General features: G+C 38.9%; 2 protein-coding genes across 5 annotated transcripts; one reads left to right on the forward strand and one right to left on the reverse strand.

Annotated features, from left to right (window-relative positions):
- Window positions 1-8,459: 8,459 nt before the first annotated feature.
- Window positions 8,460-28,702, forward strand: smarce1 (SWI/SNF related BAF chromatin remodeling complex subunit E1). Of its 3 annotated transcripts, XM_018750934.2 has the most exons (12): window positions 8,463-8,555; window positions 8,809-8,897; window positions 16,599-16,649; window positions 19,245-19,288; window positions 19,782-19,886; window positions 20,740-20,820; window positions 21,253-21,384; window positions 22,026-22,197; window positions 24,553-24,725; window positions 25,681-25,782; window positions 26,284-26,536; window positions 28,004-28,221. In XM_018750934.2, exons 3-12 carry the CDS (start codon window positions 16,643-16,645, stop codon window positions 28,219-28,221), a joined length of 1,287 nt encoding a protein of 428 aa, XP_018606450.1. In that variant the 5' UTR covers window positions 8,463-8,555; window positions 8,809-8,897; window positions 16,599-16,642. The 3 variants fall into 3 exon arrangements, with proteins under 3 accessions (XP_018606449.1, XP_018606451.1, XP_018606450.1); XM_018750933.2 differs by lacking the exon at window positions 8,809-8,897 and having other exon boundaries at window positions 8,460-8,555; window positions 28,004-28,702; XM_018750935.2 differs by lacking the exon at window positions 8,809-8,897 and having other exon boundaries at window positions 8,460-8,555; window positions 19,782-19,880; window positions 28,004-28,702.
- abcc10 (ATP-binding cassette, sub-family C (CFTR/MRP), member 10) lies at window positions 28,461-51,095 on the reverse strand. 2 transcript variants are annotated; one of them, XM_029259248.1, is made up of 23 exons: window positions 50,907-51,095; window positions 48,182-48,353; window positions 47,038-47,243; window positions 45,585-46,929; window positions 44,950-45,177; window positions 44,292-44,448; window positions 43,586-43,734; window positions 42,298-42,377; window positions 40,586-40,757; window positions 40,118-40,216; window positions 38,319-38,508; window positions 37,267-37,344; window positions 36,807-37,001; window positions 36,420-36,549; window positions 35,732-35,918; window positions 34,251-34,594; window positions 33,206-33,375; window positions 32,892-33,052; window positions 32,436-32,689; window positions 31,355-31,500; window positions 30,854-30,951; window positions 29,664-29,776; window positions 28,461-29,178 (listed from the first exon to the last, which is right to left on the reverse strand). In XM_029259248.1, exons 3-23 carry the CDS (start codon window positions 47,196-47,198, stop codon window positions 29,043-29,045), a joined length of 4,593 nt encoding a protein of 1,530 aa, XP_029115081.1. In that variant the 5' UTR covers window positions 47,199-47,243; window positions 48,182-48,353; window positions 50,907-51,095; the 3' UTR covers window positions 28,461-29,042. The 2 variants fall into 2 exon arrangements, with proteins under 2 accessions (XP_029115081.1, XP_018606448.2); XM_018750932.2 differs by lacking the exons at window positions 28,461-29,178; window positions 29,664-29,776; window positions 30,854-30,951; window positions 31,355-31,500; window positions 32,436-32,689 and having other exon boundaries at window positions 32,907-32,985.
- Window positions 51,096-54,637: the final 3,542 nt, after the last annotated feature.

Consider the following 54,637-nt stretch of genomic DNA (forward strand, 5'->3'; position numbering starts at 1 on the left):
CAGTTCTTGGAATGCAGAAGTGCATGCAGAAATAGATTAAATGCTTTAGTCACAGGCAATATACTGAAGAACAGTTTGCTTCTTATTGGCATTTTACTGGTATACTTTTTCCCAAGTAGCTGCATACCAAATAGCAAATACACATATTCCTCCTATAACAGGGTTAGTTTCTTCCTTTAAATCAGGACATTAGTTGAATTCCCATTGTGGAGGGCTTGAGTTACCATTATTTATAGAAAAAGTAATAATCATATCCTGAACAGAAAGTAGGTTGCTAAAATGAAGTAAAATACATGCATAAACAAATTATAAAAGATTTGTTTATGCATGACAATGAAAATAACACCATTCTTTAACATGTATGAAAAATATTTTTAAACTTCTGTTTCAATATACCCCGCGACCCCGTATGGGACAAGCGGTTCTGAAAATGCGTGTGTGTGTGTGTGTTTCAATATATTGTCATTCATTTATTAATTAACCTTAACCAATGTTCCAATGCAGGGTCACAGAGGTCAGGAGTCTATCCTTTGGTACACAGCTGGGTCCACTCTGGAAAGAAACTGATAATTTGTCTTAGATATTTCCAATATAGTGCAATAAAGTTCACAACTAACAGCTAGGTGGAACAGTGGGTAGCACTGGTGTTTCACTGTGCATGTGCTGTTTGAGCCTAGGTTTGATTCTGTCTCAGCCTATGCCAAGTTGGCACACATGGCAGTGGATTTGTTGACCACTGCTTTCATCAGGGGAAGCTCTGCCTCCTACTAGACTTTCATTTACATTTTTTTCCATTTAGCACATTCTTTTCTCCAAAGCAACTTCCAATAAGCTCCATGTAGTGTTATCAACCCATACCTTATTCACCAAGGTGACTTACACTGCTTGATACACTGCTTACACTGGGCCACTCATTTATACATCAGTGGAACACACTCCCTCTGTGTCACTCACACTATGGGGGAACATGAACAGCATGTCTTTGGACTGTGGGAGGAAACCCATGCAGACTCAAGGAGAACATGCAAACTCTACACACACTGAGCAGGGATTAAACCCAGATCCTCTCAAAAATTGTGAGACAGCAGTGTTACTCACTCTGCTGTCCCAAATAACTTTTACATTAATTTATTTAGCTGATGCTTTTCACCATAGCAACTTACATTGTTACAGTTACTTACCCATTTATACAGCTGGGTAACTTTACTGGAGCAATTTAGGGTAAGTACCTTGCCCAAGGGCACTACAGCCAGAGGTATGGATCAAACCTGCAACCTTCTAGAGCCAAAGGCAGTAGCACTAACCACTATGCTACCAGCTGTCCCCAATGAATTAGGGAATTTAAATTGCCCACAGTGTGTCCATGTCTTGGTCTCTGTGTATGGTTACCAATGATGGGACTGACGTCCCGCCCAGGTGTGCTCTGTGTCTCCGGGATGGTCTCCAGCTAATGCTTTTTGATAGTCAAGCCAGCTCTCTCACAGGTATCAGTGATCTATAGAATGGAGAAGATGGCTTCCACAGTGGGAACAATAGGTCGTAGTATATGGACCATCATCAAGAACACCTTTTACTTCCAGTAGAGGAACTAGGAGGACAATGGTAGCTGTTGTGAATAAATTTATTTTGTCTAGGATGTCATCTTAGGATTCTTGAACCTCGCAGTAGAGAAGGCAGTCTGCATCTTAAATGGGTTAAAAAAAATTTTTGAGATCATGCCAGAGTTCCCTAGAAAGGTTTAGAGAGCATACCAGCTATCAGGTTCTACTCCCTTCCAGAAGTTAATGCAAGGAAAAAAACACCAGTTTTCAATAATATCAATGAAAGAAATAAATTAATCTGCTGTCAGTGGAGCCTTATTTTGCAGAAGTACTAAACAAGGTATAATCAAATCGTCAACATTACCAGCAGGCATTTTCTTTTTTTAAACCTTATTAAGTGCCCATATACTTGGTTCCAGCAACACTTCTAGAGGTAAAAGGTACCACCTTTTTTACTCAGTTGGATCTGTGCAGTGTATATAATCGCATCAGAATGTGAGTGGGATATTGAGTAGAAAACAGCCTTCAGCATTGCTATAGGCCATTGTTTCATCATCATTTTGTATCCCTGGCATCATTTTCTTACTAGAATATTTTCCCGGCATTTCACAGAGCACCATTGTGAGACTGCATGGCAGCAGGAGCCAGATGGAAAGTGGTCCAACAAACCAAAGGTCATACCACTGGCACCTAGGGCCCCGGTTCAGACCTATAACAGATACTTAACACTAGGCAGATCTGTTGTCGAGACAGAGAATAACATGCTTGTAATTAGCAACTGGACTTTTCAGAATGATCCAGAACTATGTTAACCGAGGATTTCCTGTTAAACGGGATTTCCAATTTGCAGGTTAGACTAGATTCTTTTGCTGACAACAAAGTATTCAACTTGTAGTTGCTTGTCAGTACTATTGATATTTGTCTTCAGCAGTCAGAGGTATTTGAGAGTTTTATGTCAATGTGTGTGAAAGCTGAAATAAAGTGTTGGAATTTAGTCATATCAAGCCAATTATCAAGAATGTTTGTAGGAGTGTGGTGGTGCAGCGGGTTTGGCTGGGTCCTGCTCTCTGGTGGGTCTGGGGTTCGAGTCCTGCTTGGAGTGCCTGGTGACGGACTGGTGTCCTGTCCTGGGTGCGTTCCCTCCCCCTCCAGCCCCTGTTGCTGGGTTAGGCTCCAGTTTGCTGCGACCCTGCTGGGGACAAGCAGTTTTTGTGTGTGTGTGTGTGTTTATGGCGGCATAGTATATCGAAAGTTACTCTCCCTCAATGTTTGATTAGAGACATTAGATGAATCCAGACATATTGGGTTTGGGAAAGGCCAGAATTTTTTAAGCATGATGGTCTCCTCCCTAACTGGAGGGGATCTCATGTCTTATCCAGAAATATGACAGCAAAATTGTCTAACTAACTGTAGCACCATCCAGGCAATAGCTACATGTTAAACCAACAATAATCTTTCTCTGGCTACTTCCCAAAATCACTGCAAAGCGGCATCTTACAAATTACCTAATGTGTCGTTTGCACTCCATGAGAATGACAGGACAAAAAAGCATGTGCAAAGTCCACACTAAAGGCCCTCTGCTTATTTGTATGAAGTATTGAAAGAGGTGACAAGTGTGGCACAGTTGCCAGGTCAGGAGTGGTTTTTGGGGCTCTTGTTTCTCTCTTTTTCCTTCTCAGGTCAGAACACACCTACTGCATGGAAGAGTTAAAAAGGCAGTCAGTCAGGGGTACGTGGGGTACAGATGACTTTCATCCTGCCTCCCTCCTTCCCTCCATGCAGCCATGACTATGAGTGCCATGCACATAGTCATAATTTAAATGAAAATGCAAATTAAAGTTAAGAGCAGGAATTTAAGCAGATCTTACAGAGGATTGCTCATGCTGGAGACTTGAAACTTATTAAAACTGTAAAAGCCAAACCAGCACCTTTGCCGAGAAGTTGGGTAAAATGCCTGTTACATATTCTCATATCTTGGACATTCTGTTGAGTTACCAATACAATCAGTTTATTCTTGCTCAATCTTGTCGTAGCAACTCTGATACGATCCTTTTATTCAGGGACGCACAAGATATAATTATTTCCACAAATCTTGTACTTTTGGCTAAGGAGCTGTATGTAGTTCTCTTCAACAGGAAACTACAAATTACCTCTGGAAAGCTATATAATTTTACATCTTTTGAAGTTTTACTAATAGATGTTAAATCCAAATCTAAAATAATTATATTACAAATTTACAGACATCTGGGGCCTTATTCCTTGTTACTGGACAAATTAGCAACTTCCTTGCCAATTTATTTGTTTCCTATGGTAAAGTCATGGTAATTGGTGACTTCAGTATTCACTGATATAAGGAGTCAGGCACTCTTAGTTAACATTTCTAGCTTCTGCTAAATTCTGTACGATTTACTTGAGTTTTGTAATGTCTCACTCTCACAGCCTTATACTAGATTGTGTTTCTTGACTTCTCTTGGCATAGATGCAAACTACCTGTCATTACACTTAATTACATGTATTCATTTACGTGACACTTTTCTCCACTTTCTCCTTGTCTTGATCCCTGTGACACTTTGGTAAGGAACATTTTTAAAAAAAATCTCCCCCTTTGCTCTGCTGAATAGTTCTGTTGAAAATTTATCAGTCCAATTTCAATACTCCCTTGGCCTAAGCAGGGTCATGGTGAACCAGAACCTCTCCTAAAAGCATGAAGTGTAAGGCTGAAGGGTGCACACCGTGGAAGGGACACCAGTCCATTGCAGATGACTGACACATGCATATACTCACTCACTTGTTCACACACTACAGGTACTTTAGTGCCACCACTTCACCTGAGCTGCATGTCTTTAGACTGTGGGAGGAAACCAGAGCACCCATAGAAAAATCCACACAGACACAGGGAGAACATGCAAACTCCACAGAGACCAAGAAAGGATTAAACCCATGTTCTCTCACACCACCCAGGGGCTGTGAGGAGGCAATACTACTCGCTGAACCACCATGCCACCCATTTTGCAACAAATATTCAATGGTAAAAAGTCTGGACCACACCATTTAAGTACACAGGTCTAAATAAGGTTAGGTAATTTTCTTATAAAATAATTAATAGATTTTTAACCAGATTTAAACTATCTTAAAACTGCAAAGAAAGAGAGACAAACTGCTTTTTGTGATTCTTGCTCTAAAACTGCTCTGCCTTTGTTTTGGAACGGTTCATATACCCAGCTGGTCTGGAAAGACATGAATAGATTCATGGATGATTCTCTGTGTATTGACTTTGTTGTTTAAAGATGTTTTGGTTGGTTGCTATGATACTGGTAGGAAAACAGGTTAAGAATGCTATGTGATTAATCTTAACTTGTAAAATGTCATCGTTGTAAAAGTCAATTTAATGGGGAAAAAACTTCTCTTTATTGTTCTAATGGTGATGACGAGCAATTTGTCAATATTATCTTGACTTCAGTAACTGTAAAGCTTTAAAGGCTTTTGAATTGTCCTAATTTTTCAAATTTTTTGTGAATTCTATTTTTGTTTCCCGGTCATTCGTTTGTTCAATGTTTGTATTGTTAAGAACTTAGTCAAAAAACTACAGTATGTGCCCAAAAAATAAAAATAGCTAAGAATAATTAAGTAATGAAGTAATCATAGCTATAAGGAACTCACCATCAGTTCAATAATTCATTGTGTCCCATTATGTTAAAATCTCATAAATTATAACATAAATGGAGATCAGCTACAGATTTATTATACAGTATAACATGTGGTGAATTTGATAAAAAATATAAGAAAGCACTCCATGTAACCACTTCTTGCAGCTTGCCATCTAAATATTACTCTAAATTAATTGGTAAAATAGAAACAATCCTTGCATTCTCTTCAGAATGGTTGTAATTTTTGTAGTAGGAATTCAGAACGACATTTTGAAATCCCTTCACACGAGTGATTCTGTGATCTTTTTTAATAATAAATCAGATGACATTACGGCAGAGACCAAACCATCTGCTTCACCATGCCTAAGTTAAGTAATTTCAATTTAAATACCACCGAGGATATGGCACTGAAACCTACTATGAAAACTACAAACTGTCCTTTTGATCCAATCCCCACCAAATCAAAAACCCAACTTGTTTTTTCAGAACCTACAGTTAGTGTACTAAATACATTTTTACTCAATGGCAGGATTCCAGATGCCTTTAAATTTGCTATCATTAAACCTTTGTTGAAAAAATCTGAATGTAACTGTGAATTATCGACCGTTTCTATTAAAACTCTTACCAAATCTTCCCTACAAAGGACTGTAGATTTACACCTTCAGTATTATCTGGAACAACATACTTGTAGAAAAATTTCACAGCGGTTTTTTGGTCATGGCACAGAAACAGCATGAACTGCCACAACCCTCTCTTTACTCCTGGACATCCACTCTTTCATGGTGGTTGTTTGGCCCAGACCACAAAGTATGAAAGAAATATAATACTTTTAGGATTTTCAAGTTTCCATTGGCATTTCATTAAGAAATTTATTTTGGTTGCTTCCCTCCATATCAAGAGGTGTAGCCAAATGGCCTGAGTGAATTGCTACATCTCTCTCATCTTTCCATGAGCCTAAAAAACAGTTCATATCCGGATTCTGCACCACCACTTGTGCTAGATGTAGATGCCTCGGAGGTAGGGGTAGGAGCGGATTTCTCTCAACATCTCCACCCAAGCTACATCCATGCGCATTCTTCTCTCAGAAGCTGAACAAGCAGAACAAAATTGGCAAAGGTAGCAAGGAGGTTCTTTCTGCAAAGAGCTTCTTGCCATTAGAGACATTTTTTGAGCTTTTGCTCAATCTGTGCTCAGTCCAGCTCTCCCAGACAGCTGCCAGCAGCACTTTACACGATCATAAGTCATCAGTTATGCACCTAATGAGATTTCCAGCTTGGCCATAATATCTATGTGCCCCTATTATTTTAACTGTACTTTTCACCTAATAATATAGAGTTTTCTGCAATTCTATGTTATATGATTTGTCACTTGCTTTGTTTGAGTCTGTCTTCAGGGTAGAGAACTGTATAAGAATAAATTGTACTGTGTTTTGTAATCTTTTCAGTGTACAAGTTGAAAAGTTAAGTAGAGCATTCAAGCCCTTGTCTTACTCTTGCCAGTTGGTTTCACTGTGATCTGTTCTTCATCAAGATACTGAGGTATTCTTATTACATTCCACATTTTAACATGGTCAACACAATCAAAGCCTTTGCTGTAGCCAATGAAGCACATATAGAGGTCCTTTTGGTATTCTTTCTGTTCTCAGTTATCCATCTCAGCAATGATGTCTCATGATAAGATAAACCAAAGCAGCAAATGTACAGTTAACAAGGTAGAAGAAACAACGTGTCAGATATACACACACACATTTTCAGAACCGCTTGTCCCATATGGGGTCACGGGGAACCGGAGCCTACCCGGCAACACAGGGCGTAAGGCTGGAGGGGAGGGGACACACCCAGGACGGGACGCCAGTCCATCGCAAGGCACCCCAAGCGGGACTTGAACCCTAGACACACTGGAGAGAAGGACCCGGTCCAACCCACTGCGCCACCACACCCCCGTGTGTCAGATATAATACATTGTTATTTGCATAGAAGTAAGTGTGTGCCAGATAAGAACAGCAGCGACACATAAGGCAACCCAGTGCTTACCTAATCGTGCTGTGACTACAGAAATGATTCTCCAGCACAAAGTTATTTTCTCTGAGCAAGTATCCAATCTGACTGATATTTATGTCCGCATGAGACAAGGGCTGGGAAATTGTCTAAAGGTGCCTCCAGCACCACCATGAGACAAAGCTCAACATGCAAAGTTATAGTCAATTAACACAAGGTAGAGGAAACAGTCTGACAAATATTTTGTTACAGCAAGTTGCCAAGCCATACATCATTTACATTAAGCCAGTAACATACAAACCCTCATGCTGACAAAAAAGGTCAGTTGTTATTGTTCCATTAATGTCATAGAGTAATGTCAGACGTGTGATATTAAGTTAAAGATTCGCTCCAAGATACTCCACCACGCCCCCCCCCCCCAGGTGAAATATATAAAATTTATTTTCAGAATGTTTTCAAATACAGCACCATTGCGGTGCAGCTGGTAGCACAGGTGTCTCACAGCACCTTTAGTGTAAAATTAGAGTGTAGGGTCAGTTCCTCTTTAGTCTGTGCAAAGTCTGCATGTTCCCCATGTGTTCAGATGGGTTACTGGATGCTCCTGTTTCCTCCCCAGAGCAGAGATCTGTTTTGGGTGAAAACACACACACACACACACACACACACACACACACACACTGTTGGAAGCCGTCTGTCCCAAGTGGGGTTGCAGCGAACCGGAGCTGAACCCGGCAACACAGGGAGCAAGGCTGGAGGGGGAGGGGACACACCCAGGATGGGATGCCAGTCCATTGCAAGGAACCCCAAGCAGGACTCGAACCCCAGACCCGCCAGATAGTGGGACCCAGCCAAACCTGCTGTGCCCTCATGTCCCCTATACCATATATTTCTGATAGCAAATATGAAATAATCAAACCCAGGAGGCCCTACCAAAATAGTCCAAAATGAGCCCCACAACTCTACAGCCAGCCCTGGTCTTCAGAAAGCATGATAGGGTAGCTTGTAAGGAGGAGGGAGCTACAAAATGGGATTTTTAAAAACATTCTAATTTGTGGTGATGAACATCAATGTCATGGGGATAATGAAAAGCCTATCCACAATAATGCAGTGTTTTATTATATTTTTTTAATTTAAAAAAAAAAAAAAATCTGGAAACAGAAACTCCCGAGACCAGCATCGCAAATGTAGCCCCGGGAGTGAAACTGATCAGTCAACACCAAATGGTTTTTAAGCCCTTGTTTTTGTGACGTCACACGCATCCAGTGCCGCTGTACGTCACTCGTGAGTGTGCGCAAGGCGGCTCGACGTAACACGCGGCAGTTTATTCATTCGTGGTTGTTCTCCATTTCTTCAAGCGCATCAGTAACGGGGTGAGTCGCCGTTTTATTGTTGTTATGTTTACTAATGGAAGTATACGCCGGCGTATGCACATGTTTTTGTTTTATTAAAAAAAAAAAAAAACAAAAAAAAATAATGAAAACATGCCAGGAAAGTGTTGCCTAAGGGCGGCTTAGTAAGGCTAGTAGCTTCTCCGCCATTTCAAATTCGTATCAGTGGCAAATATTATTAACAAAATTTGGTTTTCTTTTTAGCGATATTATAATTCATTTTGCACATTTTCAGTTGCTTTTGCAGAGGCCAGATACTTGTGTTTGAGCGGCGTTACTTTTGTCCATGATTCAACGAATGTTCAACGGAGAGCAACGAAAGTAGTAGGCCTCAGTTCACTATCTATTGTTGTTAACCGAATGCATTGTAAATATATGTGAGTGAATTGTGAAATGTATATTAATATTTTCCCACGCCGAAAACAAGGTGTTGTTGTGTTGGTAACAGCGACTGGCTGCTTGTCAGAAGAAGAAAGTCAGCTGTGAGTACAGTAGAGTAGTATCGCTGCTGGCGATGCGTCGCGTAGAATCAAGAAGAGTGTTCAGCAGGGTTTCTTTGTTCAACCATCAGCTCTAGACGGTGTGTTTCACCGCTCTACTACCCCCCGTACACTAACCATCGGTAGTCTAAAATTATACAGCGGCTTCTGCGAAACAAATTCCCTGAAACTGGTTTGCCTTTTTGTTTTTGTACGACATTATGAACGAAGGGCAGAGAGACCGAGAGACGAGACGAGAGCACGTACGATTCTTCTGCGGCGATCGAGGCTAGCTAGGCTATTCACCATCACCGTAGTCAGCACTGATTTCCGCCATCACGCCTGTCAGTGCATCGCCAGATAACACCGCTCGCTTACCGAAATGACTAATTTATACATTTAAACATTCACATTGATTGTGTAAATGTTTCTCTTTGTACCCATTTTCCGCTAGTACTGCGGCAGTGGCCCAGACTAGCAGAGGCTGCTGTTCCTGCGGTTCGTTCGGTCGGTTTCTCATACATTCAAGATTCAGATTAAGTCTTTAAAAAAATAATACTTAGTAGTATTTTCATGCTACTAAGTTTGGCATAAATTTTTTATGTGATAATTTAAATTGAATTCAATGAATGCCACGTTCTCTGCTTGGCTTGTGTCTGTCATAATAATAATTATCATAATTATATTTATGTATTAATTTAGTCACATTGCGCTCCCAAGCATTTTTGCTCCTGCTCCTGTAAATCTATTCTATCGAATAGAATTCCCCTGTTAATAAGCCCATGTTCCGATAATGCAAAACCCGAGCTGGCTAGTTTTTTGTATTATTTTGATATGCCTTTCGGAGGCTTTCGAAGTATAAATGAAATCGGAGTATGTCACTAATGCGCATGCTCAACTTCAAGCACTCTGACGTTGCGTCACCTAGAGGCTGATGGGAGCGGGGAACTTAGCGTGTCGTGGTCCCAAACCTGCCGTTCACCCATCCCTCGCGTGACGGGCTTCATTAGTTGCATGTCGTCATATACTTGGGCGAATTCAGGTAGTGGGAGAGGGATCGAATTGGCATTATATATTAATGTATATTAAAAGGATGAGAAATGTCACCAGAAATTGAAATGTCAAAGTCGTTGTTTTTGTACGTGATAACATGGCAGGAACCGAACCTGGAACAAAATGATTATTTATTTAATGGTATATTTCACTTCATTCCATAATATCAGTTTCACAGTTATTCATTGTTTGCCAGTGCATGGACACAGAGGTCCAGTGCCTACAGGGTAAGGTAGAGTACGCAGATGGTGGTGATATTTGAATAAATTTGACAGGCAGAAACTAAATAAAAATTGAGACCACTCACTGCATGTGTTTTTATTCTGCAAAGTATACAGATGCATTGTCATTTGATGATTACTAGAAATATTTGATATAATTCTGTGATTAAAGGTATTTTATCAAAGCTGTTTGCAAGATTTTAATAATTGAGTTAATAAAGGTAAGTGCCTTCATACAGAATGAAGTACCTGTTAGGTATTTCATGTTAAGGCATCGTATATGCTGTGTTCTCATGTTGATGGACTGCCATAGTTTGCATATGTTTGTGTGTATATACAGTACTTAACAGTTTGAGGCATAATCACAATCCAGCTTTTAAACGTGTTTGTCTCCTTTAGTCATTTGGCATTTCATATTTGGTAGCAGACTCTTTTTTGGCAATTAAAGTCTTGGGTCTTTTGTAGTATATTGTAACCAGTTTTTCCACATATGCAGGTTTAATATTTGCTCAGTGTTCCTTGTTAAATTTATTCAGTTGTTGCAGAATAATTGTCAAGTGGTGGTGGTGTACAGCAGTCTTTTGTTGCTTTTACAATTTTTCAGTGGGATTTAAGTCAGGACTTTGGGCTATTCAGGGTTTCACTTTTTTAAACCATGCAAGAGTAGCTTTTGCTTTGTTTTTGGCGGTCACTGTCAGATTGTTTGCAGACTACTCTTTCCTCACCTTATGAAGGTAATTTGTACCTGGAAAAACCCTTTTAAGGTGAATCATCAACACTTCATGATATAATTACCAGTCATTTTAATGATATTCAATTATTTTTTGGACTGCTCTGCTCCAAAGTTTACACCCATGTATGGTAAAATATTGCCATATCCAAAGTTATTACACAGCAACACAGAGGAGTTTCTGCTTATTAATGACTATAATACTGCATGGCTGTCTACCTGCGCTTGAGTTGTGTCCTAAAACTCACAAACAAAACATACCTACAATACTGTTTATGTGTTAGTTCAACCTTTAATCCAGAAAATCTTTAGCGACAAACAAAATCAGTGAAAGCAATGCAAATGAATTTTCACTCACCGAATGAGTTGACATGATCTCACAGCACCTTGTCTGTGAGATGTAACCTGAGTTCAATCCCCGCTCAGTCTTTTTAGAATTTGCATGTTTTCCTGTCTTTACCTTGGTTTCCTCCCACAGGTCAAAGATGTCTTTCAGGAGAATTGATCACAGATAGTTTGCTTGGGTGAATGTCTTACATTGTTCTGCTGTACAAGTGGGTGAATGATTGCAAGGAGCTTAATGTAATGTATCTAGCATTGGAAGTCACCTTGCATAAACATGTCTGCTTAATACTAGTTTAGTCAAGTTGGAGAAAAATGACTGTTGAAGGAATAAATGTAAATTTCTCACTCTGCCCCGCTGTCAGGAGGAATGCAAAATGCAAATTTGGTTATTATAGATGCAAAAAAATGCTTTGTAAGCCAAAGCAGAGATATTAAATGAAACTCCTCTTGATGTGAAATTCTTATTTGAATGGGAGTATTTCAGGGTATGACTTCAAGGTTTTACTCCAAGCATTTTGTAATTTCTATTTTGATAAGCCTATCAGTCCCTACTGATGAACAGCACTCCCCAACAGACAGGTGTATTCATCCTTGAAAAGACAGGTAAATTAAACTTAATTTAAGTGTACTCAGTGTGCATGTTCATTCAACAGATTGGTCAAATTTTAATGGTGGAATGCTGAGGCCTTTTTTTTTTTTTATTTTTAAATGATACTAAATGCTAAGGGAGTGAAAACTTCTCAAAGCTGTATTTTTCAGTTTTGTCTTTTTATTTGCTTTCATAATAGATGTGGCTAAGACCCATCAAAATTGTAACTATGTTTTGTTAACTGTGCAAAAAAGTAACTTTCAGGTGTTGGACAGCAATGTGAGGTTTTTGAGAGGTATTTAGTGTATACAGGTATCGCTGTTATATGGACCTAATTAATTCCTGAAACCAGTCCTTAGACCACATGCACTGGCTGAAACCGCTTGTCCCAAATGGGGTTGTGGCAAACTGGAGCCTAACCCAGCAACATAGGGCGCAAGGCTGGAGGGGGAGGGGACACACCCAGGACAGGACGGCAGTCCATCGCAGGGCACCCCAAGTAAGACTCAAACCCCAGACCCGCCAGAGAGCAGGACCTGGGGAAATCTGCTGCACCACTGTGCCTTCCTTGGTCTTAGACCAAGAGTCTATAAACCAGGAGGTTTTTTCCCATCACAGTATTTTAAAGGGAGGGATGGTACATTTCTGCACTTTACGGACATGCCTAAATGTTTCCACAAATGCCCTCCAAACACTAAAAAACAGTCTCAAGCAATGGTAATCAAAACATTAGGATGATATTAACCATCTCTCCTCTTCCAGACTCACTTCCCCCATGATCGCTTACATTCATGTAAGGTGTAAATGTTCATGTACTATTACTTTGAGATCGTGCCCGGATAAACTTTTATACAGCTATTCCTGTAATGTAATGTAAATGTTTATATGTATCTCAAAAAAAACAAAATTACTAGGAAGGTGATCAGGAATCATCAATATTAGGATAAAGTTTTATGCAGCTACTCGTGTGATGTACATTGGTTCATGGTTGACACAAACTGCACTTAAGAATCACATGTCCGCATCTAAGTGTCTCTTTCCGCTGATGTAATGCACACTTTGTATTGTGTATGAGATGTATGCTGCTTTGGAGAAAAGCGTCTGCTAAATGAATAAATTTAAATAATCATGTAGGAAATGAACAGACTATGGCAGATTTTTTTTTTTTTTTTTTTTAAACTACTGCACAGTCAGTATATCCATCCATTGTCAACAACTGCTTGTCCCAAGCGGGGTTGTAGTGAGCCTTACACAGCCACACAGGGTGCAAGGCCAGAGGGGGAGGGGACACACCCAGGACAGGATGCCAGTCTGTTGCAAGGCACCACCACGCCCCCCCCCCCACAGTCAGTATACAAACATATAAAAGACACATACAGTACATTTAGATTTAATTTAGCGGGCATTTTTCTCCAAAGTGACGTGCATCTCGGAGACCAATACAGATAACAGATGTGAATTCTGAGTACGGTTAGTTTGTCTGTACGTTACACAAGTAGCTGCATATAGGCTTTTCCATTATTAAATGAATTATTAGAGATTATTAAACGTGTATGTGTTTGTTACGCCTGTTGAACACTTAGGAGATCAGGGAAGAAGTGAGTTAGGAAGTGGTGAGTTTTGAGACCCCTCCTAATTGCAGAGATGTACGTGGAAAAAAAAATAAAGGATACCATTTCTCTAAACTGTAGTAAAAGTGTAAAATTATCATACATTGGTGAAAAGTCTTTGCCTTGTTGGGGCATGACTTTGATATTGTCAGGGAAAAGTATGTGATACCGGGAGCAGTCGGTCTGCATACTAAACATGGGTACATCTTTTCTCGGGCCGTTTTACTCAAAGTCTGTGAACCAGTAGTCTGCATACCTGTATTTTTTTCGTAGAATTACCATACAATTAAAATTGTGTTCTGAAGTGTCACCCCGTTCACTGACAGATAGCGATTGCAAATAGTAACTGGTGGCTTAACTCCCTGCTTTAGCTCTGGTCATTGTTCTTGTTGTAAAGGGGAAAAAAAAAAATGGCACAACTGGTCACAAATACCCAGCCAGGGGACTTGGAACTCACAGGAGTGTGCACGAGACTTTGTTAGCTTGGTTTCTGTGAGCTTTACAGCAGGTGAGAGAAACACACCAAAAGATAGGCAGTCTGCTGATCATCTCCTGTCTAGAAAACCCAGCTGCTGCCTCCTAGGTGTCAGAGCTGTTTGGGCTAATGACATATATGTTTATTCTTTTATCAGATGCTTTTCTCCAAAGCAGCTTGAGTAAACAAAAGTACATCTCACAAACAGTTATAGATAAACTATACGTGATTCTTGTAGCATCATCAGTGTGCTCAATATCATTTTTGCTCGCTCATGTCACACAAGCTGCTGCATATAGAATTGATGTGGACTCCTTTACATGTTTCCTGTTGCATTCAACTACTGGACCCACTTAAGTTTGTATGTCAGGTACTAGCTGTATGTAATTAATGTGGTGGTAGTTTTTAACAGTAATTTAATTTTTCCATATGTAGAACTTCACTACTCGGACTTGAATTTACAAGAAGGATGATTTTAATGTATCATTTTTGGTAACCGTGCACAGTTTTACAAAGTTGTTCCCAATAAACGTGATGTGCTCAGTGGACCCCTGCTTGCTTTCTTGCTTGTCCTCTGGAGCACTGCTCAGTTCATTGTAAAGAAATACCGGAGTCAGTGAGACTGACATCTCCTGTATAACTGTACCCATTAATGACCCCATTAAGTATTTGATAATCATTAAATGGTTTAAATCATGGATTAATGTAACAGTGGTAGGGGGAGCTGTGCCTCTCCCATAATGCAATGCTGCCCCAGTCTGTGTGTGTTTTGGGGTGGATTGCTGGCCCCAGTGGTGGTCTCTGTATTCTAGAACTTTGGTACTGTGTATGCTTCAAGTGTTGCTATTTAACCATGCTGCAGTGACATAAAGCTTTTGTTTGTACTGTTCCATGTCCTGAGCACTCCAACAGCATGGTAAAGGCTGGTTGTTGTATTATATAGATGTTTTGCAGTCTTATTGACATTTGGGGAAATGAGTTTGGGGTTTTGGATAGGTTGGGAATACATTATTATTTTTCCCCATTTAAAATAATGCAAAATGGGATTTCTGCTTACAAAAATTTGATGTACATAGTGTTTTCTGGAATGGATTACTTTTGTAAATGAAAGGATACCTATACTGAAACTAAACGGCTTCAGTAACAATTTCCCAGCTGGACAATACATTTACTCAGGTAACTGACATTTTTCTCCAAATTGATTTAATGTTGTGAATAGTTGTAAATAGGTTTGTATACAAAACCAGACCCGTAACCTTGGTATACAATTTGGTTAAAGTACCCAAAACTGACAAGTTAGGGTTGCCTTTTCATATACAGCTCTAATATTTTTTAGACATTGGATAAGCATAAAGCTTTCTTAGTGTAAAGAAAAGTAATTTAAAATAAATATCAACATTTAAAATTACAATAAAAGAAAAACAGAATCCACTTTTTTAATAGCCACTTGTAGTGGTGATCCTGAGCCAATTCTGGAAGCATTGGATTGTAAAGCACAGTATATCATGGACAGTCCACTATAGGGTATTCATACACCCTAGGGGCAATTTAGAGTCATAAATTCCTCTGAAATTCATGCCTTTGCATTATTAGGGTTAAATGCCAGTGAAGACAGAGAGAAAATGCAGACTCCACATAGATTGAGCTAGGTTTGATATGCTATGTACATAAATCACTGGTTCTGATTGGTTGAGACTGTCAGTGTCATAGGAAGTACTTATCCCTTTTTACCATGTGTTAAACACAGTTAAGTCCTGTATATAGGTAGATGGGCTTAATGTGTTCTGTCCTTTTCCTAAATGAGTGTTCATTCCATGTTTGCCTTGTTTTTGTTGTACAGATTGTTCGGAATCAAATCACGTATGCAGGGCTGCTTGCATGGCTATTTGGTGGTACCAGTTGTTGCATTTCTTTCAAGGTTGCCCACAACACAGGTGTAGAAGTCATGAATGCAAATGTCATTGTACTGAATAAATAATCTTGCTGTATGGGAAAGCATGTATATTTTCATAAGCTGTTTTGATTCCTTTAATGGTTAAGTGGATTTATCTTTAGTCATTATTTAGCTGACATCTTTGTCCAATGAAACTACAATTTTAAGTTTGTGTACTGATTAGGTTAATTTGCCCATTTATTTAGCTGGATAAATTTGACTAATTCGGGGAAAGTACTTACAGCACGAGTGGGTATTTGAACCTTTACTCTCCGCTTTTAAGGTGTAGGGTCTAACTACCACACTGCCTACTCCTCTGTAATTTGAAACCAACATGTACAGCAAAGTAATACATTAATTTGCTTGTATTTGCTTGTGTTTTACGATTTTTTTCTTACACCAGCTGAAATTTCACTAGCCTGTTTAAAGAAAAGATTTATTGAATGAAATTTATCTCACACACACAAACTTAAGAACTGTTGTATGCAGTAGTTTGCGTTAGTGTTAACTTGAAATTAAGCTATGTGTAACATTGCTGTTAGAAATGTAGCCCTTCAGCATGTTTTTTTGTGTTGATTTGTGTATTGCAGATCTCATGATCACCGTAGCCTGATATCTTCATCCTTCAACCAAGATGTCAAGTAAGTTTTAATGTAATGTAATTGCAGAAAGTTGTAATTGAACATGAAAAATCCAGAATTTTACTCACCCAAAAGGAATAACCTTTATGCCTTCTTGTCATGTTCCAGTTTCAAGGTTCCACCCAATTTTTGTGACTCATATATATGGATGTTGGTTCTTCAGCTTAGAGTTACAGTCAAGACTAGAAGTCTAACTCCAAAGTTGCTTTTACCCGTAAAAGTATCAACAAAGATTTATACCGACATCTCTCAGGTTGCTGGTTTGGTTTCGTAGAAACCTCATCTAATAAGACTTTTACCTTGGAAGCACAATAAAAGAAAAAATGTAAAGTGATTAAAAATGTTGTTTTCACAAACTACTGTTCAGACTCCTGATAGTTGAGCAGTCTATCCAGCATTCATCCTTATGTTTATTACTCATGCTCACAGACTCCGGACAGGATTATAGCAGTTACACACTCTTGTTCTGTTCTAGTCCATTTTACTGACTCCTATTAGCTGTGACTGTAAAAACAAGTCAGTCATTCCTGCAGTAAAATTTTAGGAATTTGAAATTTTAGAAAAGATGCCGTATCTTTTTGTTCAATTTACATGCATACAGGCTTCCCTTGTGTAATGAAAGATTTCCAAACTATGACAACATGTAGTTTGTACCTGTTTTTTTTTTTCTTTTTTCCCCCCCTTCGTAACAGGCTATGAACCATTACTTCAGAGACATGGTTTATTAGAACAAAAATTTCAGTTCAAAACAGCTGCCTTGGTGGTGTCAGGCACCAGACAACAGTAGCTCGTAGGAGAGGTTAAAAGTGTTACGTATGATTAATGTATTTACAAGTGTTTCCTGCTTAGGTACTGTTTTATAAACTTTGGTTTGCTTATTGCGTATAGAGTTGCACCTTCAAATGTCTTCAAATAAAGTAGGAAACCCTGTTGAAACTCACTGACGAGGAGCCGTGAAGTGTCAGTGCGCCGCTGTGCCATCAAAGCACAGAAAAGTACCAAAAAAAAAAAAAAAAATTGTTAGAGAACTAATGAGAGGGGATATACCAAACAGTGATTTTGAACATGTCATGGGCTGACTGCCTTGTTATGTGCTGGCTTTGCATCTGCAATCAAATGAAGGAGGTAGAGAGAGACACAGTTTTTAAATCACTTTGTGTTGGAAAAGACAGGAATGTTACATGTTTGTTGTGGAAGTGTGTTCCAGCTGTTCTAGTGTGGTATGTGAACTTAACTTGTATTGCTGTGTTGTAAACTACATGAGCCATACTACCCCTTTCTTTGTGTGTGTGTGTGTGTGTGTGTGTGTGTGTGTGTGTGTGTGTGTGTGTGTGTACCCCTTTCTTTGCATTACACATTTTTGCCATTTAAATTGATGTAAAAAAAACTCATCATTACCAAGAATTCACATCATTAGCAGAGTTTTAATGAACTTCAATATCAAACTGGCACAGATTCCTCATATTTAGTTACAGCTGCATTTGTGCTTGTTTTAATATAATAGCAATTATCTTTCATTTGCAAATCTGCAAGCTTTTAATTGACGTCACTGTCTCTCTACAGAAGCAGTGATTGTGATACATTTATGCTGATTAAAATATCATTTCTCTCGGTTTTACATTACTTGGCTGTTTGGAGGTACTCAAAATTCAAATATGTTCTGCATAAATGCAAAGAATGCCTCATAAGCCAGCACAGTTGTTAAATAAAACTTCCTCAAAGTCAAAATCCTATAAACTGATTTAATGTATTTTGGGATATAGTTATACCTCATGGGGAAGAAAATGACTCCACAACAAGTCGAAAATGCTACTGTTTACAATAAGTCAGTTGCACACAAAAATATCTTATAAGCTGTGGTTAAGATTTTTCATGGTGCTGGACCGCAACTTATGAGGGCTCAGTATACTTCCTACTTCCTCTCTTACTGCCCCCCCCCCCCCCCCCCCGTGTAACCTCCCACTGGTTGAAATGCCTAGTTCTTTTAATGGATGTACAGTGATGTCTCCTAAAGTTATAGCTTCCACTCAGCTGACAAGATGTCCAAATGGCTCTAGAAATGTTGTCATAGCACTCTTGTCTTGAACACTTCAGCAATTGCAAAAAAGAAATGCTTTACATGTTGTATTAAAATTGTAATTGCAGAAGTGTAAATACCATTGCAGAGAAAAAAAAAAAAAAAGGTGCCAGCTTCACTGAGCCTTTAAGATAGATATTTAATGCCTGAATGCTTGGTTTGATTCATTTGTTTTTGTGGGTATATTTTTGAAAATGTGCCAAACACATTTGGGCCCAAAACTTTGATCCAAATTTTACTCAAATGTACCGTGTTACAAAATTGTTTATTTCTCATCCAGCTTGCTGACGTCGACATCTTTCCCATTAATGAAATTAATTAGTAGTTTGACTTTTAATTCAGGTCTACCATTAATTGTTTTTCGTTCATGAATGTATGGCACCACTTCACCAGAAAACATTTACAGAAACATTTTTAGAGGCAGATTAGGCTCCTCTACGGTTGTGTAGTTATTTTCATGAAAACGGCATCATAATGTTTTGGGTTGTTATTAATATCTTAACTTCTTCACCATGCAGAAAGGCCATCCTATGCCCCTCCCCCAGCCCCAGCCCCCACCACAGTAAGTATTAGATACTGTTCCAAAGATAATTAGTTGTAACATTCTCTGTTTCATGTGAAATCTCCATTGGAAGTTCTTTTTTACATTTTAAATATTTGCTTAGCTTGAAGTCTTATTTGTATAATTTACCATTGCCTTCATTGTGCAGCTGCTAATACTTAATTTTCTGAAAGTGATCACTTTTTGGCCTCTACATTTTTTTTTTTTCCCCCCTTTGTAATCAGAAACAGTTTAATTTCTGATGTTTCCTTATATTAATCTATAGCGTGTGAACGATATCCCCAGCCTTAGAATTATTTTGTTACTTTCATGTAAGGGTTTCAAATTTAGATGCCGTACCTCGGTTCAAAATTTGCCCGTTGCTTTTGCATGACTATTTGCAAGCATTTTTAAAATTTTTTTTTTGGTTTGGCTTTTTTCATTAGTTTTGTGATTTGTTTGCCTTCTGTTTATCATTTCTCATTCGTATTTTTGTCTCATTTGTTTCCATCAGCAAATGCCCAACACCCCAGGGTTTGTGGGATACAACCCATACAGTCATCTGGCCTACAACAACTACAGGCTGGGAGGGAACCCAGGCAGCAACAGCCGGGTAACGGTAGGACCAATGGAGGGAAAAAAGAAAAATGAAATTGAACATGAGGCAAATCTAGAACAAGCAAAGCAACAGCAGTTATTCATTCAAAAATGGTGAAAACTGTCCTTGCTATATAAAAGCAAACCTTTATTAGTTCTGGTAATGCATTAATTGTCAGTCTTTAAATTTGGAATTGACTTTATGTTCAGTCATACATTCTTCATAACATATCCAAAACTAATTGCCAACCATTTATTCGTTTGATGTTTATATGTTCTAGGCCCAACTGCACACATTTTTCAGGAGTCCCTTGTGCCTCTTGCTTCCACCTTGTCACTATTCTTGTTTCGTGAAATCCTTAAATGAAATTCCGACCCCCTCCATTGCCCTTATCCTGGTGTGGACCTGCCAAATGTACATGTGTGTACCCATGTGACTTTGTCCCCAGGCCCTGTACCATAGACTGCTGTTCCAAGCAACTGTGCTGTATGTGTTTTCGTAGCATCTTGCACTTGTTGCTTGGCCTGGCTTCAGCTGCATCAGCACAGTTCCATCTTTGCATGCAGTTAGTTTGGAACTGCTGCACCTAAAATCTTCTAGCATTTACTCGCATAGCGTGAGAATGTTTGTATGACCTGTCTTTAAAGTTCAGGGTTTTTGTGCAATACAGAGGTTTTGATACATGTTAGCTCATGTTGAACTTGAGTTCTTGAATGTAAATATTTCAGTATAAATTTTGATAGCACTAAGCCATATAAGTGTGTTCAGTCATCTCTGCTGTCTTAATTTCCATTTTCCCCATTGTGTACTAGATTTAAAATAATCTTACTGTTAAGGTTTGCATTTAATCTGTGTTCCATTTTTTCCCCCCTAGAATTCCTCAGGAATTGCAATTCCTAAACCACCAAAGCCCCCAGACAAACCACTGATGCCTTATATGCGATACAGTAGAAAGGTAAGTGTTAAATATCTTGGGCTATTTTATGTTCGTCTTGTTTCCAGCAAGACAACCTGAAGTGGCATATAAATATAAAGAGTGGCCGAGAAAAAACAAACACACAACTTTGCTCAGGCATTTGCTTGCTTTTTTTTTGGAAGTGAGCACAGTATTTTGTGAGCATTTGGTTAGAAAAGTAGTTAACACAAACAGTTGTGTAAATCATGCAATACATTTCTCAGAACACAAAACTGGCCCTTGGAGGTAGGTGTCAAGCGCTAAATATCTTTATCCTAAAGTAAACCGCTTCTCGATTCCTCCGCTGGTGGTGGGCTCTTCCCTGGAAAGAGCTAGGTTAAACCATATGGCCTCCTCTGGTTTGTGACCCTCCTGCTCGGCATTATCGACCTCCCACCCCACCCCACGTCCATGTCTGGTTCTCATCACCAGGTTTGGGACCAAGTAAAAGCCTCCAATCCAGATCTGAAGCTATGGGAAATTGGGAAGATTATCGGTGGCATGTGGAGAGACCTCACTGATGAGGAGAAACAGGAATACTTGAATGAATACGAAGCAGAGAAGGTTGGTTTTACAGGCTGTTGGCGGGTGGTTTGACTTGGGGGTGGGTGCCCCATGGAAACAACCAGGGCTGTGTCTCATGCAGTCACCTGTTCCTCCAGTCAACATTGCTTTCTCCGTAGAGTAGTGGATAGCTTTCCAAAATTACAGACCGAATGATTTCCTTGAAGTCACAACTTTGACAAGTTGTGCATCAATACACACCGTTCTCCCCACAATTTTGAGGTAATCTCCTTTGTGATTGTTAACCACGTTTTAAAGAATATTTGAGTTCAAGATGGACTTAAGGAGGGAGTTCCATTGTGATTTTACCCTGCACCATGGCTTTTATTTGGTTTATGATGCTGGGGGTACATCAACATTAATGAAGTTTCCATAGCAGGATTTTAATCTCTAGTGACAATGTGGGTTGGGGATTATGGTAAAAGGGATCCCGAGAACTTTTTTTGTCTCTTGTCCATTTCGAGCTTAAAACCTGCTATAGAAAAACACTGGAGACGTTAAGGCACATCACATTCCGTCTGGTGTCATAAAAAATTTTGTCCAGCTTGCATGAACTGTCTGTCATTGTTTGCGTGTTCCATTCTTCCCCTTTGTCGTCTCTGTCTGTTTCTGACTGGGATACATCTTTTTGCCCTTTGCAGATAGAGTATAATGAGAACATGAAGGCTTACCACAACTCTCCTGCTTACTTGGCTTACGTCAATGCCAAGAGCCGTGCTGAAGCTGCTCTGGAGGAGGAGAGTCGGCAGCGTCAGTCTCGCTTGGACAAAGGAGAGCCCTATATGAGTATCCAACCTGCTGAGGACCCTGATGGTATGTGAACAAAAAGTAATGTAATCCTAATGGAGGTAGATGCCTTTGGAATCCAATTAAGCAATTGTTATTGTTCCTTTTCCATTTTTCTTTCAAAAATTACATTTTCACCATTGCGAATTAACATTGTTAAAAATTATGTGGGTGGGTGACTTGCTGTAAGCTGCACATTGGGGTGTGGTGTTGAATCTGGTTCTTTGTTTGGAATTTGCATGTCCTCCCTGTGGTCACTGGCTGTTTTGGGTCATAAAACATCAAACACAATCTCTCAGTCGTTCTTCATCGAGGTAGCACAACCTTGAACCCACGGCATATCACTCATGATCTACAGGCACTGGTGGCACAGCCTGACAGCACTTGTGACTGGACATAGCTTAGATCCCTCTGTGGTCTGGGTGGAGTTTACATGTTAGTGTGGCTTTCTCACAATCCAAATACAAGTTTTCATCAGGTGAATTTAGAACTTTAAAACTGCCCATTGTGCGTACGTGTACGCGTTACCTTGCTCTGTGTGGATGGGTAGTTGCAATGCTAGACACACTTCAATAAGCAGGTTGCCTTGGACAAAGATTTACATTTTACAGTTATTCATTCAGCAGAATCTTCTCCAAAGCATCTTATTGTGACTGCTATGTGGTATTTAGCTGACACCTTTTCATCCAAGGTGACTTACACATATAGTAAATTACTCATCTATTGTACATCAGAGCAATGTAACACTCTCTGAGATACACTATGGGTATTTTGGAGTCATCGGTTCACTGGAAATGTGTCTTTGAACAGTAAGAGTAAACGGAAGAACCCAAAGAGAACCCATGCGAACACGTGGAGAGCACGCAAACTCCACAGATTTGAGGGAGATTGAATCCATGTCCTCTTGCCCCATCACTACAACTCTATAATTCCCCCACAGTGTCACCCCAAGATGTTAGCTAAATAAGAATAATAAAAATGTTAAGTAGGTGCCCTGTGGTACCCTCCGAGCACACTGTGCTCAATGCAGTGGCTGTTCTGCAGAATGGCATGTACCTTTCTCTAGCCTTTTGAGCAGCACTGCTCCCCAGCCCGATTCTTCATCTTTTTCTCAATAGCCTCTTCTGCATCTCCTTACCATGGGGCTGTAAGCTTCAAGATGAACAGTAACTATAGAATAAAAAAAACTCAAGACAGTGTTTAAAGGATTGTGTGTAGCAGACAGAATTTGAATGTTGTTGATGGCAAATGATAGGCATAGTGTATATGGCTGGAGTGATTTCTTCACCCATGGTGTAACATGACAGGATAAAGAAGAGTGTCAGTGAGAAAACAGGTTCTGCAACACCATTGTATGGTAGATCATGGTTATGAAAACTTTCCTCATGATGCTCAGTATTCCTCAAGTGAAACTGAGGACATGCACGGGAGGGGAAATTAATTTTCTTGTAGACGTAAGCTGAGATGACGCCTGTTCCCAGGACCATCAGCCTATATGCACAGCTCTTTGTGTGTCCATCTGCTGGCAGTTGGTAGTAATGTGACTAGAATAACCACATAACTAGTAGTCCAGGTAACCAGGAACAGTCCTTATTACAAGGTGAGCAGCAAACAACAGTTCTGATAAGTGAACATCCGTAGTGTAGGCATCTGTGTAATGTATGCGTAATAACAATAAAATGCAGAGTTTCACGAATGTGGCATTGTGATATGAAGCTGCGAAAAGAATTGCATTTCAGTGTGATTTTGGTAAGGTGGTGTGATGCAGTGTAGGCTGTACTCTGCTGAGTTTCCCATAAACTGTTAACTTTGTCTTGAATAGTGAAATTAGTGGGTCTGTATGGGGTGGGAGGTGTGGTTCACTCCTGAATTTGAGTTTTGTTGGAGGGTGTTGAGCTTAAAATGATTCTGCTCAAATCATTTTCACATTCTGTTTTCTCAGAAATAGCATGGACTACTTTTGGAGTTGTGTAGCTGAATAAGAACTAAACAGAATAAAGATAACTGACTTTTACGAAGCCTGCTTTGAAGGAAGGCTGTAAAGAGACTTTCAGTTTGAAAAAAGACACTTCTAGTCTGGAATTTATATTGTAAGAAACACCATTAAATGAAAGTTAAGTGAAATTTTGCCAATCACGGCAAGATCTGAAAGATCCAGAAAAAATATTTATGCAGGATTTATGATGGCTTTGAATGTAGGACCTGAGTTAAAACATCTGGAATCACTGCAGTTATGCACAGAATATCTGTGATGGTCTAAAGTAAGGAAGTGCCTGCGATGTAAACCGTTATTGCAGTTTGTATACCTGTTTGTTCATAGTATTCCTGACTGACTTTCTAGCTGCCGGCATGCATGTTTACAGTGTCCCTTTCTGCCTCCAGATTATGACGACGGTTTCTCCATGAAGCACACTGCGGCAGCCCGTTTCCAGCGTAACCACCGACTAATCAGTGAGATTCTCAGTGACAGCGTAGTACCAGATGTTCGGTCTGTTGTCACTACTGCCCGCATGCAAGTCTTGAAGCGTCAAGTCCAGTCACTTATGGTGCACCAGGTTTGTCATCATACTGTGGTGTTTCAAACAAGCTATAAGGAAGTGCCAAAAATAAAATGACATTTTTCAAAATCTTTGCCTTTAGTACATTTGGACCAAATGCAGTCCCACCCGCCAATTAAAAGTGATCAGTAATAAATAATACTTCTACTTTGTGAATGTAATTATCAGTTCTGAAATCAGGAACCTAAAAGACACTAAAATTGCTGTTAGAGTACAGGTACATTATACATGACTCAAACTTGTTTTTGTTTCTTGAGGTCTGTGAGCTATCCAGAGTACAGTCAAGAACTTCTAAGAATGACTTTAACTAGGGCAATTATGTCATGATGTCATGCACATGTGCTGAATATTTGCAACTACAGCAGCATTCGCCGTGGCCATACAGTTTGGTAACTGACACATTAGTACTTTTGAATCAGAATCTTGTGAGGTTGAAATAACGATTTGTGGACTACACAGGAGTGGAAAAAAATCCACTTTGAGTAAAAAGCCAACATGAAACTGGACCTTGCAAAACATAGAAAAATGCTGCCGCATCTGGCGTATTTTCCATATGTTTCTCCGTGTGATATCTCCCCCCCCCGGCCTCAAAGGATCTTTATTGGCATTGTTTTGGCGGGACCGAAGAAATCATGGAGTCTTGGACATTTTCACAAAATATTTTTCCAGGTCTGTTTCCAGAAGTTGGATCAGAGGCAGCAGAATTTTGTTATACCTGAGGGGAACTACTGTGATGGGAAATACTAGTAAAAAAGCAGTGATTAATCCAATTCCGTTGCCAGTGACTTGTAACGCCAGTCTTACAAGTTGACCACACCTTACTCTGCTCAAGCTTTTTCCCCTTGAATGTCCTTATTTTATTTGTGCATCCAAATTTATTCTGTAGAATTTTGGTCCTTGAGAAAGTTTGGTACCCCTACTTCAAAGTAATTGACCATGTATTGTCTTTCAGCGAAAGCTTGAAGCAGAGTTACTGCAGATTGAGGACCGTCATCAAGAAAAGAAGAGAAAGTTCCTTGAGTCAACAGAATCATTCACTAATGAGCTTAAACGGGTATGGATCACATTACATCTGTCTTGTTAAAACCCCGTCATGTTGACCCTAAATGTAATGAACAGCATTTGTTTCATTATTTGTTTCTGTGAATTTAAAAAAGAGGGGGGGGGAAAAAAAAAAAAAACCCAAAATGTAAAATTCAACCTGAAACCCTACCCCCTTTTTGTGTTTGCATCCATCTCCTGGACATTCTAAGCACATCCCTTAATGGGTTGCATTTCTCACTACTGTTTTTGGTGAACTCCACACGTTCAAAATTATGTTTACACATAAAGCAATATAGCTGCCATGGCCACCGACTTTAATCCTTTATGTTAATGATCATACTGTAGCAAATGAGCGTAAATCAATTGTGTATAATGATATAGGTATGACATTGGGGCGTAAAGTGTAACCAACAGGCTGTGACAGTGCAAAGAAAATCAGTACAACTGCTGGTTTTTGTCTATGATGAAATGGTCTCCCTTGGTTAGATATTTTATGTATTTGTGTAACCAGTTGTGCAGTATGAAAGTGGAGGTTGACATGGAGAAGATTGCTGCAGATATTGCTGCAGCAGAGGAGGCGGCACGAAAGAGGGCAGAAGAGCGGGAGAAGGAGGTGGCAGAGCAGGCCGAGGCGGCAGGTGCCGCTGGCTCATCTATCGAGGAGGATAATGCTGTACCCCGAAATGAGCAATCGCAAGAGATATCAGACGACGGGAGTAACAAAAGGAACATAGAAGAGGAAGACACTTCTGCCATAAATACAGGTCAGACACAAATCCGTGCCCTTTAGGAGAATAAATTTATAACCCTAGATATTAGAATAAGCATGTTGTGATTTTATCTCTCCAGCACTCATCAAAAAGGTCTAAGTTCTTTCTGAGCTACCTATAATGCTAGTTTGTCCCACATATTGTTTACCTATTAACATTGTTTTGCTTTATGTATCTGTGCTGTGGGTTTAATGTCAGTCTTGACATGTCTGTGAACTGCTCTGGTTTCCTTCCAAGTCCAAAGACATGCTGTTCACCCATAGTGTGTAAGTGACAGAGGGAGTGTGTGCATTCCACTGATGTATGGATGAGTGACCCAGTGTATCTAGCAGTGTAAGTCACCTTGGTGAATAAGGTGTGTGGGCTGATGACAGTACGTTCTTGGGAGTCGTAAAATCCACTGTTTGCTCTACATGGTCGTAAAAAGAAAGAATGTGAAGGCATTCGTAATTCCTGTTCCTTGGCTCTTCACTGCTCATTCACGTAACACTCAGGCAGTCCTCCCACTGCAAATTTGATTGAGGTTATAAAATACACAGCCTTCTCACAGGGCTGCAAAAAGGTAGACAGGGACTGAAGAAAGCTTCATATTCCTATGTTTCCATCACCCTTCGAGGTTAGGAAGATATTGAGTGATGGTATAAAGTATACAAAGTGTTAAAAATTATCATTTTCAGCTATTTAGCCGCATTCTCTCCTTTATGTTTTATTGCAACAGCAACACTGGGTCACTGTGACATGCCAGGGCAACAACAAAGGAAAACTGAAAACTGCAAGTTTAAATGAGGACTATCAGATTAGTATTTCTCACAAGTGACCTGTTGCCATTGTCCGAATCTGTTATAAGAAATATGAACCTGTGAGTTGGCATTCCGATCTGATAAAAGGGAATCATCACTAAGATCCTCTATGTATGAAAAACAGAAATATATAGGCCACAATTAAGGATAAAAATGCATACATTAAATTCAAAAAAGAAAACAAAGTACTTTCAAAGATTTCTGTGGGATTATGAAGAGATTGGTTTTTCCTGAATGCAATATTTCAACATATTATCCAAAAACCTATAACTTCATTCTCTGAGCATTCTACATGAGCACTCAGTTCTTTCCATGGTAATAAGTTTGATCAGTAAGCAAAAAATAATGGTTCTGACAAGTTATACCTAGATGGACAGTTTAACTAGGTGTCATTCTAGTCATTGGTCAGAGAACCGTTAACTGTGTATGCAAATTGAAAATTAATTTACTGGTGACTTTTTTTTGCGCTCTGTCAACAGAAATATTGGGATTGTGTAAACATTTTTCATTAGAAATAACACACATGCTTATGACTAGTATAAAAGTAATCTGTGGGGTAATACTGAAGTTGTATTGTTTTGATTCTCAGATAGTTGTATGGTGTGTTTGTGTTATGAACATTTCCTGAGGTTCAGTTCCTGTTTTTACAACTACCTTACAGTGGAATCCCAGGGGACAGAGATGTCAGAGGGCCAGCAAGCCTCAGATGAGGGAGTCTCCACCACTGAAAACAAGGAAAATCCTCTGGAAAGGGCTGAAAGTGTCACAGAAGAAGGGACCAGTGACAGTAACACAGGTTCGGAGAGTACCAGTGTTCCTACAGAGGATACGTCGTTACTTGAGCCAAATGCTGTCGGGCTTAACAGCAAGCCAGAGTGATGCAGATCTCATACGCATCCAGCAGAACTTCCAGCTGGCCAGCCCATAAATATGTCAACATAAGTCTCATACCAATTTTGAGCTTTGGAAATGTTTCCATTAATTTGGTAGTTACCACGCTTGTTTAGATTTGTAATTTCCTATTATGTTCTTAAGACTTCACCAGAGCGAGTGCACATGCTAGTGAAGATTTGGCATAGTTTTGCAGGGCTAACAAATCCATTGTAAATTTATTATTATTTTTTTTTTTTTTTAAAGAAGTTGCTAATGTTTTTGGACTACTTCTGAACATCAAAATGCAGATCTCAGCCTTTTCTTTAGTACAGTGTCATTTGTCCAAAACTTAATTTCAAATCCCATAAACATGGCATTTGTGGACCATTGCATTGTGATCTTATAAAACTTTGTGGAATGCTGAGTAAAAGGCTAAAAACTGTAGTTCTGTATTCATGTATTTTGCAGTAAACCCATAACTAACATTAAAACAATGTTTGCTTTTTTTTCTTTAATAGCAACATTTTTCTTCCTGCTGTATGTTTAGGTATTCATCTAATGTACTTTTTTCCTTTTATGAGAATATATGAGCAGGTACATATGCAAGGGAACCCTGTAGTTGAGTATTTAAAAAGGCCCACAACATATCCAACAATTTGTCACCCATGCTCTCCTTTACAATAGCCTTCTTACTTCCTTAATTTAACCGATTTTAACTTACCAGATACAGAATCACTCTTGTCAATTTCAAGTAGTCATTCATCCCGATATAAACATGCATTTCTACAGTACAAAAAGTTATAAACATGGTCCACAAGGTTTGGCCCTTATTCTGAGTGCACATGGATTAATTTGTAGAATATTGAATCTTCTCTTTGCATTAGAACTTCAGGAGTGTCAAATTCCACAGCCTTCCCTGCGTGCATTACCAACACCTTGTCAGAGTCCATAATGGTATTTATTCTGTTAAAAGGAGAGTAAACAAGCATATCTATATTAATGCATGATACGGTAACTAGTAGTTCCAACTCTATATAGTCTCACATAGATGAAAAATTTCATCTGCTTCAGTCACATTTGTATTCGAGGGGGGGAAAAAAATGGTTGTTGCTGTTTAAAAGTGGGGGTGGAGTGTTTGTGAAGTAATTTTTCATTAAGTGAGATGATCGCTGGAACACGATTCAGCACAACGCTGTCAGACCTTATCTGGTAATTCCAGTATGTTCACTACTTATAGTACAACTCTTGTACTTCACGTGACATTATGATCCTCATTTTGAATCATGCACCACAGTATTTATGATACAAATGTTTTACTACAATTAAATAATTTTCACTAGTATATTTAAACACAGCGTAAAGCATTATAATAAAGGTATCTGAAATACAATGTTCCACATTCTCTCACTAGCCTGTTTTTGAAAAATCTGCAACTGTATGTTACTTACCTATGAGCTATTGTAAGCACAGTTCTGTCTTTAAACTTCTCCCTAATTGTCTGCTGCAGCAGCTTGTCTGTTTGCTGGTCAACACTGGCTGTAGCTTCATCAATACATAATATCTGCAACAAAGTTATAAAAAATATGCATAATGAAAATCAGAGGAATTGAGGTTTGGTACAACTCACACCCAAGGAAATACTGTGAGAATGTATTAGGGGACAGAACTCCCCCATAAAACAAGCTTACATTGAATGAATGGATGAATTCAGGCTGTGAAACACAGTGCACTAGAGTAAATAGCCTACAAAAGTTATTTTAATTTGTTATATCCTTTTCTTAAAAAAAGATACAGTAATTGGTAAAATTACGCTATAAAAATCCATACTCCATAAAAGATAATAGTTTGTCCAATGCAGGGGCACAAAGGTTCAGAATCTAACCAAAATACATAGGGACTTCTTGGACAGAGTATACCATGGAAGTAATCTGGTTTATGGATGATTGATTGTGATGTATAGAAATAAAGCTTCAAACATCAGGGCTCATATCTTTCAATTCACAAATCATGTATACACTAGGCCCACAGAGGTGCTGTGTAGCATTACTGACAAATGTTTCACATTAGATGATCTACATCTCATGGTGAGATTAAGAATTTATTTATGCTTATTTGTGTATTAATGTTATAATTTAAATTAAACTAACATTTATATATTTTATTTCTAAAAACTAATACTAAGGGTGAGTAGGTAGTGTAATACCTTATAGTTATAACCTTACACTGAAAAGATGCCGGTTTCAATCCTACTGTGCTGAAATACCCTTGAGCAAGATATTTTACCTTAATCGGTCCACTAACAATTAACTGACTGCATGGTCAAATTGTTAAGTAGCTTAGTACTGCAAGTGAGAGCTGTGAGGTTTTTTATTTTTTTGTAAAAAACCATCAGCTATTGGGGTTAGAGGTAGTGTAGTGGTTAGAGTTATTGCTTTGCACTTGAAGGATCCAGGTTTGAAAGAAATAAATGGAAAAAACAAGTTCAGCCTCCTGAAGTTAAGTAAATATTAACTGTACAATTAACACATTTTTTCCATTTTATTTGAAAGGAGGACCGCACTGAAGCATAACCTAATTTTTTCAACTCATCACAGCACGGTAGATATTATTTCGATAAAACTTGTGGTTTTTTTCCTACCTTGGCCTGGGTCAGCAAGGCCCGTGCGAGACACAGCAACTGCCTCTGCCCCACTGACAGAGACTTCCCCTTCTCCCCCACTTCGGCATTCAGCCCCCCTAAGACAAGAAATAGCCAAAGAGTTATTGACGCGAGAATGCTCCATGCAACACGGTATGAAAAACGACATGAAAGAAGAGCCTGAAATGACACTCCAGAGTTGTACAGTCTTTGCCCTCACAGATCATAGTTCTGTACATTTCCTTTCCAGCTGAATTATTAGTTAGCCTTTATTCTGATTTTCATTAATCGTATGATACAATTAAAATCACAGTAGAGCAAATGAGTAGACATCATAACTGTGAGATAAAAACAGCAGGAAAAATGAACAGGCTGTACGAAAAAGCTCATGTTATGAGAATCTGTACAAATAAAAACATCTAGTTTTTGTTTTCATTTTTGCACATCTATTCACATCTCCTGTATTTGACTTTCCCAGCACGTCCAACCCTGCCGTCTCACCCATTCTGTTGACTGCCTGCATGAGGTGACACTGTTCCAGTACATCTAGTAGCTGAGCATCGGAGTGAATTCCACAGGGGTCCAGGTTTTCCCGTACAGTCCCACTGAAAAGGAATGGGTCCTGTGGGATGATGGCCAGCTTGGACCTGTTGAATATTCCACAAACAGAAAAATGTGAACAAAATGGACAGATTTATCTTCAGACATCACACCTGAGCTGATACAGGGCTGAGGTCAGAATTTATAAGAAAAAGCAGAATAATTAAAGGGAAGCTTACAGAAAAAACAAAGAAAACTGTGCTATTGTTGTCTCCAAAAAACATCTTTTCAAAAGGTACTATTTGAAAGGAATGCATCACATGCTTGGAAAAACCAAGGCAAACTTAAGGATAGAAGTGTAAAGCGTGAACACCACTCCAAACGATGGAAACAGTAAGTGAGGTACACTTCATGTTCTAATTTTAAAACACAATTTAGTTACATGTATGAAAGTTTTAAGTATGAACTATATATAAATAATCCAACTCTTTATTTACATTTATTAGTTTAGCTGACACATTTCTCCAAAGCAACTTACAATGTTAAAGTACTTACAATTATTTAGTCATTTACACAGCGGGGTAATTTTACTAGAGCAATTTAGGGTTAGTACCTTGCTCAAGAGCACTACAGCTGGAGGCGAGATTTGAACCTGTGGGTCCAAAGGCAGTTTTTTCCTAAGCAGTAATGCGTAGATACTATGTTTAACCTCTATGGAAGGACAAAGTCTACATGAGAAGCTGCTAGCATAGCTGTGGCAATGTGCTCAAAAGCTGCAGGTGAAAATCCCCTTCTTGATGCTTTAAATAGCTTTTAAAAACACAGAAACCTAAACATCCAGCACACCAGCTGGAAATTCCTGATTGCAACATTTAAAAATGGAAATTTCCAGTATAAAAGTACATGCAAACAAGTTTTAATAATTTCAAATATCTTACTGTGTCTTGTATTAGTGAAGATAGTGAAGGTGACAAGTGCTAAGGTTAGGGGTACCTAAACTGATCCACTTAAATTAATTTTACCTCTTATTTCCCCTACTTACCTTAGCTGTTCCAGGCCCATCTTGCTAATGTCCACCTTGTCCACCAGAATCTTCCCGCTGCTCAGCTCCAACATTCGGAAAAGGGCTAAGAACATAGTGGACTTGCCAGAACCTGTTCGGCCCACCACTCCAACCTTCTCTCCAGCCTGGATGACTACACTTAACTCATCTAAAGCATTTGGCAAACCTGAACGGTACACTAGTACAGCTTTTTGGAACTCGACCTGCCCATGTTCTGGCCACAAGGAGGACACCTGAATGGGTAATAACCACAAAATGGGACACATCTATGATAATCCATCAACTATTCACAAACAAATGTCAACACTTAGGCAAACACTAATGCTGTCATATGTACCTAATAATAACAATAATAATGCAATGATACATAACAATGAAAACAAAAAAGATTACTGTAATTCATTTTCTGTATCCCGCATCCTGGCACTCCCTCACCTCCAAACTTCCATGCTGAGGCTCAGCTGGGATGTCAGTGGAGTACTCTTCCGTCCGCTCCACGCTAATCATTTGAGTTTCCATCTGTGTGAAGCTGAAGATGAGCCCAGAAAGTAAGCCAGTGATTGAGAGAGCATAAGACAGAGAAAGACCCACAAGGCCTGTGCAAAGAAACACACGAGAACACCATTATTACACCGTAGTACACACAGCCTTCCACACACACTGATTATGTTAAACAAGGAAATACAAGTGTTCCTCTATTTTTCCATTTATTCAAAGAGAAATGCTCAGCTCGCCCCACCAAAGCTTACCTGTGTCAATAGATTTAGCCTGGTGCTGAATTATAGCAATCACACTGAGGCCTGTCACTACCAAAACACCAATCATCTGTAGGCGAATGTCTAACCATTGCATAGCTGCATTGCCAGCAAACAGACACCGCTGGTTTCTTTCCAGACGGCTTTCATTCTCCTCCTCAAACCTAGAAAAACACAAGGATAAAAACAGGCAGGTCACCAATGTCTTCATTCCCCTCACAATAATCACACTAAGCTATCCATTAAAAAAGTGACAGAACCAGAAATACTGAACTAAGGACTGTACCCATCAGTAATTTAGCATCTATTAGCATCATTAGTATTCAATTATGTATTAAATAGAGACCAATTTACAATAAATGAGTCGTGGCTCATTTTTTCAATAAGTTGAAGAACATTCATTATGTTGTGCAAGTAAGCATGCCCCACACACTAAGGGCAATTTAGAGTCGCCAGTTTACCCGAAACAAATGTTTGGACCACAGGATGAAACCAGAGCAAGAAGAAACCCATGAAAACTCCAGACAGACAGAGCTGGATTGAACCTATGCCCGAATAGCCCAGGTACCGCGGGACAGCAGCACTATCCTCTGCACCATCCCTAGCTTATAGACAGTAACTATAAATCTGGATGCTGTGCACAGAGAAACCCTACAAATAAACATCATTTCATCAGTCATCATGTGACTTATGATTGAAGGATTTATTTCCCAAATTGAAATACTCCACAGTCCCCACCTGGACTTGTGTATTCACCCCCTTTAATTATCATTTTCTTCTTTACACTTCACAACTAGATTTTTTATTTTATAATTTTTCCCTCCAAAAAGGAAAAACTTATATTTCTCTTTAAAAAGAGAATCAAATTTTTTGTACAGTAATAACAGGTTTTGAATGTTCTTAGGTATGTCGATGATGTGCACACCCACATTTTTGAATTTCTTCTGTTTTTTTCCCCTTCAGCCCAAATCAGCTCACACTCTAAGACGGCAATAATAATAATTACATAAAAACTAGAGAAAATATGTTAGGTTCCGACCTAAGACTGCTGCAGCTGGCTCGGATGGTACACAATCCTGTGAGAGTCTCAGAGAAGTGGGTGTAGATGGGGGAAAGGGTAATGGCGTAGAGGCGTTTGAGTTCACGGGAGGTATGACGGTAGAAGTGCTGGATTTTATAGTAGAGCACCCCCAATGGCAATAATAGCAGCAGAATCCATGGTAGGCCATAGCTCATCATAACTATCATTCCCAGTAGGCCAAAAATATTAGCTAGCAGGATATTGAGAACAAAGGGCAGCATATCGTCCACACTGTACAAATCTGATGAGAAGCGATTGATGATCTGGCCAAGTGGAGTGGAATCAAAGAAGGTCACAGTAGCCTGGGCAGCAAAAGGAAAAAAAAAAAATGAATCAAATAACACATCTGACAGGAAACACTGTTAAAACAACAGCCAGGTAACTGTCATCTAGATCTTATCCCTGTAGCTTAAGGATTTGGCATCAGTATGTATGACACCAGTTTTCAATACATTTAGCTCTTATGGATGTTCTGAACCTTTTCAGTTTTCACAAGTGATGATCCTCTTTATATTTCTAGTCAATGCGAATGAAAGCCTGTTATATCTCATACAAAATAACTTACACAATGTCTGTTCTCTTTATGTCTTTCTGGAAAAAACAGGGTTTAAGGTTACAAATAAAATGTGTGATCCGATGAAGCTTTGTGGGTTATTGAAATACAGCACAAAAGAAATATGGTGGAAAGAAAGCAAAGTAACATTGCGCTTGTATTTATGGATATACAAACGTATACCATATTGAAAAACAAAAATTATTGTTGCAGTTGCTGCTGCACTATTTATTTTGATTGATGGTCCAAGTTCAGGTGAACCCACATTTTTCCAGCCTTTTTTCCTCATGATTATATGATTACTGCAATTGACAAGTAGGTTATCAAATTTCAATGCTGTTCTTAGCTTTGGTTCCATCTCCTCCTGCACCCACCCTGAAAAACTCCCGTTTTAATGAGATAATACTAAAATAATAGTATATGGATGAATCTGGACTTGGCTCCTGTCAGCAAAGCCCAGAACTCTGACTCTTCATTGACTTTTTCCTAAGCAGCATACATCATCTCTAGACATATCTGGAAAATAATACAGCTCAATATCATTTCTGATCGTGCACCTCTAGGTCTCAACCTTCAAATTGAAAAGCCTGGTAAAGCCCTAATAAGGAGGGATTTTCTCTTCTGAGCAACAGTGATTTTGACACCTTCCTTAAGACTGAGTGAACATCCTTTTTAGAGTTCAACGCATTTTCAGAAACCTCACTTTCTGTGCTTTAGGGAATCATCTAAATGCTTTTTTATTGGGAAAATTATTCCCCATTTATCACATAAGAACAAAACAAGTATGAATTTAAAAGCTAAAACTAAGGGTGACCTAAAAAGTTAGTATTTAAAACAGTCTGCTAAGCTATAAGATATAGGCTTTATGGCAAAAGAAGGGTCATACCTTTAGCACTCTGTCCAGCAGTCGGTTGTGAATGACCGTGGCGGCACAAATGGCTCCATAAGCAAAGACAAATGCTCGGATGATGGTAAAGACTGAGTTGGCAGCAGCGATAGACACATACACAGTTAAGTAGAACTCCAGCTGACCAGTCACATTGACATTTTGATTGCTGAAATGATTTGGTGACCTGTGGCATGACAGAAAACAAAACTGGCAGTGATATTAAGACACTAACAGCTTACTTGTCAAACATACTAATACAGTATATGTTATCTGCATAGATGTGAGTGTGCAGAAATGGTCAAGATACAGCAACTGGCAAATAACTTCTAAGGTCCAACATCATGCTATAGGATTATCCCATAAGTGGCAAAGTTAGCAAGTTTCATAATGCATGTAACCTGCTGAGGGAATGCATGAATCATGAGGAACTGTCACATTCCATTATTGGAAATAGTAGAGCAAGTATTTTTGCAACTGTTGAGCTACCTACAACTATTTACCCATTTATACAACTGAGCAATATTTTCACTGAAGCAATTTAGGGTTAGTACTTAAAGGTGCTACCAGGAACCTTTGGATCCAAAGACAGCAGCTGTAACCGCTAGGCGGTTATCAGCTACCCATATTCACACATATTCATTGTATTGTAAAAAGAGGGAAAAGAGGCCTAGCTCCACAGACTTACATCATTGCTTGCAACAGTGGCATACTTGGTGAAAGACTGTGTAACAACAGATCCCTATGAGTGAAGTTCTCATTGTTCTTAATGTTGGTGATCCAATGAGCCAGCCACCAGTCTGATATGTTTTTAGAAGCTGTAGAGAAAATCATTTTAAAAGTTACTATCTAGTGATCATCAACCATGAACCCACACATACACATACAACAATAAAGCCATTTTACAAAGTTGAGTAATTTTCACTGGAGGAATTTGGGATAGGTAATGGGTTCTACAAGAGATGGGATTCAAACTTGGGTCCGTTGAGTGAAGGACAGCAGCTCAAACCACTACACTAGAAGCTGTTATTTCTTAAAAGTATCAAAAACATCTTCATGTCAAAGAAGCTGATACCTTGCATGAGGAACAGAAAGAAAAGTATAGTAAATCCAAGGACGCCTCCCACTGCGAGCCAGTATGAGCGGTACACTCTACAAGTGACTACGCCCGTCTGTTTCTGCTCTTCACCCATGACACAGTGTATTAGAGATGGCTGTTCGCAGAATTCATCTTCATCTTGCTTCTGCTCCAACTCTCTGTTCACCCCATCTAATACACATAAATGAAATGTGCACATCCTTTACAAAAGAATATAGTTAGAGGCCAGGATGTAATGGTAAATGAAGCTAAAATGCAGTGTTTTGTTTTTTTTTTTTTTTTTTTTTTTAAAAACCTGGGGTTTAAGTTATGAAAACAGTAGAAACAGAATAATATGTGATATAACATAAAATTGCTGAAAGTTATCCCCATTAGCAAACTGTTCCTATCTAAATAAGTAGCCCAAGCACTACCACAGTATTTCATGGACAGATACCGTTCTCTTTCTTGTTGTCATTTTTATTTCTGTTCTTCGGCACTGGCTCCACCTCAGGGAGGATTTTATTGGGACTACCTGTTGAAAAAATACATTTAAAACAAAGCAGACTGTGTTAAGACTTTCACTGAGAGACCATAAGTAGACAATCAGTAAAATACTGTGCAGATCTATACCTTGTCTGTAGCACTGACACCGAAATTCCAGGAGCTGTTAATGATATAATGATATACCTCTGATGTAGGCAACTGAACAATATTAATCCCTCTAGACCTTTGTGCTGCTTTTGATACTGTGGATAATACCTTACTCCTGCATAGCCTTTCACACTACTGACAGGACAGTACTGCACTGCTGTAAGGGTGTAACCTTTATGTTTGCAGAATCATCTAGTAATTTAAGATTTGTTTATGACAGTTATTCTTTAATACTTGTGAATTTTCTGCCTAGGGTATATTTACATACACAAGCACACACACTTCATTTCCCTTTCCAGATAGCATCAACCTTGCATATCCTCAACATTTGTACTGCTTGATGCACAGAAGATCACTAGCACACTACACAAGGGACACCTGGACAATTACCTCTCAAGAGGACAACCGACAAAACTGCAGACCAGTGCAGGCAGCCCTAGAGCAATCTAACAGCTTTGACCCCACCTCTTTTACTAATTATACCATTTTCATTCAACAGCCATGCAATATTCATATAGTTTGATGCTTTGATTATTTTTACATTACATTTACATTCATGCATTTAGCTGACGCTTTTCTCCAAAGCAACTTTCAGTCTTAAGGTTACAATTATTTACCCATTTATACAGCTGGGTAATTCTACTGGAGCAATTTAGGGTAAATACCTTAGAGCCAGATGTGGGGATCAAACCTGCGACCTTTAGATCCAAAGGCAGTAGCTCTAACCAATATGCTACCAGCTGTCCTTACATGGCCCTTTTTCTGTATCTTGTAGGCATCTCAACCTATTTCAGTAGTTTATAACACAAAATCAAAAAAAAAAAACAACAAATGGAGGAACTTTAAAAAAAGTACCTATTTTCACAATCATGCCATTATCCATAAGAACTACAATGTCAGCTTTGTCAAGAAATTCTATACGATGGGTACATAGTATTCTAGTCTTATTCTTGAGGATTCCCATTAAGCATTTTTCCAGGAGGTGTTTCGCCACATCAGCATCCACTGCAGCAAGAGGATCATCAAGAAGGTAAATGTCCTTCTCCTAAAAAGCAATGCCAGAAGAGGGACAGAATAAGAAAGAATTAAAGACGCTATTAACGAAAATGCATGCATACTGTGCGTTGTCAGTTCCTACTTGAAATACTAGATATCACTGTGTGAGTAGCTAACAGCTGGTAGTTTACTGACAGCAGTTGGCTGGGTACAAGTATTTAATTAGTCATGATTTATTTGGTTTTAGAAACAGGGATACTGAAACAATGAAATGTAAATATTCTAAAACTATGATGGTACAGTGGTACATGAGGCCATCAGCCATTATTTGTCAACCCATGTTGCTATAACATTGAGTACTAGTTCAACTGTTCATAATGAAGATGGCCATAGATTTTTAATAGTCTATTAGCTCTATACAAATTCTATGCTTGGCAGTATTTTTTGCCTCTCTAAATTTTGCTAAAATTTCTTAGATATTCCTAATAAAGACTATACACATTTATCATGTGTTTATCATTATATCATGATATACCATTAGTCTACAAGTATTAACTATAACCTAGTGTTTGTTAAAATAAAACCCCTAAAGGTTTTGCTATTTCACCAAAATCTTACATCATGAGTTCATAATATATTTGCACCCTTAAGTCTCAATTTTAGTTCTATCTAATGAATGACCGTTTAATGTCACAGCTAAGTTATTTTTTAAACAAAATGAATCAAATTAGAGCTGTTGTAATATATACATAGGGAGTAACATCTTATCCTGTGTATCTTGAATGAATGAATGAATGTTTGTTAACTTAGACATCTACCAATTTGACTTGCCATGTGTGATGATGGACAGTGACATTCTCTACCGGTCTTTAGTGCTGTATTACTTCTTAAGTTGCTTTAGCCAAGACCTACTGAAATTACCGTCCACCTGATTTGCACACGGGTCTCTCAAGTGTAAAGGAACTGTTCAAAACACAGTACCTGCTGCGCACTCATACATAGTGATGTATGTATATGCACATTCATACTTGTGCAAAGAAGGATGTGTAATAGCCATTTGTTTTTAGTAAGTTTTATGAAATGGTGTTTAAGAAAAGATCCTTCAAAACAAGAAAAGCTTCCAGCAGATTTGTTATATTGTTCTACGCAAAACATTTTGAAAACCACAAAGTCTCCATTTAGGTCACTTCCGTGGTGCATCGCCCACAGTACCGAGACATGGGTGTCAGGTGGACTAGTGAAAGCATGTGTGTAGCTTCCCTGCGATGAACTGGCATCCCATCTGGGGTGTACCAAACCTAGCTACGACCTATGCTTCCAGTATAGGCTCAGGACCACCATAAACCTGCTTTAGCAAAAAAGTGATAGGAGAAAAAAAGGTAAACACGGAGCAACCTTTTCTTCTTTGTTTTTTTTTTTTTTTTAACAAAGTTATGCTAATTGAGGGTTAGTCCCAAGCGCACATGCAATATAATCAGATCACAGTGCATCCTTTTCTTTAACAGCATTAAAGGTTCATTAGTGTTTTTTTTTCTCATCTGAAGAAAAATGTCTTGATTAAACTGATGACACCCTGTGAATGCGTTGACTGAAAGGCTCGTCAGTAAAACTATACTTGGCTCTTCGGTGCACACGGTTCTGTTATTTATACTACCTACCATGTAGACGGCTCTAGCCAAGGCAAGTCGAGCTTTCTGTCCCCCACTTAGCGTGACTCCGTTCGGCCCAACCTCTGTCCTGTCCCCACCGGGCAGTATCTGACAGCAAACACAACCCAGAGTATGCCATTAAATTCAATTAAAACAGACAGACAGACAGACAAATACAATAAACTATTGCAAGGTAATGTCTTTTTGAAAATTATTCATAAGTACACAGTAATTTTCCACCTGAGCAAAACATTAAATAAGTAAATCCATAAATAAATACTGTATTTCTCCCTCTGAAATGTATGGTATGACAATTATACAGTACACTAATGACAATGTGGTACGCTAACTCTGACATATACTAAGTTGTATTTTCGCCATGACAACAAAGGTAAGACTAACACAAACGGTAGGTAAAAGAGAAAAAAAACTGCATCTCTTATCATAATTTAAGTGGCTCATGAACAGTTAGCTCACATTGAGGTCTTCAGTAAGAGCACAAGCCTCAATCACTGATTGGTAGAAGTGGCTATTGTATTCTTTGCCAAATAAGATGTTGTCTCGGACTGATCCGTGCTGGATCCAAGGCTCCTGGGCAGCCATGGCAAATCCATTTTCTCTTCCCTGGACATAAACCACACCGCCACACCTGAAGAGAGAGCGGGGGCCTTTTTACTCCTTGTGTGATGTAAACATATGACAAGGCATTAAAACCAATAATACAGTATATCTGGCAACTGTCAAAGTGCAGAAAACGGCTAAGTAAAGTGACTGCAACAATGCAGAAGCCAAATTCACAAACATACCATGGTATATGGAAATACTGTAAAGCAGACCAACACTTTTTAAGTTAATGTTGAGTGAAGTACCTACAGTGCAGCCTTACACATAAACACGTTTCAAAACAAATACTAACTACAGCAGAACAGTGTGATGGAACTTCATTTTGAAAAATCAGTTATTTTATTCAAGAGGAAAAATGAAAAAACTGACACAATGTGACCCTAGGGCCTTTATTAGGCTGTTGTTTTCTCGTGTGCATCTCTACATGTAAATCTAATTCTGTGACCTCATATAACATATGGAAAGAATATTATAATATATTACACTACTATATTACAAAATGTGTATGTGTGTATGCCATACAAGCTATTAAAACATGATTTTAAGAAAATCAGTGACATCTTTAAAGCTTTATAAATAATTATTCCAAAATACAGTTTCAAGAAGTTCACATACAGGTCTTGAGAGCTTAATTTGGAACCCTAACCCTAGCTCCAGCCTTAACCCTACCTCCAGCCATAGCCCAGGCTCCGGCCTTGACCCTATCTCTAGCCCTAACCCTAGCTCCCAGCTGAACTCTGGCTGCTGCGCAAGCCACAGCGCCGGCCCCGCAGAAAGCCGAAACCCTTAGCCAGGCTCCAGCACTTGCCCCAGCCAGAACCCTAACCCTACCTCCAGCCATAGCCCAGGCTCCGGCCTTGACCCTATCTCCAGCCCTAACCCTAGCTCCCAGCTGAACTCTGGCTGCTGCGCAAGCCATAGCGCCGGCCCCGCAGAATTGAGAGTTTCATGAAATCACCCTCTAGGTGGGACACTATTACACAGGGGCCATACTATCAATATTTCGTAAAGGAGAAAATGTGTGCATGAACTCTTAAGTCATACTTAAAAATCACTCAAACACCAAAATGAAGTCACTGGAAGCAGTAAAGTAATATAAAACTAAAGCAGAGTATGCCTTGGTTTGGACAGCAATCTGTTGCAGGAAACTTACACATTCACCTGCATGTATACATACTACAAACTATTTAGTGACCAATTCCACATGAAACATGTATTTCAACTGTGGGAAGAATCAGAAGCATCCGGAGACAACCCATATGAACATGGGGAGAACATGCAAACTCTGACAAGTCAGAGCTGGATTGAAACCCACGTCTGAACCCACAGCCCAGCGCTTTTGTTAAACATTTACTATGTTTAGTAAAACACTGTTACTTGCTCCTTGAGTTTATTTAACTGCTTGTCCACATCAGGGTCTCTGTTTAGTAAAAGTATGATAAGATCATTCATTTTCAGAACATGCCAGAAACATGTAAGGATATACATGAGCTCTGTAGTGTCCTATAGCGTGTTGTCAATAATCAGAATAATATCACAATATCTGCCTATAGCTAAAATATTACCGGATCAGCTCTCCAGCGATGGCGGCCAATAGTGAGCTCTTTCCACAGCCAACTTTTCCTACCACAGCAACCAGGGACCCCTGGAGAACACCAAACAGACCACCCATTAATCAAGTCTTACAAACACATTTCCAAAACAAGAGTGTTAAACACACCAAAATAATCACTAATAAATCTTGTACAAATATTCTATGTATTTTATTTAAATGGGGCACCTGGCAGTGTAGTGTCTAGCGCTGCTGCCTTTGGACCCAAAAGCTGCAGGTTCAACTGTCACCTCCAGCTATAATACTGTTGAGCAAGGTACTTACCGTAAATTGCTATAATAAAATTACCCAGCTGTACAAAATGGGTGCATATTTGTGAGTAGCTCAACATTAAAAGTTGCTTTGGAGAAAAGTATCAGCTAAAGGAATAAATGGCAATAATGATATTATACCCCAATATAGCAAACGTAATTAACGCTTAATCAAATTTAATAGAAATATAGAATCAGCTATGGGAAAAACCTCTTTATCTTTCCTTGACTTTCTAGGGTTATTCAGCATATCGCAGCTCCATCCCACTATCATCATCAAATGCTCAACCCAGTTATTTCAAGGGGCACCACTGTACAAAATAAGTCTATTTATTCTCTGGTTCAGTCAATATTAGAGGATCATCTAATCAGTGTTGATCTTTACGGGCCACCTATTAAAATCCCTAGGAATAAAGTTAAGACTTGCTGTCTGAACAGACCCTCGATAGTCGGGTTTACTGAGGAGCTCAGTGCCTCAGTGCAGTAAAGTGGACGAACCTTCTAAAATTTACTGTTATTCCATGTTACACCTTAGACAAGACAACCCCGAATAAAATTAAAGCTGCAATCGCTTACATTAAACTGCACGCTCTAACAACTATCCCAAATGAATAAAGGAGAACCGCAATAACGCACACCTCCTGTTCCAAACAAAGAATCCGAGTTCTTCTTTTAAATTTATTTTTCCCTTTGTATTTACAGTATATATTTGCCTTGTTGCATGTGTTCAGCCCAGAACATCTTGCTATGGATTATCTGACATGCAACACCATAGGATTTATGAGGTACATGAACAATTGTCTCTCATGGTTGCCTGAATACAGCTAAGAGGGAATGTAACCATCACGGCATTAAAAATCATTTCAGAGGTCATGTATAAACTGCAGTTATTAAATGTAATCTCTTTCAAGTTTGTGTATTTAGTGTTTTAAAAAGTATTTATTTGTATGCTATGTATCATATGAGGAAATAGAGCAAAACAGTACACACCTCTTTAATAGCAAAGCTGATGTTATGAAGCAGAAAAGTGCCATCTGGGGAAGATGCCTCACTCGGGGCAAGATTAGTGTTATCAGCACCCCTCCAAGAAAAAGAGCTGTTCTTCAGCTGGACAGCAATAAGTGGTTCTTCAGGTGGTGCTTTTGGAGAAGTAGAGCGACCATAAAAACAATGACCACAATAGACGTTTATTAGAAGTTTAGCGGAAGGGTATTTAAGCTTAACCTTCGATGTAAAAGATTAGCATTTTACTTAAACAGAAGAAACAGGAGCTGTGCTGTACGCGTGATAAGCCCACTTACAAGTTTAATTGTAAAAGTGCTGAATTCTGTAATGTAACACTTAATATTACTACGCGGGCAACAGGGAGGGTAGCGGTTCGAGCCATTGCCTGACGAACACAAGGTCCCATGTCTGAATCCCTGCTCTTACTGTGACCTTCAAGCAAGGTACCTACTCAGCTGCTTAGGTGAAAATACTCAGTGTGTTTCACAAATTATTAATTCAATAATTGTAAATTAGAATAGAAACATTATAAGCCATTACCTAGGAAAAAGCAAAAAAGAAAATCTTAACTGGTCTATTTCTGGTTGTTTCTGTTTTTAATTCATTCTATTTCTTTCTCACATTTTTTGTGTATTATCTACACAACATGTAACAATGACAATAATAATAATAATAATAATAATAATAATACCACTGCTGTAGTACATATCCATGTCCTGGTCGGAAAGCCTTAGAAAGCATTGGATACGGTCCAGTGACACTTTGGCCTCAATGGTGCTGTTCAAGATCCAGGGAAAGTTATTAAGGGGCAAGATGAGCATACCCACTAAGGCCAGCGTTGTGAAAACCTGCAAGAATTATAGACATATTTTTTAAATAAATCATGGTATAACTGATTCAAAATGCAAAGGTTCTGCAATACACGGAAAAATTCACCAAATGTACTTATTTCAATGAAAATTAAATCTAGATTGTGAACATCAGCAAAATCACTAAGTAATCACACTACGTTTTTGTATGTAAATTACCAGCAACTCTGCAACTAACCGGATTTTACAGCTTTCACTTCGGCCCTGACAAGTGGAAAGGTGAAAAAAAAATTGAATTTCTATACGCACGGCCTAAAAAATTGTCTTCAAATGACTAAATGCTCCGCTTTTCCATACAGAGATTCCTTATAACTCTACATGCATTAAGAAAAAACATTTGTACAATAAAGGAATATAATAAATGTTTATTTAAGCTAAGGTTAAATTCTTTAGTTTTCTGGAGAGCCTGGCAAAAATATACCATTGTACAGATGTAAGTACAATGTTCAACAGACACTGAGTAAAACATGAAAAAATTACCTTGGCAGCAGTAAGCTCATTGCCCAACAGCACATAAGTGACAAAGGTGGTAATGGAAATTAAGACAGGTAGTGCTGCCCAGATGTAGACACACACAGCGTCAAGGTATTTGATTTTTTTCAGATGAGACAGTTCCCGTTTGCGGCAGTCACCAATTTTCTGTATGAAGTGATGCTCCCAGGTGTAGAACTTGATCACCCTCATCCCAAACAGCATTTCTGTCATTAGCTAAATGACACATTACAAACATATACAAATGTGAGTTTTAGGTGTATTAAGAAGTTAAATATCTTTTTGCATAATTTCAATAACGCATCTATGATCATGATGGATTGTGTACAATTAGAAAATACTGAGTCATTATGGGTCTTAAAGGAGCCACAAGTCAACAGGAAAGCGGTAAATGACAGCAATCTTTGTGTTTCATTCATGATGGACCATTAATTCTATAGAAATTGAAATGTACAACTTACTGAAAACTTTGCAAGCTTCTAAAGTATATTTAAAGTAATCAGCATACTTTGATGAGTGTAAAGTATTGTAATTATGTACACATTTTACTTACATGATCCTTTATTCTGAAACCAATGAAAGTATGAAAATATCTGGAATATTTAACATAAATGAACACATACCTTGACACGGCTGTCCTTGCTCTGTAGCATGTCCTTGTTGTTCTTCATGATACGGGTGGCAATGACCTTATTAAGAGGTATCAGCAGAAGGGCAAAACCCAATCCTCCCAAGAATGCCACACCCACTTCCACATAAAAGAGGTATAGGGTGACTGCAAATTGCAGGGGAAGATTCCAAATATCGTGAAAATTATTGAAGAAGTTTACCAGCCGGTCAGTGTCTGTACTCATGAAGTTGACAATTTCACCCAAGTTAAACTGAGCAAGTGTAGTGCTGCTCACCCGCAAGGCCTTGCGGTAAATGGCAGAGATTACTGCAGCACGGGCAGAAAGTGAAACTTTGGACACTTCAAATGTGAAAATATTACGGAGGACAGCAGAGAGCAAAGTGCTCGTGAACAGACCCAAGGAGCACCATAGTCCTTGGCTAATGGGTGCTTGGCTGTCTTCCATGAAGGCCACAAGGCTGCTGAGGAGCAATGGTCCTGCAAAACCCAGCATGTTCCCAAGCAACTTCACCACACCTAGCAAGTAGTACTTCAGCCCGAAGGCCTTGTGCAGCACTGGAAGAAGGCGGATTTCAGAGCGCTCTCGGAATACTCCATCTTTACAGAGGTCTTCTCTTCTCCTGTGTCCAGCCTCATCCTCGAACGCAACCTCCTCATGCCTAGACTTCCCGCAACAGCGGTCAAAGTTCTGGCGGACAACCCTTGTCTGAAGGTGACAGGGTAGCAGACAGACATCCGAAGGTCTTTCGAGTTCCATGTTTTGACCACGTTTCATAAGAGGGTTTAACCAGAGGTAAAAGATCCTGGACAGCCAGGTGGCCCCATCATCTCCGACAATTTGCCCATCCTGCCCAAAGTGAACTCCTCCAGGAATTAGGGGGGTCTGATCTGAGTCGTTGACTGAGATGAGCTCCACATGTTCAGCCTGGCATGGGACCGCAAATGCCAGGAAATACACAAAAAGCAGGAAGAGTTGGCTGGCTACTAGAGTCAGCCGCATCACGCTAAAGGGCTGAGAAATGTCCAGACAGATACTGTCCTGGCAGTAGGAAACCATGGTAACAGTCAGTGTAAAAACTGGCATGATGGCAAGAATCAGCAAGCAAACAGGACCTCTGGTTGCACTGTAAACTGATTTCTGTAAAACAACCAGTGACATGAAGTGCACAGACCAACCAAGGGTGGCACATCCATCAGCCAGAATGTCAAGGTACATTGTTGGTAGATGTAGTAGACCTACTATAACAACATCCAAAACAAAAAGTACTGCCATCAAAAATGCCACAACTATCCTGATGCCCCAGCCATATGAGGTAGAAGAAGTGATGCGGCTGCATCTGTATGGAAAAATCAGAAGTGAGAAAAACACTACTGGATGTTCAAAAATAACTGGACAATATCATCTATTTGTGAGATAAAATAAGAAAAGTGAATTTTACACCTACCTTGGTATATTCAGATAACATGCACTGGTGATAGCGAGAAGACCATGTGGCAAAGAATTAAGCATCAGCTTGTTGAAGCAGGAACTGATGGTTTTGTTCTGCCAGATTGGAAAGGGGTCCGATCCGTCTGTGTGACAGAATTCTTCGAAAAATTGAGCCATTTAATAGCATGGAGTCAGAAATCTGTAGGAAATTTAAAAGCATCCCTAAGGAAAAGTAAGAATGTGTATTGTTAGATAATTAAATCACTGATGTGCAATACAAGATTGCAAACTCTGTGACAAATGTTGCTGCTTTGTCTATACCTTAATAAATTAAGCACCAAATTTAAAAGTAGAAAATGTTTAAATACAAGTGAAATAAAAACTAGAATGAAAAATACACTCAGCCCTCAAATAAGGGATCCTGTAAAACAAAGAATTCGCTGTGACATAAAAAATATACATCCTTTTCACACAACAGGCCTTTTATTCGGTACAGTGGTATTTTTGCCCAGTGACACAATCATTTTACTTTAAGAAAAGGTATATTATTCACTACTTGCTACATTTGCTATTTTCTCTGCAAAGCACACAAACACATTGACACTATTCTTCAAAAACCAGTTATATACTTTGTACTTCCCTCACAAACTCAACCAGTCACAAGCACTGATTACAGTAAATTTCAGTAATTGGCATAGAAGAATCAGTACTTTTATTTATTTGTAAAGTCGTCCGTTGAACAATGTTAGGCTGCTTACAACGAATTTTACACAGCACGGTGATTTTCATTGCAGCAATTCATGTAAAATAAATTGCTCAAAGGTACTACATAGCGCCTCTAAATGACATAGTGTCCCGAACACACACTTTTATGCAATGCATAAAAATTTCCAACAAGACTTCTCTATTATCTTAAACTGGTTATAAAACAAAAAAAAAGATCTTAAAAAACAAATTGATATTGGTATTTGTACCTGCAGAATTGTCTCCTATTGGAGGAAAAAACGTGAAACAATGAAAACAATGGAAAAAAAGAATGAAAAGATGTGAAACAATGAGGTGATTACTTGCAGTCATATGACTAAGTAATCACCTCATTGTTTCAACGAAATACTACACCGATTCAAGGGGCGGCATAGCAGGCGGCACCGTCCACTTACAGCTCCGGGATTTTCAGCCCGAATCCAGCGTCAGCTCCCTGTGAACAGTTGCGTTTGTGTGGGCTTCCTCTCACCTTCCAAAGACATACGGCTCAGATGACCCAGCGTCTCTAAATTGCCTCCGATGAATGAACATTTACGTCTGCGCCCTGTAACAGACTGCTGCCCTGAGCTTCATAGGGCAGGAAAATAATAAATTAGTAACAAAAAAGCTGATTCAACTCGTATTCATATCTGACCATTTGCTGCCATCACCTGGTGTTAAAGAACAACTAGGGTATCATTTTTATATTTACACACAGAGGCATAAATGGAAAAATAAAGATGCAAGAAGCACTTCCGGTGGCCACATTCATGACAAAAGCAAATGACCCACAGTGCCACAATGTTACAGTTGCAGCAGAGTTCCAGATATTTTTCAGTTCTGCTTATATTTTCTCACTGTATTTGCGAAAACTTCAGAAGAGAATCTTGTCGAGATCACTACAGCAGATTGCATAAATGGAAATTTTCATACGTGGAGCACTCAGGAAGGAGTAGTATTTAAATAATCCCTGGGTAGACGCCAGTGCACAAGGGACCTAACAATGAATGAAACCTAAAAAAAAAAAATAAAAATAAAAAAAATCACAAGGCATGGTGAAGGAAAAGACATCCTACATCATAACGGACATGTTCAGCCAGGGTTCAGAAATACATTGCAAACTGTTTCTTTAAAACAAAGTTTTCAAACACTGAAAATTTCACCATTCAAGGTTTCACCAAAATGCCTTTGACTGCTCACGTCCAGCTGCTGTGTGTATGTGCCAGAGTGTCTATGTGTCAGTAGACATAGGTTTTAAGACAAAAATGAGCCAGAACACTCTTTTGTCATATGTTTCCAAATGCTGACGTCCGACTGCCTTTTATTCAGTTCTTTTCATCGATTTCAGCACTGCAGTACAGGTAGTGCCTTGCAATGAACTTTAGAAACCAAATCATAATGACCTACGAGCTATAAATTCATTCATCTGATTTTGTGGCAATCAACATTTTCAATTTGGTGAGCCATGTCTGCAATGTGCTCTAAAGCCATAGAATCACTAACTCAGAATAAAGCAGAAAGTATATTATCAAAACATAAATAAGCATGTAAGCATATATTTATTGTTACATTTGTTTTGAATATGAACTAGTCTTTTTAAAACTGTGGTCCACAAGGATTATTCAACGAATTTGAACGTGGAACAAAAGGTGTCTCTACTACGTATCACTAGATGGGGACTGAATACTTGTGCAAACAACATATAAATATTTTTCTCAAAAATGTTCAATAAAATATAAAATCATAAAAACACCAAAACAATGTCACCTTGTAACAATTTTAACTTTGGGTGTTTTTTTTTTAAACGTAAACAAAAAGAGAGTACGCAACATTTCAATGTACCATTCATGGCTGAGAAAATGATAGAATGGGTCAAGGGTGTGAATACTTTTGCAAGGCACAATCCAAAAATGCTGCCTGCCATTCTGGGCAGGTTAAGGGGAGATGTGCAATTGACTAGGAGATGCCCGTATAATAAGCACTCCCCTACCGCGGTCTGAAAGCAAGTCCGATAAGGTAAAAGTAGAAGCTTAGAAAATAAACACCTGAAACAAAATATTGATTAGAGAAGGTCCATGTCAGAGTGAACTCCTGCGCTCAACAATGAGGTGTTCTGAACATTGAGCACCTACATCACACAGCTAACTGGATGGTCCTATAAAGACTAGAAGAATGAACAACATGAGCAGCTTTAATTAATACATTATTTTGTATATTCAATATATTAAAGAGAACCTAATCACTTCTTCCAGCTGGTGTTTTGGTGGTTAAAGATTTGTATGCAGAGTCTTTTACACTCTACCTTGTCAGGTTACTTTCATGACAAGTTTACCCTCGTGGCCACGTCGGTGGCGCGAGAGAACGTGGGTTCAACCCCTGCTCAGCCTGTGTGGAGTTTGCACGTTCTTCCCCATGTTTGCGTCGGTTTCTTCCGGGTGCTCTGGTTTCCACCCACTGTCCAAAGACATCCAGTTCAGGCGAACCAGCGACACCAAATTGCCCCAAGTGTGTGTGTGGCTACCCTGCAATAGACTGGTGTCCCATCCAGGGTGTACCCCCCCTTTCCGAATAGGGTGCAGGTCACCGCCACCCTTCTCAGGACAGGCGGTTATTGAATGTGGACAAATGGATGGAGGTGAGTCCACTCTGAGCAGGTGATGCTCATCACTTGTTACACGGGAGTGACATGTTGGCGGACTAAACGCCTCCTTATTATACTGTATTGTTGCCATTCAGAGGGAAAGAGGAGGGAGGAAAGACACACTGACTTGTTTCACAGCTGGAATGAAGAGACAGACAGACACACACACACACACACACAGTACGTGCGTATTTCGAAGCACAGCACACACGACACGTGAATCCACCACTGACTGACTGTGGAATCTTGTAAAACAAACACACACAGTTTATAAAAGCAAATCCTCTTCCTAGCGATCTGCTACTGCAGCTCTATATAAAAAAAAAAAAAAACAGTGTAACAGCTCACAAGCACAGAGTCAGTAACACACCACCGCCGGCGAGCTCCTCGCGCCACCTGCTCAGTTGTGTATGTATCATGTAGAGCAATAGTATTGACAATACACATGTACTGGATCTAAATTATTTTATTCAAGCCAACAAAAAGGGGTAAAGACGTACCCGGTACCGTGGCCTCCTTATTTCATTTCTTCACAGTCAAAACAACTTATAAAACATATATTCCAACACACAACCTGCACGCGAACGAACGAACAAACTAACACCGGCGAGAAGCGACAGCTGCTTGACGGGGCGCGCGCATACTGACGTCACTACCGGGACTTTAGGAAGCTCAGTCAATGAGTTCTGAAAGAAAGAAAGAAATGAGTTCATGTTCGTTAGTCAGTTAGCCGGTTTCCTGCTGCTTGTCGTGGTGAGGATCTCGGCGGCGACAGCTTGACGAGGCGCCACAAACATTCCTCTCGCTAACACTCTACAGCTCCAGCTATAGTAACAGTCTAGACGCCCCCTTGCGGTAGAAAAGAGCACTGGCGCACTGTCCCGGAAGTTGACTGGTTGCTATGGTTACGAACCGACTTGGGGATCCCCGAGGTACGTCTGTTTTTCGTGTTAGGACTAAAGGGCTCATTAAAACATATCGTTTAATTGCAGTGACAGTAATTTATTTATTGAAAGCAATCGGCGACGTTTATATACTGCGCTTGAAACCTAATGCAGCCATTTGCTTTAATAAAGTGTATTTTTACGATTATTTTTTTAAAAAAATCAAAAAATTAATCTCCTAAAAGCTTGGTTATGTGTGGTAATCATAATGTAAAAATAACAGTTGTCTTTAGTTTATCACAAACATATTAACCACAACGTATGTAGTTAATTCATTATTATTATTATAGTTTAAGTAATCGAGTTCTAGTACAAAAGATTTTTTTGTTGTGAATTTGGCCACTTTTCCATGCATAACGGTGTTATAGATAAAGCTTCTTCCACATTATTACTGCATTACCTGTGAAGCCACAGATGTACTGGTCACATTAGCTCAAACACTCATCATCAGTCTCAGTTCTCACTTCTGCTTGGTATTTTATATATTTTCATATGCCAGAAGTTAAGGAAAAACTGTTTTTGATCCCTTTACTGGAATCATGCTACACTGTGGTTAAACATGTGTTTTTCACAATAAAGTTTACTTTCTCTTATACAGAACTGAAAGTCATCATGTACATTTACTGTTATAAGTTATGATCATAAGAGTAGTATTAAACAGGTTTGCATCAGTAAAACAGCAAGATTTCCCCTTTACTTAACTAATCTGTCATGTTAGAAAATATACATTACTAATTTAATTCACATTAGCAACTTAATAAATATTAATGTAGCTATTTATTTGTAAAATGGAACTTTAATGCAACTGATTACTAAAATATGATTAACTGAATTAGGACATCACTTGTGAATCAACACATAAAAGTTGCTAACAATATTATAAAAGCAAAGATCCCTAATATAATTTAATAAACAAAACTGTATTCAGAAGTCAATCAACAGTTAAAACCTTAAAAAAAAAAAAAAAAAAAAAAAAAAAACTTACCTTTGCAAAGTAACAAATCAGTCAAGCCAGATACATTTAAAATCACATCTGAAATATGTCCCACAATAGACAGTACTCTTTGAAGAATGAAGACAGATGTAAAATTCATTTTATGGTACAGTTTAAAATGGTTTCCTGAAGACCTTTGACTAGATCATGAAGATCACTTATCCTATGTATCACTCAGTAGAATCAGAGATAAGAACATAAAACACAGCAAATATCACTATTGTCATTTCATCAAATACTGAACTTTGTACTTTGATGATGTATGATAAAACTTTACGGAAAATGTATTTAGTCAAATTTTTGTTAAATTCGTTTAATTTGTTAAAACTCTTATTTCATTGAATTGTAATTATTATGCTTCTGGAAAGGAGATAAAGCACAGAAAACTATTACCCATGTTTTGTAATCCATTACTTCAAAAAGAGTTATACTCTAAGTTTTGTACAAAAAATATTCAACAAATTAAACATCAGTTATTATTGTCTCTATAAATTAATAAATGGAACATTGATTTGGTTCTTTGCAAAACCAAAGTTCTTTCAAAGTGCTTTAGTGTTAAGCTGCTTGATTTATCCATTCACACAGCTGGACATGTTTTACAGTATGAATTCAGGGTAAGTAATTTGATCAAAGGCACTACAGCAGGATGTGAAATTCAAACCTAAATCTTTCAGTTCAAGGTAGCATCACTAATCCCCGTTACCTGCTGCCCCAAATATAAGTTAAAGACATTCAACTAATAATAAATTAAAGTGTTTCGAACTTACCACAGCTGGGTACTGGGTAAGCAGAGGTGCCTACTGATGGATAGTTATGCATTATGAAATATGTACTTTGGACTTCCTGCAATAGTTGTGACATCATACTCGGAGAATGGGCCAGTCTTTAATCCTGTTCCTGCTATAGAAGTACTGTTACTTTCAAAAACAATTGAGTAAAAATAAAATTACTCATTGAGAAACCTACTTATGAAAAAGATTTCATGTGAAAACACTATACACCAGGTATCAAATTATCATACCACAAAGCTTTGTGAGGTAGTGGTTTTCCATAAAAAGGAGGAACAGGAAAGTGAAAGAAGAGTGTGGTTTAATGTCACTATGGGTCATTGTGTCGATTGATTGATTGATTGAATGAATGAATGAACATTTACTACACAGCAAAGTGTGGAAAAGTGGAGCAGTCAGAAAACTTTCTGAAGACACTATATACTTGTATATGTATAAAGGGGGAACGCGGAAACTAAATCACTGCAGAGCCTTGAACACCTCCTCGACTGTTGTGATCCACCCTGTCTTATTCAACCTGCCATTGTGTTTCTTGTTTTTTCCACATAGAGGAATCAGTTCTTCCCCTTCCAGCAACCAAAGTCAAGCCTCCAACTTTCTCAGTCACCCAGTGAGTACCTCGTGCGGAAAGACCCAAACACACCGTGGCCCAAGGATGTCGCTGATAAAGTGTCCAAGTGCACTGCGAGACGCACAGTATTTATGAGGTCTGAAAATGTTACTGGCTGTAGACTCCTTCCATCTTGTGATTTTTTTCCATATACAGATGTGCAAAAAAAGCTGAGTTACTTATCAAAGTTTGAATGTCACTTTGGATCAAGGTGTGAGATAAAGGTCAATAATAGATTAATGTTTTTACTAGTGTATTTGTCATTATTAAAGAGACTTTATTTGTAACCCTGACTTCAATCATTAAGTGTCAACATGCTGTGATTCAGTAATATTTCTTCTCAGGTAAATAATACACTAAGTTTGAATCTGACAAATCTAAAGCATCTATATGCATCTGCATCTATAACTGTAGTGAAACGTCCTTTTGTTTACTCTGAGTTGTATGTCTCTTTGAAGAAAAGTATCTGCTAAATGAATAAAATGTAAAAGCAAATGTCAGCAACCTGGAGAACTCTGTGAAGGGGGGTAGAAGTGGGTTTTTGTTTGGACAGGACCAGTAGGCTCTCCCCCACTGAGCAGATTACAGACAGTAGTTAGGTGGACAGCCCCTGCCTGTGGTGAACCGGGACACCTCGTGCACGCATCCGCATTTTCCAGGTTTCCTCGAAGGAAGTTATAAATCATAAGATTGAATAAAGAACCCTAGCCAGAGCTGGAGCAGGGTGTCGCCACTTACCTGCAGCTTCTGGATTCCTTATCTTACCCCATAACTCAAACAAAATTTACCAATACCCCATACAAACATAAGCAAAAGCATGAGTTGTATGTTATTTACCTTGAAGTGTAGACATCAACTTGGAGCTGAAGGTATCACTTGAAGATGTAGGGCAGTG

The sequence above is a fragment of the Scleropages formosus genome, chromosome 16 (assembly GCF_900964775.1).
Source record: "Scleropages formosus chromosome 16, fSclFor1.1, whole genome shotgun sequence".
Classification (NCBI taxonomy): domain Eukaryota; kingdom Metazoa; phylum Chordata; class Actinopteri; order Osteoglossiformes; family Osteoglossidae; genus Scleropages; species Scleropages formosus.

Bases quoted from the DNA above. Each gene is read 5' to 3' on its own strand.
- smarce1 (XM_018750933.2), top strand. The intron at 20,821-21,252 runs GTAAGTGTTAAA...TCTCATCACCAG, and splicing joins ATATGCGATACAGTAGAAAG to GTTTGGGACCAAGTAAAAGC. The intron at 22,198-24,552 runs GTATGTGAACAA...TTCTGCCTCCAG, and splicing joins ACCTGCTGAGGACCCTGATG to ATTATGACGACGGTTTCTCC.
- abcc10 (XM_029259248.1), bottom strand. From the start codon at position 47,198: ATGGCTCAATTTTTCGAAGAATTCTGTCACACAGACGGATCGGACCCC. The intron at 44,449-44,949 runs GTAATTTTTTCA...TAATTCTTGCAG, and splicing joins ATGAGCTTACTGCTGCCAAG to GTTTTCACAACGCTGGCCTT. The intron at 32,690-32,891 runs GTGAGGGAGTGC...TTACCCATTCAG, and splicing joins CTCAGCATGGAAGTTTGGAG to GTGTCCTCCTTGTGGCCAGA.